At 39.9% G+C, this 52289-nt stretch overlaps 2 protein-coding genes across 2 annotated transcripts; both read left to right on the forward strand.

The window, feature by feature from the left end:
- The first annotated feature begins 747 nt into the window (after positions 1 to 747).
- On the forward strand, positions 748 to 17426 carry rhoca (ras homolog family member Ca). Its single transcript, XM_088339006.1, has 5 exons — positions 748 to 864; positions 9673 to 9830; positions 14313 to 14433; positions 15784 to 15914; positions 17104 to 17426. Exons 2-5 carry the CDS (start codon positions 9675 to 9677, stop codon positions 17275 to 17277), a joined length of 582 nt encoding a protein of 193 aa, XP_088195132.1. The 5' UTR covers positions 748 to 864; positions 9673 to 9674; the 3' UTR covers positions 17278 to 17426.
- Positions 17427 to 22937: 5511 nt separating this feature from the next.
- On the forward strand, positions 22938 to 48937 carry ncoa5 (nuclear receptor coactivator 5). Its single transcript, XM_088339011.1, has 12 exons — positions 22938 to 23083; positions 29806 to 29859; positions 31488 to 31747; positions 31913 to 32020; positions 32480 to 32543; positions 40420 to 40680; positions 40746 to 40867; positions 43450 to 43579; positions 43685 to 43887; positions 46572 to 46776; positions 47902 to 47993; positions 48067 to 48937. The coding sequence occupies exons 3-12, from the start codon at positions 31579 to 31581 to the stop codon at positions 48702 to 48704; spliced, it is 1992 nt and encodes a 663-aa protein (XP_088195137.1). The 5' UTR covers positions 22938 to 23083; positions 29806 to 29859; positions 31488 to 31578; the 3' UTR covers positions 48705 to 48937.
- Positions 48938 to 52289: the final 3352 nt, after the last annotated feature.

Consider the following 52289-nt stretch of genomic DNA (forward strand, 5'->3'; position numbering starts at 1 on the left):
TCCGGGCACTTCGGTTTCCTCCCACATTCCAAAACCATGCATTTCAGGTTAATTGGCCGGTCCAAATTGTCCCTCAGTATGAATGAGCGAGTGAATTCTCTGTCCCTGTGTGCCCTGCGACTGGCTGGGAACTAGTTCAGAGTGTCCCCTGCCCACTGCCCGGAGATGGCTGGGATGAGCTCCAGCACCCCTGCGACCCTACTGAGGATAAGCGGTGGAGAAAATGGATGGATGGATAATCCATCTTCCAATTTGTGATTTCTAATCATTAAATGATTAAGTAACAACACAAATCATGCCCCCATCACAACTGCTGGTCCCTCGTGATGAAGGTTCTGTGTCAAACCCTCGCACCACCACCATTTCCTCCTGTTGCACTGATCCCTTTCCACTTTGCAGATGATGTCATTTTTGAGCATCGAGGGAAGGCACGCGAATTACTCCTTGCAGCCTTGCAGCAACACCAGCCTCATCTCACACTAGCGTCACGATATACTAGAACAGTTTGCTTTCAAAATAAAAAAGTACTTTCGTAAAGGATTCATTGTACGTCTGATCATTGGCCTACCTAGCATGTGAGGATCATGCAATTTAAAATATATATTAAGGAAATCTATGTAGGATATTTAAAAAATGTTATTTGAATTAAAGAAGAAATACAACACATTTCCACGTGAGACCATTGTTTTATTTTGAAAATATAGGCGGATTTAGTTGCCTATTTTAAAGGATAAATCAATGGGCGGGGCATCATTGACTCCCTGTGTTGCAAACGGCGAACACTGCAGTGGAGAAGGTGAAGAAGTCAGCGAGCGCTAAAGAGGATTTTTTTCTTTGACAAATACTCCAAATCACACCGTCAAAGTAAGTCATTTTTTTTCTTTTAGCTTAAACGACATTTTGATTTTTCTTAACATTTTTTTCAACGCGTCATAGAGTAGTTGTGACTCATTTTGGGTGGTGGCTCCCTCGAAACAATCGCCTTTTCCCCATTTTCCGTACACGTAACCAATTGTTTACTTTGTCTTTTTTTTTTTTAATCGTTTTTTTTGTTGCATATTTTTTTATATTAATCGTCACGTCGCTTTGTATACTTTATTCACTGCTGCAACCTGGATGAAAAGGCTAAATCTAATGAGCTGCCCGGTCTATTCTTGGGAAATATTTCAAATGTCTTTATAAATGTAGGTTGGCACTTGTTTTTGCTGTTTCCAAAGTAGAACAACTTAATATATTAGTAGTAGTAATATTTAATGAAATATTGAGACAATTGTGACTATCCGTTGAAAAACTTCAACGGATCCCCAGGAATTGCGTTATGGTATCTTCCACATTCCCACGAGTATGATTGGATCACAAGATTATATGGCCGCTGACAATTTCTCATGTCAGTCTTTGTCAAGGCATGAGTACAGAATACCTGTCAAGCTCCAGGGCTCCTTTACCTATTTTCCTTTACAAAATTCAAAATAATCTTACACCATATTTTTTTTTCAAACGTGTTTATTTATGTAGTTTAACATGTTATATTGTAAATGTGTTTCGTTCACTGTAGAAGGAAAAAAACTCATTAGCTGCACCGCTTATCCTCAGTAGGGTCGCGGGGGTACTGGAGCCCATCCCAGCAATCATTGGGCAGTGGACAGGGGACACCCTGAACTGGTTGCCAGCCAATCGCAGGGCACACAGGGACAGACAACTCGCTCGCTCATTCACACCTAGGGACAATTTTGACCGGCCAATCCACCTGAAATGCATGTCTTTGGAATGTGGGAGGAAACCGGAATGCCCGGAGGAAACCCACGCAAGCACGGGGAGAACATAGAAACTCCGCACAGGAAGTCTGGTAGCTGGATTTGAACCCACACAGGAGGTTCCCAAGACCTTAGAACTGTGCCGCACACACGCCAACCACTGCGCCGCCGTGCTGCCCGAACTTGCAGATATAATTAAGTAAAATAATGAAATAGTCTGCATTCATATAGTGCTTTTCAGTCAATGAAGACTTCCCAAAGCGCCTTACAATGTGCTTCACATTTACCCATTCACACACACACTCACACCAGCCTTGCTTATTAGGGGCATTAGGGGTTCAGTGTCTTGCCCAAGGACACTTTGACATGTAACACGGAGGAGCCAGGATTCGAACTGCGACCTCTTGATACCAAGACGAGTGCTCTACCTCCTGTGCTACTGCCGCCCCTAGCTGTCCTGCTTAATGAGACCTTGAAATCACACCAAGACCGATTCTATTGAACAGCGAATAAGCTTAGGTTAGAAAGACAAAACCCATATTTCCTTCATGTGGGGCAGGAGCCTGTAAATAAAACATTGTCAAACTTATTTGACGCACTACCGCTCAGGAACTTTGTCAGTTAATATGTAGAAAATAATATGTTTTCTTATTCAAATTATGAATTCATTTTCTGCATTAAATTATTGGCAGCACGGCGGCGCAGTGGTTAGCGCTTGTGCGGCACAGTTCATGTCATGGGAACCTGTCGTGGGTTCAAATCCAGCTCCAGACTTTCTGTGCGGAGTTTGTATGTTCTCCCCGTGCTTGCGTGGGTTTCCTCCGGGCACTCCGGTTTCCTCCCACATTCCAAAAACATGCATTTTCAGGTGAATTGGCCGGTCCAAATTGTCCCTAGGTGTGAATGAGCGAATGAGTTGTCTGTCCCTGTGTGCCCTGCGATTGGCTGGCAACCAGTTCAGGGTGTCCCCTGCCCACTGCCCGATGATTGCTGGGATGGGCTCCAGCCCCCCCGCGACCCTACTGAGGATAAGCGGTACGGCTAATGAGATGAGATGATTAAATTATTGTTGGTAATATACTGATTAAAGGGATAAGCACAAACCAGTCTTTTTTTCATTTTCTCCTTTTATACTTCCTTTTTTCTTAACTTCTTTATACAACATAATAATTCGTCATATAATGCATCAAAGAAAGTAAGCCGTTTGAGAGCCGGCTCTCTTGAATGAGTTGAGCCGAGAAAGACGGTTCTCTAAAAAGACGGACTTCCTTTCACTACACAACTACCACGGAATGATGCATGATGGGAAATCCCCAGGCGGCAGACGCCTGCGCACAGTAGCATCAAACCGCTGGCTTCGTTTGCAACAAAAAAAAAACGATACCAAGATAGAGGCTACCGCGGCAAACTCGTTTGACTTGATTGATTTGCCGTTTCGTGATAGTCGGTGTACCCATAATTGACCATTTTGCGTTTTTCCGTACGAATTTCCTTTTATTTCGTACACGCCTTAAAATGCATAATAAACATACTTTGTACGCCAAAAACGTACAGGTTGACAGGTATGGTACAGTACTTCATACTTCATTTTGTTGAAAGGTTCAGTATTGCAAATCCAACCCTTCTCCTCGAGGGGTTTGTTCTTGTAAAGTGCAACTCATGCAAATATTTGAAAATCCCCATAAGCAAACCGAAAGTATGCAATCCAAAGCACATGTTAGATATATTGCAAGTACATTTTACCACAAGCAGAACATTTATATTTCTTTTAAGCTCCATACCAAGAACCATCCATTATTCCATTCATTATCTGCACCGCTTATCCTCAGTAGGGTCGCGGGGGTGCTGGAGCCCATTCCAGCTATCTTAGGGCAGTGGGCAGGGGACAGGGTTGGGTAGGGTTACTTTAACTTGGTAACTTTCAATTACTTTTGGATTACTCCAATACCAAATATGCTTATAAAAGACAAAAGAAACTAAATATGAATAAAATTATGACTCACAACACGTGGTAAGCTTTCTCTCCTGGCTTTTGATCTCCGGCAAAACTAACATAAAATGCGACAGAAACAAAATGAAAATAAATCCAAACAGCTTGCCAACATCATTTTTGCCGTTCCATGTATTCCGTTACTCCCCAAGCCTGCACAAAATTTAGTATTTTTATTCATATTTAGTTTATTTTGTCTTTTATTAGCATATTTGGTGTTGGAGTAGTCCAAAAGTAATTGAAAGTAATCAAGTTAAAGTAACCCTACCCAACCCTGGCAGGGAACACCCTGAACTGGTTGCCTGCCAGTCACAGGACACACAGAGACAGTCAACTCACTCGCTCACTCACACCTAGGGACAATTAGGACCGGCCGATTAACCTGACATGCATGTTTTTGGAATGTGGGAGGAATTCGGAGTGCCCGGAGGAAACCCACGCAAGCACGGGGAGAACGTGCAAACTCCACAGAAGAAGGTTCAATCCCATGACCTCAGAACTGTGCCGCACACACGCTAACCAGGCTATATATTAAATTAAATTACTAAAGAGTCACAAGGTCTCATCTATTTTAATAAAAGCCTAAATAAACTCATTAAACAGTTTTCAAATAACTCAACATACATCCAACATTGATAGCTTTAACACAAAAATTTGGAAATGTTTGTAATATGACTTACTCAAATTCCACAAAGTGACTTCGGCAAATCACTCATTTAAAAAAAACCCATTGGCATAAGCAAAACTAAAACCCAGATTTAACACTTTGTCATAAATCAAAGGAACCGTGTGTATTATTTGACCACTCGATGTTGCTTTATTTTCTTATGCAACCAAAAAGGAGTGCTAAAAAACACAGGGCAGAATACAAACTATGCAGACTCACATTGAACAAACTGCAGTCAAGTCATATTTATTTCTATAGCCCTTTATAACAAAAAGTTTCAAAGGGCTGTACAGAGCACAACAACAACAAAACATCAGCTATAAAAAATATATATTTTTTTAATGACTTCTTGATTAATTCTTGACTTGATTTCTTGACCATTACATTCCTCGTCTATATTAAGATCTTCAGTATAGATATCAAGCCAATTGTATCATAATATCATACAATGCAAAGGTTTTTTTTTTTTGGGACTGACTGACTCACATACTGATGTGCATAGTTTGAACATCATTCATGATTTATTGTCCCAGAAATATGTGATTGAAGTTGCCTGTTATTTAGGGGTGGGGGGATAAAAATTATCGCAATCATCAATTATATTGAATCGCAATACTTGTAGAATCGCAATGATCAAGAATAATAATGTAAATCGAATCGGTACCTTAGTACCTTGATACAATCGAATCGTGACCTAAGCATATCGTCCCACCTTAAATATGTAATATATGTATGTACATGTGTGTGTGTGTGTGTATATATATATATATATATATATATATATATATATATATAATTCGTTCTTGTGCCAGTGTTTGCTAGGAATGGGCAATTGGGCAATGCTGAGAATTTTGGTATTGATCCAAGTAAATACTGAGTACCGGTAGTATCAATCGATACCAAACCAATACCGTTTTGCATGGAATTATTATGATCATTGAATAACAGAACCCTTCCTCTTTGAGTTAATCTATAATATTGATTAACACAGCACAAAGATATTAGGCACCAAAAATGTTCCCTCTTTTATTAAATAACTACATTGCAAACTTAAAAAAATATAAAAACTATTTCTATTACAACTGTTTTTGAAAAATAGCAAAAAGAGAGAAACCGAAAAAGCAGCAATGTGACGAAAATACTGCTTAACAACGTAAACGCATTATCTAAAGCACTTTCCAGTGCAGAGTATTTTCATATTAAAGCCAGTAATAAGGTTTCAATTGCATCCCTTTTGCTCCGTTGTCATGTTGAAAATGGATTTACATGGTTTGTTCAGGAACACTAAAATGTTTACATCTTTAATTGTTCTAGTTGCTCTCTGCAAAGTGAGCATTTTCATGTGTTTATGTCAATTTGTGCTGTTGCCACAGTACCAGACCATTTAAAGACACAAATTCAACCTGGTATTGTCATTTTCTGTAGTTGGGGGAAAAAAAAGCCCACACCGTGCTGAGCTAATTGCCTCTGTTATTTTTCGCTTAATTTAGGGGTGAGCGCATAGATTTGGCCCTTTCTTTGTCCAGGTAGGGAGATCTGCTAACGTGTGACTGTCTGTCACAACTCAGGCATAAACTTGGAGCGTCCGAGGGCGCTGGGTGAGAGTGAGAAGGGTTCCGCTATCTACATGGAAATGTGGCACTTTTAGGAAATTGGTGGAGGATTGAAGTGTTGATCCCAAGACAGTATCCTCAATCTGATCCAAGTACTTGCTCAGTATCTATTATATTGAGATTTGGATCGATCCCCCACCCATAGTGTTTGCTAATTATATAATACTGGTCACTTCTTTGACAACCAGATTAGAACATGGAACATTCAATCGCTTTTGTGTTGCTTTCGCCTAAACCCACCAGGTTGACTACCATTTTCAAATTTTGGGCTCTGCCACTGCTTATCCTCGGCGTCTGATTCAGGCTTGCCTCCATTTGTTCTGCTCTTGCCATTTTCTCCTGCTAGCTGCATTTGTAGAAAGCTCCCCCACGTAATTCTTTTTTTTTTTTAACTTCTCTTGTTAGTCACTTCATTACATATCTGCTTGAGAGAGTCTCTTGGCATGCCAATTCAAGATCGCCAACCCCACCGTTTCCCAGAATATTTTCTAGTGCACTTTTGAGTTTTGGGGTAGAAATTGGTATTAGGTTTAAATATTTTGTACTGTCTGTGTCTCTGTAGATTCTTGACTATACAAGTTTGGTGTCCTGAGTAAAATATGTTCTCAGAGGCAATTGAATGTGACCTACTTGGATTTGTGTCCCTGGCTGGCTTCTCCTTGGCTGCTTTCTAAACTTGTTTTGGCCCACTTCTTAGGCAGACTTCACTGCACACTTGTTTTTTTTTATGTCTTTGTTTACACGCAGGCAATATGAGCGGAAACAATATTTTCTGTCGAAATATTAATTTAGAAAAGGATTGTTGTAGTTAATACAATATGAGTTCTAAAATTCTACTACTATTCTACTGTTTCACCAATCAGAATGTAATGCAAAATCAAAATCTGTGAAGCAGAGATATCTTCAAAGATTCGTTTTGTTAAAGCAAGGGATATAAATTGAACATGCACACAAAGCAATTTGTTTTCTCCCTCAGATCAAGGTACCTTGCATGTTTTTAAATCAACAAAGCTCCCCTTAAGAAAGCATAACTGAATAGTCAAGTCATGTTTATTTGTATAGCCCTTAATCACAAGGGGTCTCAAAGGGCTGTATAGACCACAAATGATTGCAGACTACAAATTACTATTACACCGCCCCCTCATCTAAAACCTACATGAGGGCAAGGAAAAACTCAAAATGGAGAAACCTTGAGAAGGGACCACACATTACCAAGCTGCAATATAACACGCTACAGTGGGCATTTGCACGTCACACTGGGTATATGTATATTGTATTCTTTTGGCTGTATTATTGTACTGTTCTCAGCTCAGGGATGCTGCTGGAAATGTGAATTTCCTTTCGGGGATGAATAAAGTATCTATCTATCTATCTATGTTACAAATAACAAATGGTAAACAGATATTGTCAACAGGAAGTATAGGTAATTATAAGCTAGAGAATAGAAGTCCGTTTTAAGCCTAGATTTAAATAGTTCCACTGAGGTGGCAGATCGAATCTCAGGGGGCAGAGCATTCCACAACACAAGGGCCCGAATGGAGAACACTCTCAAACTTGCGGTTCTCTTCTTGTCTTGTTATTAGCAACCCAAATAAGGATTCCTGTTTGTTTTTTTCTTTCTTTCCAAAACAAACTTTGCTGACATTTGGGTTTCAAACAGGTTATTGTCTGCATATATTATAACATTCAGTGTTCTCGGATGGTAATTTTCAATCATATAATATGCGACGGCGGCGTGGTGGTTAGCACGTGTGCGGCACAATTCTGAGGGCATGGGTTCGAATCCGGCTACCAACCTTCCTGTGCGGAGTATGCATATTCTCACCGTGCTTTCCTCCAGGCACTCCGGTTTCCTCCCACATTCCAAAAACATGCATGTCAGGTTAATTGGCCGGTCCAAATTGTCCCTAGGTGTGAATGAGCGAGTGGATTGACTGTCCCTGTGTGCCCTGCGACTGGCTGGCAACCGGTTCAGGGTGTCCCCTGCCCACTGCCCGAAGATGGCTGGGATGGGCTCCAGCACCCCGGCAACCCTACTGAGGATAAGCGGTGCAGATAATGGATGGATATATTATCGTAAAGTTACAAAATACAATCTATCTTGTGAGTTGTTTGAATTTTTCTCACTATTTGAACAACCTCACTATGTATTAAGGCTGTGCCTGACAGCAGATGACCCGAGTTCTGTATGCGGTGGGCTTTTGTAATCACTGTTGCTGGTTAATAGTGCAGCCAAGATTTTTAAGCATATGTCAAGATACAAGATCCAGCCAGGTTTGACACACCATAGACCTTTTTTTACTACATGTTGAAGATCTTCCTATTGGATGCCAGCCATTATTAAATCTGTGTGGCGGTCCTCACTTATAAGATTGGGTCACCTTATGCTTTGTGGTAACGCTGTCCAACTTGTTGCATAACTGCCGTCAGCCCATAAGCCTCAGGAAGCCTCCTTAGAGAAAGAAAGGCGGTGTATTCATTAACCGGCCACATTGCTGGAATTGTTTTGTGGCTGCTTTGGTGTGGCTCAGTGGATCCACGTGAAACGCTGCTATTCTGCTGTGCCTTTTACAAGTCTTGCATTGTGATTGTTTTGCATTGCTGACTAACGTATGATGCACATTTTAAGGTTGTATATTAATTATTTTTTCATTAGTAAATAATGTGCTTGGCAGGGTTGGGTAGGGTAACTTTAACTTGATTACTTTCAATTACTTTTGGATTACTCCAATACCAAATATGTTAATAAAAGACAAAATAAACTAAATATGAATAAAATGTTGATTCACAACACGTGGTAAGCTTTCTCTCCTGGCTTTGATCTCCGGCAAAACGAACATAAAATGCGACAGAAACAAAATGACAATAAATCCAAACAGCTTGCCAACATCATTTTTGCCGTTCCATGTATTCCGTTACTCCCCAAGCCTGCACAAAATTTAGTCATTTTATTCATATTTAGTTTCTTTTGTCTTTTATTAGCATATTTGGTATTGGAGTAATCCAAAAGTAATTGAAAGTAATCAAGTTAAAGTAACCCTACCCAACCCTAGTGCTTGGTTCTGACGGGTTCTCAAAATTATTATTATTTTAATTTTAAAATGAATCCAACACTCACCTAAAATATTGATTTGAGGGGGAAATGTTTCCAATTTCTGAAGTTACTGTCCAAAAGTGATCAGAAAGAATCACACTTGGTGCGTGTCAAATTAAATTGATTTAATACAATGTACCGCCATCTTGAAGTGGCAAAAAGGCGGATTTCTTCACACTCCTAGATCAAGAATAATGAGATGAAGGATGAACAGATTTGTATTTTTTAACAGACATTTAACTGGCTGTTTATTCTTTCCAAAGAAATAAAGTGTTCCACTACGCACTGTACAGTTTGTCAAAGATCTAAAATAACCTCATAATATGATCGCAATTATAAAAAAGTACTTTCGCAGGTAAATATGAAAACCTTTTTCATATTTTCTTCAGGCTTTCAGTTTCATTTTTGATCTGGAAGCCCATTCTTAAACATGTAACGGAACTGTGAGCGGAAAAGAACTGAGTTAAACAGAGATTGTAAGCCGTTCCTTAATTATGCCTCCTTACGACCAACTTCAATTTTGTTCGATACCCTTTTCCTTTATGTCCTGGCAGATATGGCAGCCATCCGAAGGAAGCTGGTAATTGTCGGTGATGGTGCTTGCGGGAAAACATGCCTCCTCATCGTTTTCAGTAAAGACCAGTTTCCCGAAGTCTACGTGCCCACGGTGTTTGAGAACTATATCGCGGATATCGAAGTGGATGGAAAACAGGTTTGTACTATGCAAAAAAAAAAACATGCTACATGGTAGGGCTGCAAGATTAACCGAAATCTAATCGATATCGCGATGTGACATTGTGCGATAGTGTAACCGGAAAACACTGTTTAAGGATTTTGATTCCATTTTTATATTTGACATATGGAGGGTTTGGCCAACAAGAATTGTCACATATCGGAGTTCGTCAGCGCCGGCCAATCAGAAGCAGGTTTCAATGGCATCAGCCAATTAACGCGGGGCAAGGTTTGCAAGATATCACTCAGTTAAGCAGCTTGGCGCACAGCTGGCCACGAAGACAAACACACCAACTCGTAACTTTAGCGGATCGTTACATTGAAAATGAATTGATCAGTTAAAACTGACTCTTGAAGAAAAACCGGAGGGCCGAGAAAAAAAAGGTGATCACCGACAGGTGCTCCCTGAATTTTTTTCGCGTCCGGGAATTGACTGAGGAGGCGTCAGAAGGTATAGTTAACAGCTAGGCTAACAACTCTTAAGCCACCACTATCGACGCCTGATCCATTACCTATGAAATGGACGACTAGGAGCTACTACTTGTGGAAAACCACTACATTTGTGACTCTTTTATTTTAATCATTACAGGGACCTTGCAAAAGTCGCGGTTACCCGTCACTAGCGTGTAGCAAGCCATCTGCTCTCTTAAACACTCTCTGACATCAACAGGAGTAGCCATCCAATTTCATTGTACTTTGTATAATGGCGATAAAACACATTTATTTAACTGCAATTCTGTTTTATTTGTAGATCTATAGTTGTTAATTTGTTGCAGTTGTATAGTCTCATCTCGAGGTAAGTTTGCATGTCACTCGTTTAAGTTCTCCTCAAAAATAAAAGAACAGAAATTCACCCTTCTTTTAAAATCGGGTCTGAAAAATCGCAAATAGGTTTTTTTTCCGAAGCGTGCAGACCCACTACATAGTGAACAATCCTCCGTGATTTGAAATACTACAATAAAAGTTGTGAATGCACCAGCAGCAGTGTTCTCGTTTGACGGCGTCCCTACGTCCTCGACGCATCATTTTTTGCTAGGGACGCATAGTCTCAAACGTGCGTCCCCAAGACGCAACTTTTTTGACACAAAAATTGTCATTATTACCCGATTACATTTTTTTTTAAACAAAGATTTACCGCACTCCAAACTTGATGTTGTTTTGGTCTCGCGGTTCGAGTTTTCGTCTGCACGCCGATCTCGAGTTGTGTAGTGAAAAGTCTCTTTTTAGAGAACCGGCTTTTTCAGCTCACTTGCTTTGATGCATTATATTACGAATTATGATGTTGTATAAATAAGTTAAGGAAAAAAGGAAGTATAAAAGGAGAAAATGAAAAAAAGACAGGTTTGTGGTTATCCCATTAATCGGTATATTACCAACAATAATTTAATGCAGAAAATGAATTAATAATTTTATGATTAAAACTGAATGAATATATCGATTTTTATTATATATTTGTCACCGATTTACAATTTCAACCTCGATAACACTAAATTTCGGGGACCCATAGAACTCTGTTGGGACCCATAGATTTTTGAGCATGCGAGTCCCCGGGACCCATCACTTGTCAGAGGTAAAATCAACACTGCAGCAGCACATATTGCTGAAAACTCAAAACATTTAAAAGCACGGGTGTCGTTTTGTACTGTGAGCTGCAAAAGTCCTAATCTGCCAGAGAGATTCGCTCACTGCACTGCTAACAGCATAACAGGAAGTCCTCCAAGTCTCAGTTCAGACCGGGAACTAAGACGTTGTCCTGGAAAATCCCTCAGGACTATTCCTCCCATGCGATAATAGTCTCTAACTTCCTGTAATTTAGGCACTGGGATGAAACAAAATTCAAATTTCTCATGCAAAGCAGACGCATGTCCATTGGGGGATCACTGTGACTTAGAGGATTTTCACCCCACCCCTCCCTTTAGAATTGGACTGTTATACAACCAGATCTAATGGATTTATGCTTTCACTGAAATCTCTCACCTTCAAGTGGATTGAGCTCTTTCTAATATTAGATGTTTCTGATTCTGATTATTTTTCCAAAAGGCTCCAGTATGTAGGAGGACGGTCGCTCCACTTGCACATGCGTCATGTTGCTGCCTCCAACCCTCAGCCTCTGCAGACCTCTATTTTGGGACTCATACCTTCACTCTTTGGAGGCTATCACTTTCACTTTGAGATTTCAGTGAAGGGATTTTCATTTGTCATACTCTTTTGAGCTTGACTTGCCAAAAGTTAGCAACAGAGTTATAGGCATTACTTTTTCCCATGTGCAAGTACAGACGGTATTTGGTTTGATGCCTGCTAATCTCCCTCTTTCCCTAATTGAATTAATCTGAAGCTTTTAGGGGTGAGGCAAATCTCTGTGTAATTCCCGTTTCTGTGTCAACACAAATAAGAAGCTGTTAAGGTTTGAGTAATGATTGCTGAAACATTTGCAAGGAAGAGTGACAAGACATCGCATACCTGTCAACTCTAGGTTTTACCCCTTAATTTATGCATTTTATGTATAATCACAAATTGTGTATGTCATAGGACAATTTTACACTCTGAAAAAAAAAGAAATGCCTGAAGTCTTGCTCAATTCGTCTCTTCTGGATGTTCTCGATCACTGGTAGCAGATGACAACGTCTTGGTAGATTGCTAGTATTGTCGTGGTATTCTACATAGGCTGTCTTGCTGTGAGTACGTGCCGTGTTGTTTGTAAGGTTTCCATCCATCCATCCATTGTCTTCCGCTTATCCGGGGTGGGGTCGCAGGGGCAGCAGCCTGAAAAGGGAAGCCCAGACGTCCCTATCCCCAGCTACCTCCTCCAGCTCATCTGAGGGGTTAGCCTAGAGACATAGTCTCCCAGCATCTCCTGGGTCGCCCCCGGGGCCTCCTGCCGGTGGGACATGCCCGGAACACCTCCCAAGGGAGGCGTCCAGGTGGCCTCCTTATCAGATGCCCGAGCCACCTTAACTGGCTCCTCTCAATGCGGAGAAGCAGTGGCTCTACACAGAGTCCCTCCTGGATGACTGAGCCTCTCAGCTTATCTCTAAGGGAGAACCCAGACACCCTGCGGAGGAAACTCATTTCTGCCACCTGTATCTGGGATCGTGTTCTTTCCGTCACAACCCACAGTTCATGACCATAGGTGAGGGTAAGAAAGTAGATCGACCGGTAGATTGAGAGCTTTGCCTTTCGGCTCAGCTCCCTCTTTACCACGACAGACCGGTACGGGTTCCGAATGATGGCAGACGCTGCACCGACTCATCTGTCGATCTCCCGTTCCATCCTACCCTCACTCGTGAACAAGACCCCAAGATACTTGAACTCCTCCACTTGGGGCAAGATCCCATCCCAAACCCGTAGGGAGCATGCCACCCTTTTCCAACTGAGTACCATGGTCTCGGACTTGGAGGTGCTGATCCTTATCACGGCCGCTTCACAGTCGGCTGCGAATCGCTCCAGTGAGAGCTGAAGATCACAGCCTGAGGAAGCCAACAGCACCACGTTATCTGCTAAAAGCAGTGATGTGATGCTGAGGCCCCCAAACAGGACTCCATACCCACCAAGGCTGCGCCTAGAAATTCTGTCTATAAAAGTTATGAACAGAATCGGTGACAAAGGGCAGCCCTGGCGGAGTCCAGACTGTGCGGTACCCCATACTCCCGAAGCACCCCCCACCGGGCCTCCCAAAGAACACAGTCTGATGACACCATTTTCAGCAAACACGGTCTCTTTACATTCTCGACAGTCCAGTGAATCCAACAGTGTAAAATATTTACTCCAAAACATGGATTAATGCTGACAGTAAAAAAAATCTGCCTTAGAGCATTTCTGCATCGTGTGATAATCCTTGGTGTAATCCATTTGTTTACACCATATTTCCCTTTTAAAAGTAAAAAAAACTCGAGATGATTTCCAATATTGCCATTAGTCTGACTTTTCAATTGACACTACTCTTGACCAATTGCAAGCAAGCTTTTTTTTCATGGCGATAGCCAATGAGGGTCAGTATTGTAATAACGGACCTATTTTTGCTTCAAAAACTTTCAGCCAGTAGCGACCGATTAAAAAAACAATTGACACATTGGTTAGCCAATAAAATGCCCAACATAGTTATATGCATATTTACGATGTGTATTAAAATCAGAGCTGAAAATAAACATGCATATTGCACTTCGGGATCCATTTTTAAGTCTAATTATCAAGTACAAGTTTGAACAATTAAGGTTTGACTTCTGGAAAAAGAAGTCAAACATATACAGGTCTTTCACAATGTCAAAAAAACTGCCAAAGTAAAATACACAGATGCAGAGGTTTTAGAACTGTAACTTAGTAGTCTCATATTGGCCACTTTTGTGGAAACGCCTAGACATACCTTCAGGAAATTATTAAAAATTCAATTTTTGTTTTTTCAGATTGTGATCAAAAATGTTGACTGTTGAAACGTTTCAACAAATTTGGATAACCTTTTGTGCAGGTAGAATTAGCATTGTGGGATACTGCTGGCCAAGAGGACTACGACAGGTTGAGACCTCTCTCCTACCCCGACACTGACGTCATCCTCATGTGCTTTTCCATTGATAGCCCTGACAGTTTAGGTATGTTTAAATTGGCTCATGAATTTCACTAAAAATTTTGTCAGCGCAATAGACTGCTGCTAACAAGAATGATTAGCACGGCACACTAAACACTCAAGCCATGAGCAGTGAATATAGCAAAGGAGTGACTGTGCTGCATGTCCTTTTTATAGTTATCCCCCTTAGAGGTAAGATCGGGCCCAAAAAAAGCACCCGAGCCCGACGCAGGCCCGAGGGGTATTAAACCCGACCCGGACCGAGCCCGACTAATTAACTGGATTTGCTGGCCCGGCCCGAGGGGGCCCGAAATTACATATTTTATTTATAAGGAGGGGTGATTTATGATAACAAATTAAACTCTGCCTTTTGTTACAACATCTAGGCCTAAGTTAAATAAAACTGTATAAACATTTACATCTTTTATATTTCTGTGTCTGCACTGCAGATGTTACATTAAGCGACAATCTGTCATTGACGGTTTTTTTTTTTTGAGGTAGCGAAAACATTTAAGGGCGTCCGTCATTTTGACGACTTGATCATTGGGCCATAATCCACAGCAGCAGTAGTAGTACGTCCTTAAGATTTTAGCGCGGCACTATCATTGAGGGGGTGTTGACGTGTTGTGCCCTTTTCCGACTCCTATGCAAATCCCCCCCCCCCGATCGTATTCTATATAAAACGCTTATTAAAACAATAAAGCGAGCTAATTATAATAATTGGGAGATCCTAGTCTATATAATGCGTTTATTTAAACAATAAAGCGTGATTTTATTCTGCAAATTGCGTTTTTTAACGCGGATGAAAATGTCACCAACGTCAATGTACACTTCCGACAAAAGCGATCGTATTCTATATAAAACGCTTATTAAAACTCTTACCAGAGTGCGTTTTCCTCGTCAGTTCTCCTCTCTTGAGTTTATCCTTAACTTCTTGTTGGTCCGACTCCATATCGGGGATACCAGGCCAAAATCACGCGAATTTGCGGAGGGGAAGATTATTAAGAGGACAGCATTCACGTCACGTCACGTGCACAGAGCATGCTCTGGCTCCGTTAAAAGCAATTACAGCTCCTTCTCCGTTTTATCCAAATTATTTATTTTATAACAAGTATTCCTTGGTCTAGTATCCATACATAGTTTAAGTATATATTTTTAATGAACATATATTTATAATTATTAATTAATTAAAAAAAAAAAAAAAAAAAAAAAAAAAACAGGACCGAACCCGACCCGACCCGACCGTATGACTGACATTTCAGGCCCGACCCGGCCCGAAATTGCCTCGGGTTCGGGCTCGGGCTCGGGCCATGAATCTTAGCTCTAATCCCCCTTGAGTATTTGTCTCATATCCTCTTTTTACCTCCCGGGGCAGAAAACATTCCTGAGAAGTGGACGCCTGAGGTTAAGCACTTCTGTCCCAATGTTCCAATCATCCTGGTGGGGAACAAGAAAGACCTGAGGAATGACGAGCACACGCGGCGAGAGCTGGCCAAGATGAAGCAGGTAGAGTGTCAAAAGCCTGGAAAATGTTGCTTTAACTTTTGATTTAATGTCATGAAGCTTAAAAATTCACAGAAAATGGTGGGCCTGTGTAACTGGCTACTCATCCGTTAGCAGATATATGTTCAAATTGCCTCACTTCCCTAATGAGGTTACTTGCTATAGAAAACTGGTGGCAAAATACAACAACAATAATATTTCACAATCCATAATGAAAGTGCATCATTGAAGAAAGATATAATCAATCAATGAATTGGATTACATTCCAACTAATTTACAATGATCAAAACATGTAGGTACTAGGTGTTTTAGGATTTTCGGTGGGGATAATGGAGGGGATTTTATTGTCTTATTGTACATTGAATGTATTTACAAATTAATTTGATTTAATTGGCATCAATGTTAAGTCGCTGATGTGTCATTTAATCCCTGAAGAACCATAACAAGCAAATGCAATTTAATCCATTATCACGGCAACCGCCGACAGCAACAACACAAAAAGACATGACTGTTTTGAAAGCGTGCGGTTGCCCTGGCCCTGGTCCTGACGCTGTCGTCTAAAAGTATAGGGCTCACATTTTATGTGATACAGTCCTTATTCACGTTTTCTTTCGCACAGCTGTAAATATGTGCTTGTCTTTGTAATTGTCATCTTGAATGGACACATCATCCGAAAACGCATGGCGCAAATAGAACAGAGCAGAACTGAAAAGGACACAGCTGAAAGTGTACGTGGGTCTGGGCCTTGTTAATGTTCTGCAGCCAAAAGGGTCGAGGCCAAATTCGCCACTTGGTTGACACCAAGTTTCAGCCTGGCTTATAATGTGAGAAATGGACACGAATTAGTTTTTTTTTAATGACTGTTTAAGTCTGCGGCTTAAAATCCATTGCGTCTTGTACAAAGACAACATTGAGTTTTATTTTCAAATTTGAGCTTGCAGCTTTTAATCAGGTCCGCTCTGTAGTCTGAAATATACAGTACTTCCAACAATACAGAATGTGTCTGTTGCAATTTTAATTCTGCTCCATTGCATCGTAGGGGATTTCTGGAGAGGTGTCATCATAGGAATCCCCCAATTCCTTAGTGCATTCTTGTGCCATGTGTCCAAACCAGTTAATTGTACCATTAGTAAGCTCAAACCATTGTAATTCTGGACTATTCTAAGCAAACTTTTTCTTTCTTGCCGCACAGGAACCAGTCAAGACTGAGGAAGGCCGCGAAATGGCCAACAAGATCAACGCCTTTGGATACCTGGAGGGTTCTGCAAAAACCAAAGAAGGCGTGCGAGAGGTTTTTGAGATGGCCACCAGGGCAGCGCTTCAGGTTCCCAAGCGCAGGAAGAAAGGCGGCTGCACGCTGTTGTGAGACATCCACCGGGACGCCATTGGAAAATCCTACAAAAAGGATCAAGAGAAGAAAACCGTGAAAAGGACTGTTCTTTTCCTTTGTACTGAATCCTGCATTTCATAGCAGGAATCAGGCAAATTAAACGCATACGGGACACGAACTTTAAATTGGAATCTGATGTTTGGTTTAAAAAAAAGTGTTGATTCATTTTCTGTTGTCTTTAAAACAAAAAAGCATGTTTCTTTCATATTTTGTAACCTGGCAGTGATTTCGGGCGCATGTTAAAATGCCATTTTGTCACAATAGTGAGGGAAATGTCCTTTCTCATGAATAATAGCCTATTTCTCTGAGGAAGTCCCATCCAAGCATTCACCCATACCCCGCCCCCCTCAAAAGAATTGAAGAGTGCGTTAACAGTGCCTTTTTGTACATTTTGTAGATCCCTTATTGTTTTTCACATGAATTAACCTGCTACTGCGGTTCTTTTTCTTACCTTGTGCGCATGACAGGTAAATTACCTCTCAGCTCCTGCAATGCCAGAAACAAGCATCCAAAATAAGTTATAGTTAGCTCGCTTTGACATTTAGCGTTGTGAAAAGTTGTTCAAACACGAGCCAGTATGTATAACTGCCTAACTCTGCAAAACTTCCCCAAAAGCAGAGTCGATCATTACGGATTTCCCTTACTGAAGTCCCCACCCGCAGCTGGAATCTGCACTCAACTGGTTAGCCTGGAACTCTTGTTAGCAAAGGTTGCCCGGGCAAGTTTCCAGCAGATCGTCATTCTTGGTGTATTTTACGACGGTTGAGTGAGTGACAGTGAGGAGTTTGTTTTTCCCCTCCTGGTGCCTTCTCTATTGTGGTGCGCTATTTGCATTCTATTCCAGACCTGATAAACCGGATTGCGTTTCCGATCTTGCGGCTCCAATGCAAACACTTCTTTCATCTATTAAACAAATGGTCTACAACCTTTTTCATACCATGGACCAGTTGAATTGGTGATCATAATTTTAGGGCATGGGCTAAGGTTGGCATTAAACCTGTTTGTATTTTTTTCTAAAAGAATAGTCATAATGATAAGTTCTAATGATAATTATAATAACATAATAATAATAACATCAATAATGAACACAATACTAAAAACAAACAAATCCACAGTATAACCGTGCAATGTTCGGGTTTCCTCATAACATCTTACCAACAACATTTGACCTTGGCTACTCTATGGCAACTCACTGCAACACACGGGTCACTATTTTAACGTAACTCAAAATGTCTTTGTCAAGCCGTAGGGCCAAGTACTCAAAAATGCAAACTCTTAATAAACAAACCCTTCCGAAAAGTGAGTTTGTGTTGTGGGGTCTGCATGCACGGCTTGTCGTGTCATCCACACAAGGGTTCCATGTATTCTCGAACCGCAATGATTGGGTTAAAGTTTTCCATGGCCACCTGTTTGTTTACTCTTCTAATGAAGACGTGTCCAGCATGATCTTTGTAACATGACAGTTGGCTGCAGTTAACCATGCTGTGTTGTTATACGTGCAAAAATTTTTGACTTGAGTAATTCATCTCTGTATTTTCTATGGGTGGACATACTAGTTTCCAATGTGGCATTTTCCACCCGTGCTAACCAGTCTGACTTAAGTTTAAACGCACCGCCTCAAATGGCAAGTTCACATTCCGTATGACCGTGGCGGTGTCAATAAAACAATATCAAGCAGAAAATACTGGAATTATTTTTTTCTATTGCAGCCCCGTACAATAAAAGTATTGGTCTGGTACCGGTCTTCGGCCTGGTGGTTGAGGAACACTATCTTAAACTGCTCACAAAACTTAAGGAACATTTATTTTTGAATAAAATTAAAATGCATCATAAACTGTCTTTAATCAATTGACTGGTATTTGTCATGCCAGAGGTTGAGAAATTGTTAATATCAAAATGTCTACATTTCCTTTTCTCAGTTGTAGTAAAACAAATAGAAATCAGGTTGCATGGACAGGTGCTGGAAGAAGTTGAAAGCTTTAGGTACTTGGGTTGTGATGTGGCTGCAGTTGGTGGATTGGAGTGCGAGGTATTGCACAGAGTCAATCAAGGAAGCAAGGTTTTGGGTGCTCTGAGGAGAGTGATGAGCAACAAGAGTTAAGAGGGGACTGTATGAGAGTGTGATTGTGCCGACTGTGTTGTATGGTGCAGAGACTTGCAGCCTGAACGCAGATTTAAGAAAGCAGTTGAATGTTTTTGAGTTTAAGTGTTTGAGGACTATGTTAGGAGTGACAAGATTGGATAGACTGAGAAATGAAATTGTGAGAGACAGAACTGGAGTAGTCGTGGAACTGAGCAAGCGTGTTGATAAGAGTACTCGGTTGCCTTGGACACATGGAGAGGATGGATGAGGAGCGAATGTTGAAGAGGATCTACAAAGCAGAATTCAATGGAAGGAGACCAAGAGGAAGGCCGCGATTGACGTGGATGGATGGTGTTATTAGTGCAGTGCAGGAAAGAGGTCTAAATATAATGAAAGCTAGAGCTCTTGTTGGTGATAGAAAGGAGTGGAGAGGTGTTGTGAAAGGATAGTGGCATTGTGGATGCATTCTTAAGGATGGGCTTGGCACCCGTATGAGGCGGCAGGGGTAAACCAGTGAAAGCTGTTGGGCCCTACTGTTGAACAAAAGAGTGTGTTGTGTCACCCTGACCCGAGTGACATGGCCGCTTTCTGGTGTCCCATTTCATCTGGAGGGACGAAAGCATGACCAACTTGGGTGCCGAGGTGCCTAACTTGTTTGGGCAATTGGGTTGGCCATGTTCCAAAAATGTTTGTGTGTTTTTTTTTTTTTGCTATTTATTTCCCTTTTATTTTCTTTGTTATTGTATGTGTGTGTCTTGCTGTCGGTCACTCCTCTTGAGGGATATGACCAAGGTAGATAGATAGTAAAACAAAGGCTGTAAAGTTGAATGGAGCAAAGAGAAATTTGAATGTCTCGACATGACTTGATGACAAACCCCTAAAATTCTACGGGGTTCAAACATCTCTCACCACTTGTGTGAAGAGTAACCGAAATGGAGCTGAGATATTTTCACTCAATGACTTAGAACTGAGACAAGAGTTTTGCAAAAAATAATAAAAGTCCAAACGGCGTGACATGGGTATTCATATTCAAAACCTGAGTAGTTAACTAAACAAAAATCGCTCTTTCACCCATGCTGTCTGTCATTTGTGTACTAAATTATTTGAGCAAAACAGTTGCCACACTTGTGTATTGGAATCTTCAAGACAGTCAAGTAAGTTAGTCACGAAAATTCCCCCCCGTATTAAGTTAAACTGTAACTGTCTCCACGCCAGTCGTTTTAAATGACTGACATTGCAGTGCACTACATACTTGACTTTAAAATTACATCCTGCCATTCGCCTGTTATCAGCCTTAAATTGTAGGATAAGAAAGTAGTACAATAAACCTACCAACATTTAAACAACTGCTATGCTAATTCTTACTCATCCACATGATTTTTACTTACAAAAGAAGCTGTTCCTGGAATAATATGAATAATTGTTTATGTTAAAGTTAATTTGCTATCATATTTATATATATATACATATATATATATATATATATATATATATATATATATATATATACCGGAGCCATATCCCCCTAGTGGGAGGTGGCAAGAGTCAAGAACACATTCCTGACTCTTTCTGGGAGATTGATACAGAGGAGGGGATTCCCAGCCCCCTCGCCCAACCCAACTGATGTGTTGGGAGTCATTGGGTGACCAAACCCCCTAATTCCAACCCCTAATGCCGAGCGCCAAGCAAGGAGGCAATGAGTACCAATGTTGAACCAGCGACCTCCCAGTCTCGGAGCGGGCGCCCTACCCCCAAGGCCACCGAGCTGGTAAAGTTAATTTGCTAATGAAATTATAATGTATTCTTAAGCAGGGAATCTATTTTATAATCTGCTTGTGACCCAGAGGTATCATTCCTCTGCTTCACGATGCTTTTAAGGCTTGGCCAAGAAGCTTGCCTAGGCAGGCTGCACAACACAGAATCATGCACATTTATATGCTTTAGCACATTTTCATATGGGACACTTGCTTGCCTTGAATATAATTTTCTTGAAATAGGATAAAATGTGGCAGCACGGCGGCACAGTGGTTAGCGAGTGTGCGGCACAGTTCTAAGGTCTTGGGAACCTCCTGTGTGGGTTCAAATCCAGCTACCTGTGCGGAGTTTGTATGTTCTCCCCGTGCTTGCGTGGGTTTCCTCTGGGCATTCCGGTTTCCTCCCACATTCCAAAGACATGCATTTCAGGTGGATTGGCCGGTCCAAATTGTCCCTAGGTGTGAATGAGCGAGCGAGTTGTCTGTCCCTGTGTGCCCTGCAATTGGCTGGCAACCAGTTCAGGGTGTCCCCTGCCCACTGCCCACATTGCTGGGATGGGCTCCAGCACCCCCGCGACCCTACTGAGGATAAGCGGTGCAGCTAATGAGATGAGATGAGATGAGGATAAAATGTTAAGTATAATGCAGATGGTGTGCTGCAGCTAATACACAAACATACTGCCAACAATCATACAGTACACATATCTATTGAAAGTGTTTATTGAAATACAGTGTATGGAGAAGTAGCTGGGTATTTGACTAATGAGAGCAAATCAGTAGCAAGGTGATATCAGGAAAATGTCCAACAGCGGTGATAGAAAGTTCTGTTTTCAAATGGGGTTTGAATATTTGGGGGTGACTATCACACCACATTCTACACAGCTGTTTGATGCAAATTATGGAAAATTGATGAAATAAAAAAAGAAGGATTTGGAAAGATGGGAGATTATGCCCTTAAACCTTATTGGAAGGGTAGAAACAATTTTATATATATATATATATATATATATATATATATATATATATATATATATAATCATCTCTAATCTCTCATCTCATTAGCTGCACCGCTTATCCTCAGTAGGGTCGCGGGGATATATATATATATCACAGGTTGTTGAGACCCCCCCTTTTTTTTTTGTCAGACTTTACTCATCCTCTCTTCATAATCTCAACTATTGGGTTTGTTTTACGAGTTGAGGATTCGTGTTTTTTTGTTTTGTTTTTGCTAAATGAGTACGTTTTCTACGTTGATGAGGTGGAAAACAATGCATACACGCAATTGAGTATCGACTGATTGACCAATATGAGACTTTTCAGGAGTCAGACTTAACCCTCATTGGTGCAAAATGATTTTTACAAGTTTAGACATTGAACAAAAGATATCAATTATGTTTTTCTACTTTGACAGTTAACGTTCCTCCTTTACAAAAGTAAAATATTTTTGACAACTCTGACACCTGACCTGGAGGTCGGAGGTACACAAGAACACAGCCATGTACAGTGGGACCTCGCTACTTCGCGGTTCCACGTTCGCGGGTCTTAAAAATAATAATAATAGAATAAAAAAAATTAAAAAAAGAAAAAAAAGAAAAATTACACATATATATATATATATATATATATATATATATATATATATATATATATATATATATATATATATATATATATATATATATATATATATATATATATATATATATATATACATATATACAAACGTGGAACCGCGAAGTAGCGAGGTCCCACTGTACATGGCTGTGTTCTTGTGTACCTCCGACCTCCAGGCGACAGCAGCGAGCGATTCGGCGCACCGGAAGTTTAGTTACGCATTCATTCGGTCAAGTAGCCTAAGAAACCAGGCTTTACTACTTCGAATGAAGCCAACAACGACGTGGAGTTGACAGGATTAAAAAAAAAAAGATTCAACCTTTTGTTTAAGGTACTTAAACCTCCTCATGGCTTAATGTTGCAGGGGAAAAGCGTGCCTCGTCTTTACTTGGGGTAAAAGCCCGTATTGGCGCGCTTGCGTTGATGCTAAGCTAATTGCTAATGCTACCAAACGTGATGCCGCGCCACTTGTTTTATGTGTTAAAGACAACGAGAGGCACGGATAAATAAGCACCTGAAGGTTCTTACTCTTAAGAATGAGAAGACAGCTTTGTGTGTTTTTGTTTTAATTTGCGTTTATTTGGGTTTTATTATTGTTTTCGGCAGACTTTGGCGGCGGACTCCATATTAGTTTTGTAGTCGATTCTACACACTAAACAGGCCTGGTCGTGCAATTTACTCAATTTCCGTTTCGTTTCAACTGTTATTTGACGTCTTCAAGGTGTTGTGTGTATGCATTTGAACGAGTGCTTTTATGGGTTACTGCAATTGTGAATGAAATCTAGACTTGTACATAATTTTGACATCGTTATATTCATGTGCTGTTGCACATCATTCGCGTGCTGTGATGCCTTAAGGCAGCGTTTCTCAACCAGTGGGTCTGGAGTCTAAAGTGGGTCACGGACCCATTTTCAGTGGGTTGCGGCCCTTTGCCATTGTAAATTAATTGTAACAAGAAAGAAAAATACTAAGGGATATATAATATGCAATAGATGGCGACAATGCTCTGCTTCATATACTCTTGTTCAATCTCTTCCATTCTAATTTTGTTTGACAGGGACCACATCTCATTTGATTGTGATTTTTGTGTGTTCTATTTCCATTTCTGACCGTAATAATGGGTCCAAGTCAAGTCACATTTATTTATATAGCCCTTAAACACAAAGGACTGCACAGGATTGCAATTACAAAATTGCACAATTACCTGATCTTAAACCAGCATGCGGGCAAGGAATAACTCAAAAACCTCAGTGTGAGGAAAAATGAGAAACCTTGAGAAAGGACCTCAAATGTGGTAATCCCCCTTCCAGGATTGACCAGGGTGAATCACAATTAGCATTACTGTACACAGAATAGTAAACACTAGGTAAGATGTTGAAAGTTGGCAATAAAGGGTGAGGGAAATTGGAAAATGGTACATACAATGATTGAGTTGAAGAAAAACATTGTGAAATACGAAAATATTGTTAAAGTGCCATCAAAGCACTACTTAAAAGGTACAGTAAATGGTTTACAGACGCTACCCGACTTTCGAACGAGATAGGTTCCAGACAATCATTTTTACGTTAAATTTATTCTTAAGTTGCTTCACTGCTAAATTTGGTCTGTATAAGGTTTATGGGGCGGCAGTAGCTCAGGAGGTAGAGCGCTCGTCTTGGGATCAAGGGATCCCAGTTCGAATCCCGGCTTGTCCGTGTTACATGTCGAAGTGTCCTTGGGTAAGACACTGAACCCCTAATACCCCCAATAAGCAGGTTAGTGCCTTACATGGCTGCAAGGCCGCTATTGGGAAATGTGAAGCACATTGCAAAGCGCTTTGGGAAGTCATTGACTTGAAAAGCGCTATATAAATGCAGATCATTTCATGTAAGTAAGTTTAAGGCTTGTGTAAGTAACCTGTGTTGTTTTGTACAAAAAATAAGCATCTAATATGCTCTATATAGATAAATAAAATTAAGTGTAACTTACTTTCGGAAGATGTGCTTCAAGAGGTCCTTCTCATTGGTAAAAAGTGGCCCAAAAAGCGTCTGACCATTTTCTCCATCGCATCAAGCTTTCTTATTCCACTTTCATTTAAAAAGAAACGATTAGCCTCTTTGCACCAACCATATTGAATAGATGCCGTGATATTAAACGATAAAAACGTCAAAGTTCTGAGCGCGCTCGAGATACAGTACACAATTATATGTTTACACGCAAACTAGGAAGACGGAGTGGATGCTGGGTGACCTCTCACAATGTCACACGCTAGTAGCGGCGGAAAGAAGCATTACATTAATGTCCTGTATTTGGGAAAAGGTGCACACAATTAAAAATCTAACTTACAGCAATGTCTGGATATTTTTCGACATCCTGGAAAAATGTTCGTATTTACCGTTTTATGTAAGGCGAATGGTCGTAAGCAGGGTTTTTTTTTATCCAGTTAATTGATCTTCATCTACACAATAAGTAAATTATCATTGTTTAGGTACACTTGTTTCTATTATTTTGGGTATGAACTTTTAGTATCCGGCTATTATGAAGTAGTTAGACCGGGTTGCTTGCATTAGATTTTGGCTTATACGCGCGTATAGTAGGGTTAATTGTCATTTTTGTTTTGCTGGTCTTTTTTTTTTTAAAGTAAAAGTAACGATGTATTATCTCTATACTGCTCAATCCTTTCATTCGATAAATTTGAGAGCTTTATTTTTTTGGGGGTGGGGGGGTGGGGGACTGCAGCTTGTAATTATACAGAAAGGTGAATCCTAAACTCAACTAGTTTAGGAACACTGCCTTAAAGAACACTTCTTAGACTGGCAATCATGCCTTCACAGCAGATGAGGACATCTAACAAAATTGCATTTATGTATGCAGCAACATATTCAGTTATTGCCGGAAATTGACTACCTGCATGGTGAAATGTATGCATATCTGCTCTAACGTGTTTTAAATGTAAATGTGTCATAATGATACGTGCCAGCCTTTTGACATTAGAACACGGTCAATATTTTTTGTACTCTTAATATACACGCGAAAATGTATCAGTTTCCATTATATTGAAAAAAAATGCATGTGCTTGTCTAAAACCAGAAGCGGCAAACAATTACCAAAGTGGAAATCAAATGCAATCATTGGAGCTGTTTATTCATGCCCAAAGACTTTGTTGTGCTTCATAATAAGGCGGATGTGGAGTAAAAGTCAAGATTTTGTGGTTGTTTAAATTTTGAAAAGCAGTCATTTAAAAAAGGTATGAATTTATGTTAGTCTTGACTCTTAGCTATAAAGAAACCTTCTGTATTATTATTGCAGTTACTTAAATTTCCTTCATGTAGATAATCTTAAACATAGCACAAAATTATTATGAGTATAGTCATGATCATTTAATTATTGTTGTAATCACTCAATACATCAATTTATTCAATTCTTCTACGCGGGTGGAAAGACAAAAAGACCGTAAATGCGAATGTGAAAAACATTAGCGAATATGAGAAATATTAGCAAGAGACATAACTCTCCGTCCAGTCTGCAGTCTGTGATTGCGCACGGTGCGAAGTAAGCTTCCTGCTTCAGTAGCTCCGCCCGCTTGCTTATCCAATTCGAAGTCACATGGTGGTTAGCGTTTGAGACAGAAAGACAGAAGGCAGTAGACGAACAGAAAAGTTTGTCACGGCTATTGCTCGGCGTTTTGTTTAATATTTGGTTAATTGGTTTAATCCGTCTAATAATATTCCTATACAGATATCTGTCAGATTCCCAAGCTATTATCACATCACCTGTAATAAATATATATAATTTCTGTATACATTCACACAAACATAAGCATATCATTGGTTGGTTGCATGCCTTCACCACTAGGGTCATAGGGGCACCATTTCATGTGGTGTCTTTGGCAAGTTCAGGCCGTTGGCACCCATCACTGTTCAGGCCGGAGAAAATAAGTATTTGAACATCCTGCTATTTTGCTATTTCTCCCAATTAGAAATCTAGGAGGGGTCTGAAATTTTCATATTGGGTGCATGTTCACTTGAGATAGATAAAATAAAAATAAAAATCCAGAAATCAAAATGCATGGTTTTTAAGACATTTTTTGTGATACAGCTCCAAAAAAGTATTTGAACACCATTTTGAGATCTGACCCTGAAAGACCACCTGCACTCCATGTATCATCCTGAATCAGATACACCTATTTGAGATTTTTAGCTGCTTAAAGACACCTGTCCATCCCATAAAATCAGTAAGTTTTTAACTTGTAACATGGCAAAGACCAAAAAGCTGTCCAAAGACACCAGAGACAAAATTTGACACTGGAGATTCTAAGGCTGGAAAGCGCTATGGATCAATTGCCAAGCAGCTTGGTGAAAAAAGGTCCTCTGTTGGTTGTTGTTGAGTCACTCAAGGCGCCTAAGGTAATCCTTAGCGCTAGACTCGCTCGTGGGAGGCTCCGTAGTACTCCGAAGGAGAGGGGGCTGCGACTGACCTGTGCCGCCAGGCCTGACGGGGTGTGACCAAAGCATACGAAGCCTCTGAAGTCCTTAGTACATTCGGACAGGCCGGTGCATGATTTATGGAAGCCCCTTGGGCAGGTAGTACAGGTGTTTGGGGTGTGGTCGCAGCGAATGGTTCGAAAGCACCACTGGCATTTGGACTGAGGGCCAGGGTTGCTCTCGAAGTCGCCCACCCTAAGAAAAACAGAGAGAGGAGAGTAGAAGAGAGAGAAAGAGAGGGACAGATAGAAAGACACAGAGTAAAATGCAAAAAGGGGGAAAAGAGAGTGAGAGAGGTGGGGAGAGAGTAGGAAAGAGAGGGATAGAGAAAAGGAGAGACAAGAGTGTAAAGGGGGAAGAGAGAAAAGGAGAGACAAAGAAGGAGAGAGGACCAAGAAAGAGAGCGAGTCTGAGTGGATTGAGTTGGATTCGTAAGGCTCCCCCGGGAGAGAGCCCTTCGCAGGACACCACGGGAAGGTCGTTGTCCTGCTTCCTCTGTTGGCACAATCATTAGAAAAAGGAAGAAGCTAAACACGACTGTCGATCACAATCGGAGTGGAGCTTCATGCAAAATATCAACTGATTCTAAGAAATGTGAGAAATCAGCCCGGAACTACACAACAGGATTTGGTCTATGACCAGAAAAGAGGTCATGGTTAGTGTAGGTAATGCACGAAGACATCAGGGTTTGAAATCATGCGTTTCATGAAAGGTTCCCTTGCTTAAACCAGCACGAGTCAAGGCCCGTCTTAAGTTTGCATATGAAAATATATATTTTTTTCGTTATAATTCCACTAAGCGTGTTTGGAAGAAGAATGAAGAGTCCATTCCGAAGAACACCATCCCTACTGTGAAGAAGCGGGTGGTAGCATCATGCTTTGGGGGTGTTTTTCCGCACATGAGACAGGACGAATGCTCTGCATTAAAGATAGGATGACTGGGGCTGTGTATTGTGAGATTTTGGGGAACAACCTACTTCCCTCAGCCAGAGCATTGAAAATGTGTCGTGGCTGGGTCTTCCAATACGACAACGACAGCCAGGAAAACCAAGGAGTGGCTTTATAAGGAGCATATCAAGGTTCTAGCATGGCTCAGCCAGTCTCCAGACCTGAACCCAATCAAAAATCTTTAGGGGCGGGGATCAAACTCCGTGTTTCTAAGCGACTGCCCAGAAACCTGACTGTTCTAGAGAAGATCTGTGTAGAGGAGTGGGCCAAGATCCCTCCTGTAGGGTGTGCAAACCTGGTGAAAAACTACAGGAAACATTTGACCTATGTAATAGCAAACAAAGGCTACTGTACCAAATATTAACATTCATTTTCTCAGCTGCAAATACTTATTTGAAGCTATATCAAACAAATAAATCTCTTGGATTATTCTTTTTAGTTATCTCTCTCACAGTGGACATGCACCTACGATGAACATTTCAGACCCATCATGATTTCTAAGTGGGAGAAATTTCAATATAGTGGTGTACAAATACGTATTTATATAAAAAATAAAGAACGTCCAATTCTCATAATTGGGAATGATTCAGTTTTTCAAGGAATGTGAAATGTCTACAGTGTATCACAAAAGTACAACCTTCACATTTCTGAAGAGATTTCATTATATTGCGTCTTATAATATCACTGAAGAAACACCGCTTTGACACAATGAAAAGAAGTCTGTCAACAAAGGGCATGGCATACTGAAAAGTTATCTTTTCTGATGAGATAAAGATTAATTTCTTTGGCTCGGATGGTGTGAAGCATATGTGGCGGCAACCAGGTGACATGTTTGTTTCATGACGTACGTCAAGCATAGTGTTGCCAATGTCATGGTCTGGTGCTGCATGAGTGCAACTGGAGTTGGGGAGTTGCATTTCACTGAGGAAAACATGAACTCATGTCCGTTCTGTGAAATACTGGAGAAATGGAGTCTTAGAGCAATGTTCCAGCCTGACAATACACCTCTAAGATGACCAAAGCTTTTCTAAAGGGGCTAGGGGCTAAAGAGTATGGACTGGCCAAGTATGTCTCCAGATCTAAACCCAATAGAACTTCTTTGGGGCATCCTCAAGCGAAAGTTGGAGAAGCACAAGATCTCAAGTATACCCCAGCCCTGTCATTTTTTCTTGGAGGAGTGGAAGAGCATTCCAGTGGCAATTTCACCAGGCTCTGGTGAAATCCATGGCCAGGTGGATTAAATTATTTCTGCAAAACATATTTGCCAAATAAAATATTGTGCTTCAGGAACTATTACTCTGGGGTGTACATTACTTTTTTGTTATCTACTACTGTTGGCTACTAACAGCTATATTTTAAGTTTTTTTGAAGGTAAAAATAGATTTAGACTGCTATATAAGCTTTACACAGACTACCTTTCATTGTGTCAAAGTGATGTTTCTTCAGTGTAGTTCAATTGAACATAATGATGAAATCTGCAGAAATGTGCGTACTCATGTTTGACATACTGTAAGTGTTCTGTGATTAGTATTGAGAACATCGAGATCCAACAATTTTATATATGGGTCATATTTTGTGCTCTTGATGGAAGAAAGTTTTCCTGAAATGTGTCTCTTCATCAACATTTGTTTTATCTGTTTTAGAGACTTGTCAAATTGATTGGATCCATTATTCTTCCCTTCCACCGTCCTCAAAAGGTATTTGTGATGCTGTTTGCTGAGCAGCATTTCTTTTCTATTCTACAATGTCTTTATGTCATTTCTTTTTTTGTGAAGCCTGTATTGTTCTTACAGTTTAACTATCTTGCGTCATGCCTACCAAACATTCAAAACCAAAAATTTGTCTGACGCCCATACACCTATAGAACTTTTTGGCTTTCGGATTTGTCAAAATCATTGCGCCCAACTAATTTCTCGTCAAGGCATTTGCATTTCAAATACCATTTTCGAGGAGCGGCTGCCAAGGTTGACAAGGAAAAACGCGCACAAAGCTGGATTCCGCCGTCTTGGATCTTGACTTTTCAACATTCAAATATCTAATTTGAGCGTGGTAACATTTTCAGAAGCACTTGTCATTTTCAGCAACTGAGGCAAGGTGTACATTTTCATTGTTTTACTTACTATGTTGGGGTTTTGCTTCATAAGTTTTTTTTTTAAATTTAGTTCAATAATTTGTTTTTATTTTGAATCCAGGGGGTTTTCGGTCTAAGGGCTGTAAATGGTATGAGGCATTGGAATCTGATAAATATGGGAAAGTATGACAAGCACAGCTGTTCCTACTTTTTCCCCTTTATCTCTGATCATTATAATTTTTTAAAACAGCAGAAGCCTCTCCTAAACCTCTGTATTTAACGATTGTGTTCCTGGACATGTACATTAGCTTTGGTCAGTGATAGATTTTTGCGTTTTCTGACTTTGATACAAGCAATGTTTATATTAGTTGACAAAAACATAATGTGACTAAAATGTGCCATCAAAAAGGGTCACACCTAAATGTCAGCTGTGCTTGTGTGCACAACAATTTTGTCTTTCTTTTGGTTCAGAGACTATATGTGTCATACAAGAGATTGAAGCCAATTTGACACAATTTGTTTCGCTTCAGGACATGGGTTGCTGTCATGAGTATAAAAAGTCAAGTTCCAAATTCTTTTTGGCATACTTCACAAGTCATTGAAATGACAAAATAAAAACATTATTTTAGAAACATTGGGATCTTTTCCTCATTGTAAAAATAGCTTCATGGGGAAAAATTGTATATTTGCTGATGTTGAACATAACCAAAACTTTGAAAGGGGATGGAAACGACCCCGATAATCTTCCTAGCTCCAGCTAAGGAAACGTACATGTCTAATTCACACTATGTATGATTAAGAATACATTTTAAAAACACTGTACCAAATGATAATATGGATCTAATATGAACCTGGTACAAATGAGTTACGTCACTGTTGCTAATCCATAAAAAAATGAGGAATCCCTACGCTCAACCCCTTCGATAACCATATGCCTGACATATTTTAAATAAAAGTTTTATGGTTCGAGATTGCTTGTTGGAGAACTTTTCGGTCCACCAAAAAACCCAACTGAAACAGTCAAAATCTTCATTTTCACGATCGCAACAAATTCAAGCATGGGCACTCACTGTGAAATGACGCAGTCCATCAGAATGTGCCTGACCGCTAGTTCACGAATTTTCGATTCCAACAGGATTCCTGCGTAAATTGAATTTTCCGATTTCCAATGAACGACGTTTTCGCTCCATTCACGTTCTTTTGTCCTACAGAGACACTTTAATCCCTCTTGTCACCTCATTGACATGTTTCCAGGATCGTGGACGCTTGTATCCGCTCGAAATAAAAAATTCTGGGAATTTCTGAACACACGAAGCTCAAATCCGCTAACCATTGGGATCAAGTCATGTCTCGCCGAAGAAGCCGGAGTCCATCGCCTTCGGAATTCGCAAACAACTGTAAAAGCAATGATCCGCGGGATTTGGAACGGAGGCTTTTTGTTGGGAATTTGCCGACATCCAACATGACTAGGAAAGATTTGGCAGATCTTTTCAGTCCATACGGAAAGATACTTGGTCAGTACATGTCATATTTAGCCACTAAATGCACCGCTTATTTGCGGCTTGTGTTTGTTGACTCCTAAACTTGTAAACCTGTTACTTTATTTCCACCACGCTAAGATAAACGGGTAGGTATTATCTCCTGTTGCTTTGTACCATTTAAACATTTCCCTTTTTCAGGCATTTTCCTGTTACATGGATATGGATTTGTACAATTTGATCGTGTAGAGGATGCCAAAGCTGCAAAACTGGCCGTATCGGGTCGAATATATAGAGGTTATACATTAGGTAAGCTTTGCCTGCATTGTGTATGTTTTTGTAGTCATTTATATTTGATGAGACAAAGTTGTTAAATCGATAATTACGTAATGCGTATCTATGCTTTGCCTTTCTACAATGGAAGCTTTATTAGCATGTGAAGTTAATAAAAAGTTTGAAAATAGTTACTTTGCCCCAATTGTCTTTGCGTTTACTTCCTGAATGATATTGCGTTCGCGAAATGGTACCAGCATCCAACGCCGGAAAGGTTATTGACGTCATTTTTAAACCGATGTGACAGACTTCAACCCCTCGCGCTGCATTTTGACTACTCGTCCAGCAAAGAAGCCCACTTTTGGATTAATGGAGCACACTTTCAATTTGGACCGTGGGAACTTCTTTAACTTGCCCTATTTCCGTTCTTTCGGCTCCTGAAATGACTGAAATGCCATTGTTTTTTGTTCAACGTTTGGATTGATTTATTTTCAGATGTTAATACGGCAGTGGAGCGACGGACTCCTAAACCTCTTTCCCAGCAGAGCCCTCCTCGCAGGTAAAGTAGCACAAATTCAGTGGGAAGACTTACCATCGCCTCCAAAGCAGCCGTTCCAAAATGAACAACTAGATCAAGATTTAACCGTAAATGGTCCCAGCTGAACGACATACGTAAAGGGGCCCAAAGCTCGTAATACAGAATTTTTATTGTTGTACTGCCCTTTGCAGAGCATTGATTTGTGGGTAGCCTGACAACTGGCTAACAATTTAATGGAATTTAATAAAGATACAAAGTGTCGTCTTTCTTGCATTTTGGTCTTTTTAATTTGATTAAAACCTAACACCGGAGTATGATCATAAGTCAACATCAGATCCACAAGTTGCATGCAACATACACCACATAGTTGCTGCTGAGACTAAAGTTGAATGCCCAATAAAATGATATAATTAACCGTCATTAGTCGTAAACGCAAAATAAAGACACTTATTCATTAAGGTCCAGGCAAGACACGTAATCACTAGTTCATATACATTTGACGAGGTTCTAATATTTTCGAAAGGACAGACGGAGCATGCAGCTTCTTACCCAGGATCATGGCTAGATCTAGGACAGATTGTGTAAATTAGCTCTTCGTTGACAATAATTAGCAGTTGCCTTTGATCCTAACTCAACATAATGTCAAAGAAAAACTAAATTGAAGAGGGGCCTCAAACTTAGCTATTTCTTTGCAGTACTACTAAGCTGCAGTTAATGCAGAGGAGAAACACTCCAAGCCACATTTGTCGATTGTTTTTTTCATTATTTTAAATGTGTTTGCAGATATGTTTTTTGGTATAGTTTGAGAAGTTCTTTCACAATATCATGTGGCACTGTTGTACTGTGTCCATGGTGGGACATTCTATATTATTCCTTAAGCTGTTAAGTCAATGCGACAACTTGTCCCATCCTATCAAATATTAGTTTTTACAACATCACGGCAACAGACTAAAATGTCGTCACAGATGTCTTGTTTTGAACTGCAGGCATCATGGCCTCAATATATTTGTCTTGTTTTTATTAAGGTTTTTTTTTTCTCATTAAGCCACAGTAAAGGAGACAAGGCAATTCAACAAGAGCATAATTGAGTTCAGCAGCTGTACATTGGCTCACTGTTCTCACCATAACTTAAGGAGGTTACCAAAGCTTCAGTTGGATCTAATACGTTTTAGTTTTCTCAGAAATGTCTTGCTCACAAGTGATAAACACAACTTAGGCATTTTCAAGTATTTTGGTAAAGATAATTTTATTAAGCATTTCAATCCTTTTCATTTAGAAGCAAGGATGGTACTGTAAAATTTTGACTACAAAGCATACCTGATTATGAGCCGCACCCAGTACATTCTGAAAGGATTAACCTTTTGGATGTAAATAAGCCATACCTGACTATAAGCTGCATGTTCCCTCGTTGAAATTTGAGATATTACCAAAGAAAGCTTGTACACAGAAAGAGTATTCATAATTTACAGTACTTTACGTTGCGACGGCCTGCCGGTGCCGCCAGACTTTTGATAAACAAATACGTTTCTGTATGATGTCACCTGTCACTGAAAAATGTCATCGCTCATATCATTGGAAAGATGGGATTTAAGATAAGAGGACTCATCACAGAAACATCACGATTAGTCTGAAACAAGATACCCGAAACCGATTAGGCCGGCGTTACTCACCATTATGTCCCTCGGCCGTCTTCAACTTCCTTGAACGTTCGTGAAAATGGCTTCGTTACATCAAGGACAATCCATTGAATCCAACAGTGTAAAATATTTCTTCCAAAGCACACGATACTGCCAACAGATGGGTAGAAATCCGCCTAAAATATTTTTGCTTCTTTTGACTTTGTTTCTTGTAATCTGTTAGTTGTGCCACCATGTTTCCATTTACAAATAAATGGACTGGTAAAATTATTCCCAGTATGGTAATTGGCCCTCCCTTTTCCATTGACACCTTTTCCATTATGAGGGTCTGTTCATGCTAGTTTTATTCATGCACAAAGTGCAAAGTTACATTAAACTTGCATTTTCCTTGACACATATATTCCACCTGTATCATTCTTGTACTGCTCGGGCGCCCCTGGCGGCCATTAGAAAAACTGCTTAAAAATTAGCATAACCCGCAGGATTGAAAGCTATTGGATATGAATGTATTGTTAAGTTTTAGAGCACACTTGTATAGAATACTAACTACAAGCTAAACAAGATGGCTACTAATTAATCAAACTTTTAGTAAATAAAACACAATGTTGTTCAATACAGTACAGGTCTGAAATATTTTCAAGTTAATGACTTATAGCTCAACCAGTAGTTTCCATAAGAAATTATCTCAAAATATTTTGCAGCTAGAAACATTTTGCATGCTCTTCTTTAATATTTCCACATGACTGCATGCACCAAAGTGAGTTGCAGTAAAGCTGTCTCGAATTTATTTTACCAAAATGAATTAAACCTGAAGAGCACATTTGAGAATGTGTGTTCACATCTTCTTGGAGAGGTATGCACAAGAGTAAGATCGGGCCTAAAAATTCATCCCGCGGGTATAGTAACCCGCATCAGCCTGAGCCAGACCGATAAAAACTAGATCTGAGGGACCGAGCCCGAAGTGCAAACTTGCAGCTACACTTCTACGCCGTGCTTACTTTGGCGCCGGAGTGCACACTTCAGCGTGGAATAGCGGGCATGCTGTGCAGATCCGTCACCAAGGAAGATAAAATCATGGCGAGAGAAGCCCAGCCCGACTTAATGATTGACATTTTATGCCCAAACCTGGCCTGAAATTCGTCCTAGTTCGGGCCTAGGCAAAAAAATCTTACCTCTGGTATGCACCAAGACTTAAATACATTCAAATGTCTGTTGAACCTTTTCTGATTTGTTATGGACAGTCCAGTAAACCCTTGTTTTTCGTGGGGGTTGTGTTTCAAAATAGTCCCCCAATAGTCAAAACCCACGAAGCAGAAACAATTGTTTATTGGATATAAGTAACATTTGATACAAGGCTGTAACAAAGTGACAAACTGTAGATCTACAAATAAAAACACAGAGCAACTGCTTGTGATTAACATTTTCTTGGCTCTTCTGAATTACCACAGAGTCAGATTTATCTAATATACTATTGGGTATCTCCGTGCTTCCGTTTTTTTAGGTGGTCCCGTTGACAGTATACACCAGCCTATTACAATTGCGCACACAGTCGAGCACAATGCACGCTGAAAATCCACTAGGTATCTAAAGGGCAAAACAGCAAGGGATTACTGTCTCGTTTTTGCTCACGGGAATATGTCATTTTTGCCTCATTTCTTACAATAATGTTGATCATAGAGTTTGTATTAAGTGTTTATACCTACATTTGATCTTTTTACACTACTATTTGGGATAGCTTCCCACATTCACACCACTTGTTAATTTCTGAAATTGTCAAGTATGTTCAAAAAAGTTGCTCTGTGCCAATGTGAAAGAAAGCACTAAAGAAATATTTCAATTATCATCATGTGGTGGCTAGTATTCTGTAGCCTTGCAACACAAACACACTTTTAAACAAAAGAACATGTTGGTGTGGTAACTGAGTTGTTTAAAGCATGGATCAGGAACCTTATTGACTTAAAAAAGGCCAACGCACATATTTTAAGACACAATTCAATAGAACCGCCAAACCCAATCTCCAGACAAAGGCTAATTCCTGGCACATTTTATTTTACTGTGTGCTATTTAGATAAAATCAAAGAAATAATAATGCCAGAGCCTGTGTCCCATAACAATTTAATACACCACTTAAAATTTGTCTCCCTCCCATAGTTACTTAAGAGTGTAAAGGCTCATTTCGACTGTTATAGTTGTCCTCAATAACGCTTTCAAAACAAGGTGTGAGTAAATTTCTTTGGTAATAATGTCACAAAGTCCTGCAAACAAGGATACCAACGTATTTACCAGATGGCACTGCGTGAAAAGGAGTGCACATGTCCTGTACTGTGTATCGTTCCACCCGTTCCTACTGCTTACCAAATCGAATTGCTCTAAGTGCTTTGCCAGAGTTTCTGAGTAAAGATTGTCTTAGGTTAAAGTTTGTTTTGTGGCTTTTCAATAAGTGTCTCAACAATGAGCATACACTGCTTAATGAGCTTCCATATTAAGGTTTATTTAGCACTTTATAGCCACAACTGGGTCTGTTGGTGCTTGACTGTAAACTGAAGTTAAAATTGTGTCCTACATCTTCTGAACCGAACCCTATGTGTGTCAGAATTATCTCTGCTTCGCATGTGTGTCAATAGGTGCTCCATATATGAATATATTATATAATCGCACAAATTCTATTTTTACCTCTGATCCATATGTACTCATGAAAAGAGCCATGGGTTCCAATACCCCTGGTTTAAAGGTATTTGCCCACTCTAAATAAATGAAAAGTTATTTGTATGTATTTGACCGATAATCAATGTCTCATGTCTTCTTTGGCACCAAATGTCATTAGGTGGGTTTAGATCCCCGGATCGTAGCGCAATGTTTACTGGGTTGACCTCGTGTGTGTTTAGACCGTAGTGACTTCTCCGACAGGGCTATTCTATGAAAATGGTCAGGTCTCTTGCTCTAGGGTTCCTTTACAGTGTGGGTCACCACAGTGATTGATCCAGCAGCAACATGGATTGGCTAAATTAAAGTGGAAATCTATTCTTTTGAAGTTATATTAAAGAAATATATTTCCCTTCACATCATCATGTGTTAAAAGTCTGGTTTAAGGTGGACTCACACTGAGGCCTTTTCTGCAGCCTCAAATTCTCTCCTTTCCCCGTTATTACTCTACCTAATCCTGTCCTGGCCGGGTATCCTCCAAAATAAATGCTAACTTGTTGATACATACAAGAATACGTCATTAGACGGTTGGTTCTTTTGTCGCCTCAGAAGTGCTTTGGAGAGCAAAACGTTTTTCTCAGTCCCAGTCACTTGCTCTCTACATTGGTCCTATGTTTGTGTGTGCGGACATACATTACGTCCTGGTTACAGTTTACGTGGTGACTACTGCCCATTCCCAGTGTTGTATTTTTTTCCACTTGGATCATTAGTAACAGCATCTACATGTGTACTCACTCAAATATTCTTCAATCCCATGTACACAAAATGGGAAAAACGGCTAGCGCATGCGCCACTCATAACTTTTTGCGGCCATGGGTCGTGAGGCCCGTGGTGTCGCAGTCTTTTTCTCCTCTGGCTAGACACGCTAGTGAGAGGGCCAAATGAATCAGGCCATCCCTGTAAAGGTTCCTGTCCCCCTCCCGCGACAGACGTTCTTATGGTTGAAGTGTGCATATAGTCGTAAAAAAGGTGTGCTGCCAAGACATTCCATCATTTGTACATTCATATCTATATACTGGGGTTTTTGCGTTTGATGGAATCTAACCTAAAGGATTCCCTGACAATGTTCCAACGGGGCATTTTGTATCAGTAGAATATGTCAAAAATTGATATCCACCTGTTTGTAATCCATGTTTGGCTACTTGGTGTTGTGGGAGGTTGGTATCGATGTTGCATGGGCTTCAACTAAAGACAAATATTGGTACTTAGTTAACGTTGGTTGGTTAGTAGTTGAGCCCTTGACAACCTTGTCATCTTTCTGCTCCACTCTCAAAATTGTGACCTCAAGTGATACAAACTGGTATACTTTTGATTTTGGCTATTTGATTCTGCAAACCCATTGTAAATCAACATGGGTTTGACCAAAACATAACTATTTCCGCTTTAAGAATCAAGTAACCACTTTCTTGCAAAATATCAAAACAGATTCACACATTTCACCCGTCATAAATGCCATTTTCTTTTTCTCAGTATTCAAGCTGAATTCAGTAGTTAACCTGCCCAATGTTAGTATTTTAGTTGGTTAGCAATTAGCAGGTTTATTCTTCCCACTGTGCAGTTGGATTCTCAGTGCCTTCTCATTTACTGGTTACAGAAAGTCAGCAACTAATTGGGTTCAAGCGTAGGTAGTTCTTTGAAAAGGCAACACACTAGCAGTAGCATTTTGCCTGAAAGCCATTATTGCAAAGGTTGATTGGAACAACCTTTTGTCAAGGTTGGTTAGATACATATGCAAGCATCAGATGCAAAACGAGTGTGTGAAGTAGTCGATAAGAAAAACTTTCAAGACATTTTTTTAAATTTAAACAACCACATACTCAACATCTCAGACAGAATGACTCTCAGCGAAAAAATAGTTTTGATTTTTAAGTGTGACAAGATGCCCATTCTCAGCGAAAAAAAGATTCTCATCTCTTTTAAAAGAGTCAGTTGTTGATAGACTGCTTCTTAGTTGTGCAATTACAGTGGGACCTTGCTACTTTGCGGTTCCACGTCCGCGGGTTCAGAGCTTCGCGGGTCTAAAAAATAATAATAATGAAATACATATTTTTTTTAAATGTTTTTTTTTTTTTTTCAAGCATTTTTGAAGGGGCGTCGCTACTTGGCGGATTTTCACTTTTCGCGGGTGGTTTTGGTCCCAATTAACCGCGATAACCAAGGGATTATGTTGTGTGTACAGTATTTATCTAAACTGACTTGATCAGCACCCCGAGAATTCACTTTTGTGCTGAATTCCATAAATTGTGTTGTAGTATCTTGGTTTTGACATTAGACTTGTCAAGTTTATAATAGCATATATCCTCAGAAAAAAACTTTTACAAGGCACTTTATTTTCACAGATATTTTTTTGTTTTCTGTCTTTGCTTTTCTTACTGTTTTTTTGCTTCCAACACTGAAAATCAGTTCCTCTTTGATAAATGTACAAGGTGTAATCGCATATCTGGGCTGCTATCACAACAGAAGATGAAACCTTTTGCTGTTCCCTTCAATCTAAACACTTTATCAGCCTTCTGTACCATACCTTGGTTCATAACTGGGAGGATTATTTTTGGAGATCTGTAGTTTGTTAAAAGAGCAATTCCTTCAGCAGGTTGTTTTACTCCGCCGCCAGAAACTGTAAGAGGTTCGGTGCATTTCGAGCATCCGATTTTGCTCCGTTTTATATTTTGCATGCTAAACAAATCCAACACCGCAGGTTAACTTTCTACATATGCAAGTTGATCATCTTAGACACATTAAAATCTAAACGGAATACCTGTACTCCATATGTAGATTTGTTTTTTGACTTTCATTACTTCAATCCTTCAAGTTCTCAACACCTCGGCAACATTGATAAGTGCTTGACAAATTAATGATTTCCAAATGTTTGGACCTTGCATGAAATGTTTCATCTAATCTAACCGTTTTAAGAAGTTTGCAAATTCATTTTTCTGCATTATTGCAATGTGTCTGTTTTTTCTTTTTTTTTTTCTTTTTCAATATTGGACTACTTTTAGCATGATTTAACTTTTGAAGAAAACCTTTTTCCTAAGTAAACTATCAAAATCTGATTCATTCATTTTTTTTTAGTTGAATTTCAAGAGTGATTTCTTTATTCATTTATATTTTCAATGTATTTTTCAAAAACAAACTAATAAAGAAAAATCAGTAATGGTTACTGCTCATTATTTTAATGGGCTGTGCCTCACTTTTCAGGAGTGTCATATTTTTTGTTCCCATTTGTTTGCTGCGGAATCCCAAAGGAAACAAACCGAATGATTACATGTAGGCTGAAAATGACCACGTGTGTACCAAAGCACTTCAGTTTAGAAAGTTGCATTGAACTGCAATATGTGATTTAGAAATGGAACATGTTTTTTCAAGATCATTTGGATAAAGGATCGTTTGTCACTTCTGGTTGAAAAACTAAAGTCTCCTGGATTTTATTTGAAGCAAACGTTCTTTAACTATTCTGTGGTAAGGTCATACATGGAAAATATTTTGACTATTGTCTATAATATTGTAAAAAAGATCTACAGAACCTACCTTTCTCTAATTAGCTGGTTGTTTTTGCTCAGGCCAATTGGTGGTTTCGGGGACGGCAAGGAATCCCGGCCTCGGTCCCGTTCACCAGTTTTCCCCCGTAACAGCCGAGAACGCGATACCCGCGAACCCCGAGACCGGGACTTGCGTGAAGGACGTGACGGGAGGGACACCGCGAGAGATTCTGGCCGAGACACAAGAACTGGAAGCCACCCCCGTGAAAACGAGCACCGTTATCGTGGTTTGAATAGTAGAGACAGGGACCTGAGAGGACCACCACGGGATTCTGCCTACAGGTAACGTCTGAACATTCAATGTGAAGCCTTGTATTTTGTCATCTAATCCTTTCCAATATACGCAGAGAGGAACACGACCGTTTCCACCGCGGAGGGAATGGCCCAGATGATTACTATGGCAGAAGGAAGGATGATTCACACAGGGAACAGTACAGAGACCCTTGGAATGGGCGGCGTGAACCTCAAGGTATTAGCGCTTTGTTAAAAAAAGGTGACTTTTTTTTTTTAACTCCTAGAAAATCAAGGACATGCCCCCAAAGCCATACCTGAGTTGTAGCTGGTATATGGGAATGTTGATTTGTTTTTGTCACTATTTTATTTTAATGAAACTGAATGTACTTGTTGTGATGTAGAAGCTCTGACCAAACTTGGTAAGCCCCGCCCCTTTATTGAGAGAAACCAAATGAGTTGAGGGTGTCATATTTTGGGTAAGCAACATCACTCCTTTCACACAGCAAGGTTTTCTGATGACTTCCAAATTCAGCAAGACACCACAGGTGAGGAGGAAAAACTGTTTTTGACTGTTCAGTGTGTGTTGTACAGCCATAAGAACCATCAATATTTTACACAAATACACATCCACTGTCTTGTCATAAAGAAAGTAAGTTCCTTCAGTATTAAACTCTGTTTTAAGCAATTCCTGTGTTTTTCACACTATAGGGTGCACTGCTTTTTAAGGTTAAAAATAGAATTTGCTGATGTTTTTTTCAAACTACAGTTGGAATTCAAACTACAGTTAAGGCTGGTTGCTGAAAAAAGTACCGTGTTTGTGCATTGATTTGGTCACTCAGTTTGGCGGCATTAGCCCAGGGGGTAAAGTGGTTGTCTTTGGGACCAAAGAGGTCGCAGGTTCGATTTCCTGTTTCTTCGAGTTAAATGTGTCCTTGGGCAGTCCCTGAAATAACGTCTGCCCGGACGCCCAGGGCGTGCATCTTTTACGTCGGGTGTCCAACTTACACAGCGTCTCTGCCCGGGTGGACGACAACTTTTTAAAACTTTTTTTTATTATTTTCAAATCAAACGTTTGCTTTATTCCGATTTCGAAATCGGATCGTTCGTAAGTTGAATTTATTCATAAGTTGGTTAAGTACTATATTTTCTATGTTTAAGGTTTATTCGATTATGTTCAAGGCTTGTGTGAATAACTTGTATTGTTTTGTACTAAAAAATAAACATTTCATAAAATAGTATGCTCTATAAAGATAAAGCTTGGTTTAATTTACAGTTGGAAGATGAGCTTCAACAGTTAAGCGACTCCCTCCTCCGTGGTAAAACGTTTTCTCAACCACATCAAGCTTTCTTATTCCACTTTCATTTCAAAAGAGTCTTGCCTATTCTTTACACTTTTCACCATCCATATTGTATTGGATGCACGAGATATTAAACGATAAAAACGTCAAAGTTCTGAGCGCGCTGAAGTTTCAGTACATGTAGCACTTTATGTTTACACACGAACCCTGTAATAGAAGCCAGATTTCTTTGTGGTGGATGCTGGGTGACCTCTCACAGCGCCACATGGCGGAAAGAAGCACTACAGTTCTAGTCTGTACTCGGAAAAAGGTGCACACAATACAAAATCTAACTTACAGCAATGTCTGGATATTTTTGACATCCCGAGAAAAATGTCCGTTTCTCCCGTTTTTCGTACGTCGAATGTTCGCAAGTAGGGGAGCGTCTGTATTGTTAAGTGCTCACTAACTGGTAAAGCACCATCTAAAAGCTGTTGATCAACCTTTTTTTCTATCTGGTACCACAACTAAAAATTATGTGATAATGAGATAAGGCTTTACGACTTTTGATGTGTCATCTGTATCCCTAGTGCAGTTATTTTCAACCACAGTGCTGCGACACTAGTGTGCTGTGAGATATCGTCAGGTGTGCCGTGAGAAATTATCCAACATTTATGAATCATTTTCTGCAAATATTATGTCATTGTCAAGTGTCTGTGCTGTAAAAAAAACGGGGGGTATTATAAATTATATTGTAATCAAACATACTGTTAAGTGTCATTTATTTTTGGGTAGCGGTTTTCAGCAAAACTTTTCCAACGTAATAAAAACATGCCCTGGCTCAAAAAAGGTTGAAAAACACTGCCCCAGTGGTCTTTCAATACGATCTGGTGCTTTACAGGTCGTTGTTCGGGTTCAACTCCTGTTCCAAACATTGTTATTCAATTGTGTACAACCATCAAAGTCCCCAGCAGCTTGGTGGTTAAAATTCTGTGCTCGTACCATTGCTACCCAGTTCGATACCCGTTCCCACCATTGTAGTGCAATTTTGGTCAGTGATAAAAAGTATCAACTGATGAATAATTGCACAGATATGGTAACGTATTTCCAAATTTGTCTGCACACAAAGCACACTTAACTTTTATGTACATCTTTAAGCGTTTGGATTCGCAATGTAGTCTGGAAAATACCGTACTTGTTATTTGAAACTAACAAAAGCTGACAGAAAATTCAAGCGTTTGATGATGTCAAGAGAAATTGTTTGCGTAAAAAATTCTTCATACTAATTATTGCAAGAAATGAAACATCTTCCTACATTGATGATGGCTGTGACTTGACATTGAATACCACCACTAGAACAACTTCAGACGTTGAATTCCGAATTAATATAACTTTGCTCCCTTTAAATTTCGCCACGTTTAAGAAATGAGAATTACTTGAGAATGCATAGGGATTAGACTCACTCTCTCATACAACCTATTGTTTCCTGGCTGGTTTTGACCTGCGTATTAAAACCTAGCTCTGTGACTCTCTTCCGCAGATGACCGTGTTCGCCCGGAGGAGCGTCGGCGTAACGAACTATATCGACAATACTACGAGGAACTGCAGCGCCGCCACGAGACAGAGCGGCCGGTTGATTGCTCCGTGATAGTCGTCAATAAGGCACAGAAGTAAACTGCAATTCTTACCTTTAAAAAATACTTCAAGAAGTTTTCAGTAATGGTGTTTTTGTCACTTTCTGTGACACTTACCTTTTGTATCGTTTGAACCAACAGCCGGGAGTATGCTGAAATGGTTGGGCGCAAAGTTCATGACCTTGGAATGGTTGTTGACCTGATTTTCCTCAACACTGAGGTGTCTCTGACTCAGGCGCTAGAGGATGTGGGGCGCGCTCGCACACCTTTCGCCATCATTATTACCCAGCAGCACCAGGTGCACAGATCCTGCACTGTCAACATCCTGTTTGGAACGCCTCAAGGTAACCCAACCGTGCTATTTTTATTGAACAACAAATGTGGTAGTTAAACAAAAAACAGTAGTATTCCTCTTTTTAGAGAACCAAAACTTTCGGCTCAGCTAACTACAAAGAACAGTCTCTTGCGGGTACCAAACGGGTCATCAGATTGTTGTTGTTGTTGCCTTAACCCTACTTGTAAAATTCGCCTAAAATCCCAATCCAAGACATACCCAAAGTAAAATGCATCCTGTTCTTAGACCATTTGGAGATTATGGACAGTTTTGGTCTCTTTTGAAAGATAACTCTGAAGTTTTGTCCCAAACTGAAATAATCAATGCAAGTGCTACTAACAATGAATAATCTTGAGTTGGAACACACAGAATTGGAAGGTTTTCATTTTCGCCTGTTTTTTTTTTTTTTTGTTGCAATTAAATGCCTGCAATTGAGTGTTGCATGGGCATCTCAGCTGGAAAACAGGTGAGACAGCTTGAAGCCTTACCTGGTAAGCTGTCAAATTTGATCACAATCTGAAAAACTAAACATTGTATTTTAAACATTTGGCCGTACGCTAAAACTTTTGCAAATGTGTATTTTACTTTGGCCTATTGTTTTAGATATTGTGAAAACGTTTTAAATGTTTGACTTCTCTTTCCAGAAGTCCAATCAATGATTGTGCAATCTTGCGCGTAACAATGGTGCGTAAAAATAAATAACGGATTGCCTTGCACACGATATTTTTAGCTCTGATTTGAATACACCTCCTAAAAATGGCGTAAAAATGATGTTTGGATTTTCATTGGCTAAGTAATGTGTCAATCATCATTCGATTTGGTTACTACTGGCTGAAGTCATTCGGAACTACAGGAGGCAATCTTCCTGTTATCAAACAAGCTGTACAGGCTAATGCGAGCTGTGGACCCTGAAAAAAAGCCTTCCATTGGCCCAGAGTGGTGTCAATCGAAAGGTCAGAGGCTAACGGCAAGTTATCCGACGAGTTTTTTTTTTATTATTAAGGGGATTTTTGGAACAACACAAACAAATTATAAGAATGAACATTGAAAGAAGCAGACATGCTCTTAGACGGCTATTTTTTTTATCTCTTCATTAGGTGTTATGGAGTAAATGTTTTACCCGGTAAAATTGACTATATTTGCGGATGTAAGGAAGCCATAGTTTCATACGTTTATTGAATTTTATAGCAGCAAAACAATGTCTTTGGTGAGTTGCGCTGCATTTATAGTTTTCACGTGTTCTGTTTCAGGCTGATTGTGATGTTTCTGGGAGGAGTATATTTTGAAACGGTCATCATATTTTAAAAGTTTAGGCTTTCCAATGATATGTGGCATGACATATTTCAGTGACTGTTGACATCATACGGACACGTATTTTTTTAATTTTCAAAAGTCCGGCGCCTCGCTGGTGGAACGTTAAGGGATTAATCAATTTATTGCCGATTATTTTGTAACATTATGCAGAAAATGGCTGGTTGGCGTGCAGCCCCACGGTGTAGAGGTCCATGGTTTAATTCTAGCTACCTTGTGCGGACTTTGCATGTTCTTCCCGTGCCTGCCTGGGTTTTCTCTAAGAACTTTGTTTTCCTCCCACATCCCAAAAACATGCATGTCAGTGTCATTGGCCAGTCCAAATTGTCCCTAGGTGTGAATGAGCGAGTGAGTTGTCTATCCATGTGTGCCCTGTGACTGGCTGGCAACTATTTCAGGCTGTCCCCCGCCCCAATGCCCGTAGTTGGCTAGGATGAGCTCCACCATCCCTGGGACTCTAGTGAATATGAGCGGCGCAGAAAACAGATGGATGGATGCACGAAATGACTTAATAATTAATGTAAAAATCTATTGTACTCCTTAATTAAAATGGTGTTTATTTTTTTACTTTACGGAAACTTTTTTTATAAGCAATTTTAAAGTCACACTGAATCGCTAAAAAAACAGAACAATGTATAAACTACAACTATTTATATTTCAGTGCAAATATACAAAAAAAAATACAAGAAGAAACTTCGAATTTGCGACGTTAAAGAAACTAACAACACAAAATAATCCATATTAACCAATCTTGTGCATCTTTGAGAGGAAAAAAAGCGCCTCAAAGGAAGCCGGCTCTTAATTGGTGGGGAACCGGCCCCGTCATTCACTTCAAAGTGTGCTCATGGAGCAATTACGTTCATGAACGACGAATCACTACTGTTAATTTTCTTTGAAAACCTTTGCAAAACTTAAGGTGACCAGTTAAAAATTCAACCCTCTCTACCTATCAGACTCACATTTTTTAGGACCCAAAGGGCAAAATATAAATAATTCAGACATAAGTGATACCTGTACTAAACCTTTGTAGGTGATTTACTGGTCTAAATTCACTGCACCGCATCAATAATCTGGGATTTTGTTCTACAAGTTTAGTCACTTTGTCTTTGTGAAGTCTGTCTTCATGGAAGATAGGATTTTTCCCAGATTCCATGTTTTTTGTTTAATAATCTATTTTTACGTCTGCTTTTGGCAAATGTAACTTGGCCCCTTAATTATCAGTTTGTGGCAAAGTTTTCTATTTGGCACGCCCTGTCTTTGAGCATTTTCTGCTATATGCAAGACACGTGTGCCCCTTACCACAGCATGTCAAAAACGCTTTTAAGACTTTTTGATTTTAACCTGTTAAGAAACTTAAAATGCAATTCTCTCTTACTTTCTTAGAGCACCGCAACATGCCAATACAGGACGCATTAATGCTGATTGGCCACAATTACGACACCTACAAAGTAGAAAATCGCGAGAAGGTGCGTGAGGAAATGGTCCGCAAGGCCGCCAAAATGGCAGATGACGTGTTGCTTCACGAACCCGACTGCGAAAGTCACCCGGTCTCCTTGTTGACGTCCATCACGCTACTCGCAGAAAACAGGTAACTATATCAATGATGATAATGTATACATACCGTACACAAGTTTGGGGTCACTTGAAAACATCCTTATTTTTGAAGGAAAAATACTTTTTTTTTATCAATTAGGATAACACTCCTGGTCATCCTGAAAAGGGGATTACCACTTGTGAGGCCCCTTCTCAAGATTTCTGAATTTTCCTCATGCTGAGGTTTTTGAGTATTCCCTTGCCCGCATGTTGCTTTCATTTCAGGAAATGGTGTAAATTTGACCTATGCGGTCCTTTGAGATAATTTTTTCGAGTCAGAGTTACACAAATAAATTTGGCATGACTTGATTAAACTAACCACAAATACACCCATACATTGTTAACATTATTCATGACAATTATAGCTGTAAATGTCATTTTTTGATGCAATATCTACATCGCTGTATTGAGGCCCATTTCCAGCCATAAGCACTCCAGTGTTCTAATAGTACCGCCGGCCCATAAATCAGTCTGTTGTGATCTAATTTCATATACAAGGTGCACTGGACTATAAGGCATTGGAACCAATATAAATTATCATTATGACACCTCGTTTTACCACTCAAATAAATTAATTCATAAATGGTTACAGTGCTCTCCTCCTTCTGAAGTATCCCCCTTCTTTTCCCGCTAGACTCTTAGTGAGTATCGTGCTGACTTCTTTGCTTAAGTTGCTGTTTATTTAGACAATGGCCATTACCCTTATCACGTCGCCGTTAAACTGAAAAAGTACAAAAAGTCCTGTTATTTTGGTAACTTTACAGATACATTCTAAGGTAAGCTATAAAACGGACCTTCCTTTGAGCTAATCAAGTATCTGGAGCATCATATTTGTGGGTGTTTCATGTAAAACCTGACAGGCTATTCTTGTTCTCAGAAATGATGGCTGTTCCATGCGAAAAATCTCCAAGATGTCTCGACTAAACTTTCTATTTATTTTCCAACTCATTTGATAAATGCTTCTTTTCATGAAGAACACAAATCTTCTCGGTGACCACAAACTTTTGAACGGTAGTAAATATATACAGTAAAGCTATACATATATATATATATATATATCTTTTTAACAAGGAAATTGAAAAGAAGGTTCAATTGGCTTGTGTGCGTTGTCGTTGTATAGGTTTTTAACACCTGAGGAACTGGATGGTCTTATCGCTTACCTTAACGAAAAACGCGCTCGGCTTACAGGCAATTCTGCTAAGCCCCTTCCAGGTGAGAGAGTCATCCTCCTAACTAACCAAACGGAAAATTTTACACTAAACCACGATTGTTCCTCCCACGACAGCTGCTGCTCTACCTAATGCCCAGGTCCCATCCGTTGGGCTTCCTACTGTAGGTGTGGCGGCATCGCCCGCGAGCTTGCCTCATGCCCTCGCTGCCCGCCAGCTACCGCAGCATTCGAGTCTGATGGCGCCACAGTCTGGTTTAATCCCCCAACAGCAGCCGAGCCTCATGGCCCCTCAGTCAAGCCAAGTGGCGCCACTTCCGACTCCTCTGAGCTCGCAGACCAGCCAAAACCAGGAGCTTCAGGCCAAGATCCTCAGCCTGTTTAAAAGCAGCTCTTCTTCAAGTAGCTCTGCCAGCGGCATGCAGTCCCAGGACTACAATTTGGCGAGGCCAGGTGGGGCAGTTCCTCAAGGATACGGCAGTTCTGCAGGCACCGCGAGAGCAGCCAACCCTACAGGCGGTATCAATTTCGACAGTCCGAGTGTCAAGAAAGCCCTGGATACTCTGATCCAGAGCGGGCCGGCTCTTAACCATTTAGTGAATTCCGGCAACTTGCAATCTCAGTTGCAGCAACAGCAGTCCCAACAAGCGATGCACCCCCAGTCACAAGTGCAACTTCAGCAGCAGCAACCTGCACAAATGAGACCGCCGGGCAACATGGGCCACATGGCACAAATGTACCCCCGACATTACTAATTCTTGATATACCTTCTATGTGTTCAGTAAGCATTTTAACCTTGTTTTGTTTTTTAACTTGGTGAATATTTGAACCCTATGCTTTCGATGTCATTGTTGTGTTGGTGTTAGGAAGATTTTGTAACCTTAGAGCATGTGAATGTTTCGGTTCATAGACGACACCCCCTTTCGTATGTATCTGTTGAAAAAGTCACCACACAACCGATGTAATAAAATGGTATTGGTTTATTGCATTTTGTGCTGACAAATCTATAAAATAGAATGAGTATCATAGCCAGAAGCCATAGAGATAGAAGCATTTGAAATGTAAGATAAAACTACCCTTTCCTCTTTTATTTATTCTTTTAAATGTACCATGAAAGACAATAGAGAATACATTTCAACTTTTTCATATTTTTTTTTTTTTCAAACCTTGGAATATTTAACTTACACTGACACAAAAATTAAACACTTCCACACTAACTGTATTTAATGTATTTACATAGAACTCACTGGCCACCAAGCCCCAACCTGTCCATCCCCCAGCACAAGTGCAAAACGCATCCCACCTCACAAAATTAGAAAGGAACACCGCTTTTTCACGCACAACTGGAAAACTTTTGTTACAAATTTCCTAGCATTCACGCAACATGTTAGTTGTTATTCCAGTGAATTAAAAACAAAATTGGGATTATAGACTTTTATGATTTAGGTGCTCGGAAATGCCGTCACTACAGTTTGTACAGTTCGGATTTTGAACAGATTACCAGCTATACTCAACATTTTTTTTACAGCTTTATGTGGCTGCCAACGATTCCAATTTCCCCCTATTGTTTTCCCACATTTCTTTACGCTCTTCCCATCTTTTGAATCTAATTCACTGGATCACATTTCTGCACAACACTGTAACTTAATATTTTTTCACGGGTGTCTATATATACTTTGGTAGTCATTTTCTCCAGACAGTACATGAAAAATAGAATCTACAATAGTAATAATCGTAATCATCTGGAACTACTTGCAGGGCTAAAGTAAAGCGAAGGGAGGTTGGGAAAGTCGTGCCACCAGAAAGAGAATACACTTTGAGAGCACAAACACGCAAATATATTCTTGTCATGTTCATACGTGCATGCACACAATGTTTACACTGTGACTGGAGAGCGGCTCTGCTGGCAGCACTTGGACAGCTACTAGCGTTTTGGTGCTTTATTTTCTTGAGTGACGTCATTTTTTTTTTTTGCTCAATTTGTTTCACCAGAGCCCTTGTCATCCATTTAAGGATGGAGACTTGAGAAATGATCACCGTCAGCTCCTTTGTGGCTCATGCTACAGTTTCTTGCTTGGGGTGCAGAAAGGGAAGGGGCGTGTTCTGTGTGCACGTGCTGGTTGCAAAACGGAGTGTCGTTTGGGTGGTGTCCAAGCAGAGTCGCTCCCAGCGTTGGAAGCGCGAGTTTTATATTCTTTGATCACTTTTGGAAATGATAATGCCATCACATTTAATGTACATCACTTGGGGTGGGGGTTCGGGAAAGCGGAGGATAGATGAAGGGGCTTTGAGGGATGACCAAATGAACATGTAGAGCAAGGATGGATCCATACTCTCCCCGCGGCCGTCCAGATCAGTAAAAGATTGTCAACTCCAAATTTTGATCTTTATTTTTCCAGTATAATCCTTTCGTTCAGCCTCCATTAGTAGTGTATATTATATTCACAGATGACAAGGAACCTCTCCTAAACACAACACGTTTATTCACAAACAATAGGTAGCAAAGATTATCATGTTTGGCATTGAATATGCTAACTAGTTTAACAGTTGAGTGAATGCAGCTTTACACCTGAACCAACTCAAGGATACACAAATTCCAAACTGCCCTCCATCGGCCAGGGAAATTATTTTGTTTGCATTTATATAAACAAAGTATAATAGAAATGACTTAGAGACTCGCTTGTTTTTTGACCACCTCAGAAATTTATGGAGTGCCGGATCCGGCAAGCGGCCCGTACGTTTGACATACATGATGTAGAGCATGACAAATTTGTCAATCTAAAACAAGAGAAAAGGAAAACCACATCAAAAGAAATGTGCCGAGTGATCACAAATGGAGCAGGTTGTACTTGTAGCTCGAAAACAAGCAGTTTTTGTGGGGACGCCACGGAACGAATGGGGCTTGATGGAACCGTCCATCTCATAATATCACATTTAGCTAAACTAAAAAAAAAAAAAGGGAAAAAACCTACTTGTGTTTATCTGTCAATAAAATGGTAACCAAATAGGTGGTACATGCTTTTGCATTGAGAACTGTGACGTGTGCAGCCACCTGAGAAAATATATCACCAGGTTTGTGTGACTTTCTTTAAATAAAACATAAATCTCTGCATTCAAAGTAAACTTTTTGGCAGGTAAAGTATGCGTGGGTTAATTGCTAAATAGTTTCCATAAAGCCACCGGGTATTGACTTGCACGATTCGTAGTTGCCAGGGCATTGTACGCGGTGAAATGCCTAGCTAAAATGACTTAAAATACATCAGTAATATTTCCCCCAAACAATAAATATTACCACTTATTTAAATAAATTAACAAAATGATCAAGTCGTGCGTGTGGTTGTGCATATTAATACACTGCACGAATTGACTAAGTCTAAAGCTACGTTTTAGCATTAGCTAGTTGGCTCGGAACTGAGCTGATTTTTAAAATGTCACAAAGCATTTTGAATAAAACTAAATTCTAGAAATGCATGCTTGTCACTTGTTACACTAAAAGACACTTTGCTTTCAAATTTACTTTATGTCTTATGAAACAAAAATGTCAAAAAAGATAGTACTGATTTCAAAGTGTTCTTTTGTTTTTAAATCATCAAAATAAAAACACTTAACTGTATTTGTTGAAAGATAAAATTGTGATGTATAAATGTATATATACACAATTTTCCAATGAAAAGCATGTTTCAGCAAAGTTTATTATAGTTTTTTTCAAATCAGAAAAATACAAAGTGCAAATTTAGACACATCGTCTCCACATCCTAAAAATATTAACATTTGTATCGGAGATGCATGCTTTTCATTGGTAAGCAAAAGGTCTTAAGTATAGATTTTCTATTCTTGAGGCTGTTAGGAACAGGGCTCGTACACCATAGCCAAATTCAAGCACTTTTTTAAGGACTTTCAAAGCCAATTTTCCAATTTCTCCAGTACCTTTAAAAAAAAAAATACAATATGAATCAATCCATAACCTGGGTGGTTTGAGGTTACTTGAGTGCTGCCTTTAGGAAGAAGAAACGCAAAATTTGATAAATCCTAAGCCAAATATGAAACCTTTAGCTATCATTCACTGACTAGCAGGGTTGTGTAGGGTTACTTTAACTTGATTACTTTCAAATACTTTTGGATTACTCCAATTGGGGAGTAATGGAATACATGGAACGGCAAAAATGATGTTGGCAAGCTGTTTGGATTGATTTTCATTTGGTTTCTGTCGCATTTTATGTTAGTTTTGCCAGAGATCAAAGCCAGGAGAGAAAGCTTACCACGTGTTGTGAGTCATCATTTTATCCATATTTAGTTTCTTTCGTCTTTTATTAGCATTTTTGGTATTGGAGTAATCCAAA

This window comes from Urocampus carinirostris, chromosome 6, assembly GCF_059441175.1.
Source record: "Urocampus carinirostris isolate Australia breed hairy pipefish chromosome 6, RoL_Ucar_1.0, whole genome shotgun sequence".
Classification (NCBI taxonomy): domain Eukaryota; kingdom Metazoa; phylum Chordata; class Actinopteri; order Syngnathiformes; family Syngnathidae; genus Urocampus; species Urocampus carinirostris.

Coding starts and splice junctions, on each gene's coding strand:
- rhoca (XM_088339006.1), top strand. CDS start 9,675: ATGGCAGCCATCCGAAGGAAGCTGGTAATTGTCGGTGATGGTGCTTGC. Junction 9,831..14,312: donor TCGAAGTGGATGGAAAACAG/GTTTGTACTATG, acceptor CCTTTTGTGCAG/GTAGAATTAGCATTGTGGGA. Junction 15,915..17,103: donor AGCTGGCCAAGATGAAGCAG/GTAGAGTGTCAA, acceptor CTTGCCGCACAG/GAACCAGTCAAGACTGAGGA.
- ncoa5 (XM_088339011.1), top strand. CDS start 31,579: ATGTCTCGCCGAAGAAGCCGGAGTCCATCGCCTTCGGAATTCGCAAAC. Junction 32,544..40,419: donor CAGCAGAGCCCTCCTCGCAG/GTAAAGTAGCAC, acceptor GTTTTTGCTCAG/GCCAATTGGTGGTTTCGGGG. Junction 47,994..48,066: donor TTCTGCTAAGCCCCTTCCAG/GTGAGAGAGTCA, acceptor CTCCCACGACAG/CTGCTGCTCTACCTAATGCC.